At 36.1% G+C, this 72,089-nt stretch overlaps 2 protein-coding genes across 3 annotated transcripts; both read right to left on the bottom strand.

Annotated features, from left to right (window-relative positions):
• Window positions 1–10,137: 10,137 nt before the first annotated feature.
• Window positions 10,138–25,704, bottom strand: LOC146141372 (uncharacterized). The gene is made up of 9 exons (XM_083390080.1): window positions 25,648–25,704; window positions 24,526–24,754; window positions 16,751–18,190; window positions 15,438–15,517; window positions 15,120–15,217; window positions 14,142–14,295; window positions 13,424–13,523; window positions 11,078–11,134; window positions 10,138–10,522 (listed from the first exon to the last, which is right to left on the bottom strand). Exons 1-9 carry the CDS (start codon window positions 25,702–25,704, stop codon window positions 10,227–10,229), a joined length of 2,511 nt encoding a protein of 836 aa, XP_083246206.1. The 3' UTR covers window positions 10,138–10,226.
• Window positions 25,705–58,417: 32,713 nt separating this feature from the next.
• LOC146141371 (myc box-dependent-interacting protein 1-like) lies at window positions 58,418–71,495 on the bottom strand. Of its 2 annotated transcripts, XM_083389900.1 has the most exons (8): window positions 71,363–71,495; window positions 68,637–68,717; window positions 65,249–65,303; window positions 64,820–64,914; window positions 63,984–64,064; window positions 62,304–62,426; window positions 59,833–59,994; window positions 58,418–59,366 (listed from the first exon to the last, which is right to left on the bottom strand). In XM_083389900.1, exons 1-5 carry the CDS (start codon window positions 71,444–71,446, stop codon window positions 64,029–64,031), a joined length of 351 nt encoding a protein of 116 aa, XP_083246026.1. In that variant the 5' UTR covers window positions 71,447–71,495; the 3' UTR covers window positions 58,418–59,366; window positions 59,833–59,994; window positions 62,304–62,426; window positions 63,984–64,028. The 2 variants fall into 2 exon arrangements, with proteins under 2 accessions (XP_083246026.1, XP_083246027.1); XM_083389901.1 differs by lacking the exon at window positions 62,304–62,426.
• Between the last annotated feature and the right edge of the window lie 594 nt (window positions 71,496–72,089).

Below are 72,089 nucleotides of genomic sequence, written 5' to 3'. Positions count from 1 at the left end.
ACTGGTTTTCACTTCTCCAGGTTAATAACAAATACAGCCATTAACCAACAAATAAAGGCACTTAGTTGCTCAAAAATGTAATAAATCAGTTATTTTAATTTTAGTTAACTAATTAGTCATTACAAAGCTGGATCTTGCCAAGGTATTTTTTTATATTTGGCTCTATTTTGTACTCAGCCAAGCGAATGATTTATGGATTTTTTTACTTTTTTTACATGCATAACCTAGCTGAATGTTAGGTCTCGACAACGGCATTTGACCGACAATTAATATTAGCGGCAAGTAATTGGCCGCCCGAAAAAACGCTGACGCCGCACTACATGGCTACATATAAAGCAGCACATTTAATGTTTCGCCACAACGACAAGCCTTTATCTAAACTTGCCACCCACGTTCGTAAGATAAGGCGTAACTTTCTGCGATAAACAAATAAAAATTAAACGATATTCTACTTTAAACATCCCTATACTGCCGGTTCAAAAAACGTGTCTGAAAAATGAGTTACAAAACGTTACAAGAAAGTTTTACAGTCATAATAACTGGCAATTGATAAAAGTGGTGACATTTTGGTTTTGCAATACCTAGCTAGAGAGTTGTGCCCGTAGCCAGCCTAAAATGTTTTGTGTGGTCAAACATTTTGAACTAGTGAGAGTATTTGGTTTGTTGCACCGCCTATCGATGCAGAAAAAAACAAGACACGCTGAGTAGGTAAAAGTTGAGGCTGATGCTGTTACCTCACTGCGATAAATCGACTGCTTATAAAACATAAACAAATAACTATTTACTACAAATCCGTAATGACACTACGATTAAAATTCCATTATTCGCTTCCCGCCAGCGAGGCTCGTTACAACTTCGCTTTTTCCAGTGCAGTGCATCAACTGCCGTATCGAAGACAAACAAATATGAAAGCTCAAACCGTTTCGAGCAGCAACTGACTGAGTTTTAGCGCAATACTCAAAACCATTCAGATAGCAGAAACAAAATGACTAAAAATATTAAAGCTACATTACTAAAAGTACAGCAAACATAATAACTATGTTGTCTGTGACGTAACAGTGCATGACAATTAAAGGTGTGGCGTGCCTGTGATTGTTGTGGAACTGTTAATAAATGCTACCAACAAATACTTATCTTTTTCGGGGGGAGGGTTTTAGGTCTTTTTTCTTGGCCCCTGTCACCCCCTGGCTACGCCTATGCCCGTGCCCCTCAATTACCGCTCCGTGGCCGAAAACCCTGGGTTAGTTACAAAAATATTTTAATTATTTAATTCAGTAGTTATAAACTTCACAGCATTAAGATATTAAAGTTGTTACCCTTGGGCTACACGGCAGTGGATACATATTATTGGTGAATTTGACCCATTGGTTAATTAACATTATTTACTTAGGACAGTCTATTTACTGGTGCGATGGTTTACCACAGCTGACACTTTGTGGGTGAATCGGTCGACACAAAACACATTTGCAATTAAGGGCACTAAAGCGGTGGAGGTAAAGTAGCCAACATAACAACATGCCACACATTTTTCGTCACGTTGGTTTGGCTAAGGTACAGTTTAAATTATTATCTGCATGCTGAAGGTGCAGTAGCTAAAATCAAAATTGTGACATTAAAAAAAAAATTAAGAAATTTCATTGGAGAGGTAAAGTTGCAAAACGTTTCAATGTTTGATTTAATGTGACAAAGGTGTAGGTACAGTTTAAAATCATTACCCACGTATCAAAGGTGCAGCAGCAAAACACAAATATTTATTATCTTTGATAAAAATTAACAATATAATCATTCCAAATTATAAATTTATTATTTTTGTTAAATTTCACGAATTTGCTTGTTTGGCAACTGTAGCAAAAATGGATTTAATCTTTGAATGAATTACCAAATATTTTTATTAAATGAGCTATTCACTCGGCTAATAAAGTTGTTTAAAATAATGTTTAATAACTAATGAGTGTATGTGTACTTGAGCTAGCCGACTTTTTGCTAAATTGGCTACTGTACCTCTGACTGCTTATCGAGAATCCAACTTTAAAAACAACCTACTTGGCAATCTTTGTTCTTGATGGCGTCGGTGAGTGGACTGATGTCTGTGATGCCACAATTCTCCAACCACAACACCTGCAACTTGTGAACAATCTCCGACAAACTTTTCACTCCGGCGTTTTGGATTTGGTTGTAGCTGAGGCCAAGCAGCTTCAACTAATTCATAGAAACATAACATCGTGAGTATAAATATTTCCATTCAATGATTCGTTGAAATAAATTATTTTGAACAAAAAGCGAAACAAAATCTCAAGTAATTTTGGACGAAAATATACAAGTACTAAAAACACCGCAAAAAGTTTTATTGTTTGTTTTAAGGTGACGTCAGGCAAGGTACAGTTTAAATTATTACCCGCATATGTATTAGATATTTGAATCAATTACCAAATATTTTTAATAATGCAGTTAGTTATAAACTTAAGCTATTTCCCCGGCTAAAAAGTAGTTTAAAGTAATGTTTAATCACTAATGGGTGAGGGTGTAATGTTTAATCACTAATGGGTGAGGGTGTATATGTTCGCAAGCAAACCAAAAAAACTTTTTACTTTTATTCCAAAAAACATTCTCTTAAGTTTATACCGAAACAAATTTCAAGTAAGTTTGGCCGAAAATTTAAGGTGAAGTAGCAAAACATAGCAATGTTTGATTTACTGCAGAGGTGTGCATGTTAAAGAAAACACAAGTGTGGGCGGCCGTACGTTGATACAAATTTTGTCAACTCAATAAAAGTTGGTTTGTGAAACTGACCTAACAGTACACACGTTTTTAAACATAGTCCTAATGCGTCAAGTCTCTAGGAAACCTCTTGCCATTTTGAAACCCTTTTTTAGCTTCGCGCGATTGACGTTAATCAGTTGCAAATGCAAAGGCGTTCACTTTGGTCGCGACAACCTTAAATTTATGTATAGGGGCGTGTTTTTGTTACGATTTATGGTTTGCATAAGCACACAAAGGGAATGTGACATCGCTGCCTCTGGTTTTTATTTCAGCGCTAGTATTGTCACACAATATTTTTGTCAATGTTTATTATAACGTCACACAGGTCCAGGATTAGCCTTGTACCTTTAAGAGAGTGGTCGGCAAACTGTGGCCCGATGTGGAGATTTTTGCAATTTTTAGTGGCCACGAGTTATTTTTTAATATTTCGGTCATATCATGTAGTTGTTGGGCCGCGTAATAACCGAACATTCATTGCACTGTATTTTATTATGGGTGGTTAAGAGTTTTTATTTTGGCTTATTGTTGTATCACAGGGCAACCAGGCCATCCCCCACCCGTGCTGATTGACACCAACTCGCCCGACTGTGGCTTCGGCGAGAAATGTAATTAGTTGGTGTAGGACAACTTGTGTTAAGCACCACTACTAAGCGAAATATTACTTAACGCCAGTTATTTTCTTAAACACTAAGACGCAAATACGTTCAACACTACACAAATAATAAGGTTAATCGAAATCACGTTCGAACTCGTAGTAATGACTCTTTGTCCCGTTTTAAAAACATCGCCATTGCTGCAGTGGTAAATAGTTGAGGTTTATTTTTTAACTTAACAGTTGTTAATTAAAAAAAAATGCTTAACCCAGTCGTTGACGCAATTTGGAAAAGTTTATTGGACTTGTGATGTACCCAGCGATAAAAAAATCAACTTTTTAGTATTTATTTAATTGTTTGTATTCGAAAATTACAAGCAATTACTGCAGTTTTTGGTAACAACAAGTTCAATTGCAAATGTATTATAATAATATTTTTAAGCAGTGTTTTTTAAGATGTTTTGAGGGGGCGCAACGGTCCAATGAAGTTTAGATACAAAACGAAACCATTGCGGACGCCCTTGGAAAATAGAAACGACCCACTATGGGCGTCACGCAGCACAGAACTCTGGTGCATGTAACTTTGCAAATAAATGGTTTAGTTGTAAATTTACAATTATTTTGTCATTATTTGCGGTTCAGTCATATACCTGAACAAGTCAGAAAAAATCGTTGTTAAGTTATTATTTCTCATATTTTGCAGTATTTGGAGATAAAGAAGTGCAAATGATCTGTACACACTTTTCCACATTGCTCGTAAGCGCTGGAATATATAGTGTTAGCAACATGAAATTGACGAAAACCTGTTTTCTCACTTGAAAGTATACTTGAAAGTACTGCGGAATTAATGAGCTAAGCTTAATAGAAAAGCAAAAATACATGTTTTAAAATTTTAAAGCACACAAGCATAAGGTAAGTTAAGAAATTAGCTAAATAGCAAACTTTACTCTCAGACACGAAGGAATTTTGGTTCCTCAAGAAATTATCAAATTTTAGATTTATCTTCGTATTTGACCCTACTTTACCCAATTTCTCGAGAAGTTGTGTCTCTAACACATTTCGGGAGTCGCTTAAATTAATTGTTATTTCTTTTTGGGTTAGAAAAAAAAAAATTGAAAAAATGTGATTTATTTTAAAAGAATTAGATTAAAACTAAAACATAGGCCAAAAAACTGATTTATTTAAAGGATTAAAAGCCACTCTGTTCATGAATACTTTGTTGCCCAATTTTAACATTCTTTGCAATAAAGAAACAGAACTTTTATTTACACTGATGATGGCATGAGTTATTGCTGAAACGTCTGTAAATTACGAAATGTTGATTTTATCGAATATTAGGGCTTTGACATTTTTATTAAAATTACTAAAAAAAACGTGTATTGTATTCCAAATGTTTACATTGTTTTAAGCGTAAACTGCTTTATGGGTCATTAATTTGTTTATGCATGCTTGGAAATAAACGAACAGACTTTTATGAAAACTAATGTTTACGTATAGAAACCACAAGACAGGTTAACGATAACCCAAGAAATGACCGCGCTAGGACGGAAGTTTGCAGACGGCTTGCCAACAAATTTGGCGAGTGGTATTTCGGCAGGCGGGCGAGTGCTGATTGATAGCCGCTACCCAGACTGGCGAGTGTAAATTTTTGCTCATGAACAACCCTAAAGAACTATACTTTTTTCGCGTCACGAGCGAACTTTTATCCGTTTTAATTAAGTTCAATGAGCAGTTGAGCACTAAAGCGCTATGCATACTTTCGCATGTTGCGCCGCGGTGATTCAAGAATGCTACAATTGCAATTTCAGTTAAATTACACTATTAATGGCGTTATTGCAAGCAAAATTCGAATCGCTTACGTCACGTACATAGGCGCCGAACTTTTAAAATTCCAGGACGTTTTTTTAAATCAGTGCGAAATTCTTACAAAACAAAACGTAACTTGGGAAAGCGATTTAGCGCTTTCGCGTGTTAGCTGAATCGTACAAAAGAGCGGGGAAACGGATTGATCTACATCAGTGTTTCCCAACCTTTTTACACTAGTGCCCCTTGCGCTCCATATTGTTTCATATCGCACCACCCCCCTCATCTTGCTTTACAGTAAAGTATTATTTTAATCGTTTTCTGACATTATACTGTCTGTACTTTTGTTTCGATCAGCTGTCAGTCATGTTTTAGGTTGACTAACATGCATTCACTATAGGAATTTACGTGAGCATGTGTATAAATTGAACTAAATTAATGGCATAACTTAAAAAATAAGGCATGTAGGTAACAGGACAAGAGGACATAAAATTTACATACAACAATATTTCAGGGAGTCGAACCGGTACCGAACCGGAACTTTATGAACCGGGTTTGGATCGATTTTTTCCGAACCGTAACCGGTTTTTATAAGATTTTAAGGAGCTGAACGGGAACTGAACCAAATAATTTAAAAGAACATAAACCTTAGCCGAACCCGGACCTGTAAGCACTCCAGCATGACGTAACAACTTGTATTTTACAGAGTCAAGTTACGCCATGTTCGAAATTTTATGAAAAAAATATAAATATTGATTAAATAAAAGGTTGATTTTTTATTTTTTAGATATTTCAATATTGAGTTGCTGTTTTTAATTAGTCACGTAACTTAGATAAAATGACTTACAATTCAAAGATTATTCTCTACATTTATTGACCCACATTTTTAGATTTAACGCAAATTATATCTGAACCGGAAATTTATGAACCGGTTTTGAAATAACGATGGTCGAACCGGAGCTGAACCGGAACTTTTAAATTGCTCGAAACCGAATCCGGAACTGAACCGGATTCCGAAAAAATCCTTAAACCCGAACCGAACCTGAACCGGAAAAGTCAAACGGTTCGACTCCCTGCAATAATTGCGTTAAGCTTTAAACACACTGGTGAATACTTCTTTGCGCTATTGCAATAAAAATGGCTGACAATTCAACATATAGTTTCATAATGCAATCCAGCTTGGCGCTAGCTGAACATAAAAGATTAATTCCTACTAGACATACATTATTTCACAAGGTTATGTTATTATCACGAAAAATTCAACTTTCTGCACCAAGACTTAAATCAGGGGTCGGCAACCTTTCATAGTCGCGGGCAAAACCAAACTCAGAAAGATCTTTGCGGGCCGCACAAAATGTTAACTGAGAATTGTGTGATTGAAATGTTAGAACAACTGTGAATCAGGCGGGCCTCGGATATTTTTGCACTTAAAAACGTGTTCAACTTATTAGTTTACTTCAGGGGCCACAAACATGTTAAACGATTGGTTTATGAATGTTAGTTTGTAGCGTTTTTTTCGTAACCATTATGACGCTTTGGCCTAAGACAGTGGTTCTCAAACTGGGGTCCGCGGTCCTTTTGGGGGCCGCAAGACAATTTTCTGGGACCGCGAAGCAACAAAAAATCAACACGACGCTCCTGAAGAAGAATTTTTTTTGTTTAATAAACTTTTCAGGCAGCTTACTTTTCCAAACCAAGTTGATTATTAGTTGTCCATTGACGTCATTGCACGCTTCAAGTTAAATTGTCCATTGTGACGTCATAGTGTTGCGTTGTGCTAATAAGAGTGACGTTTTTACAGCTTGCTGCGCTGACACTGTGGGCTATATACGGTCACGGTTTTAAGACTGTTCGTGATTGCTTCACTCAAATAAAGTGATTCGTTAGAGGTTAACATGGTCGAGCTGATAGCAAAGAAGCAAGTGCACCCATCCCATTGTTACCATTAAAAAAACGTGTTATTTTGTGTACATTTTTTAAATTTTTAATTTTATTTTTATGGCGAATATTAATATTCAATATTAATATATTTTTTTAAATTAATTTTTTTTTTCAAAATTTAAAAAATACAAGCCAGTCTTAAGACGGTGGTAACTTTTTAAAGACGGTGGTTTGTAAGAGGTAGGTTAGTCGCTTAATAAGTGTGTTAAGCAAATTTCTATCTCTTGGTTTGGCGTCTACTTCGCGATTTGTTGTTAAAATTATAACATTTCATCTACTTGCATACAGTTATCTATTAAATATATTTTCACCTATATTTTAATATATATATAACATATTAGGCTAGAATAGGTATATGGACATTGGACACATTAGGTAATGGGTGTTTTTAATAATATTTGCACAAAATAATTATCGTTATATTTAGACAGTTATCGTTTCCACACAACTTAAGCATTTGAATTAGGTTTATTGAAAATAGTACTGCATATTATAGAGCAGGGGTCGGCAACCTTTTTCTAGTCGCGGGCCAAAACCAAACTCAGAAAGGGCGGGCCGCACAAAATGTTAACTAAGAATTGTGTGATTGAAATGTTAGAACAACTGTGAATCAGGCGGGCCTCGGATATTTTTTGCACTTAAAACGTGTTTAATTACATTTAAGTGGCAGTAAAGTGTTGGCGCAAAGCGAGAAAAAAGCGTTTGTTTGGTTTAAAATTCGAGTCCACATCATCCATACTACTAATATTAGTGTAATAAAACTACTTTGAGGAAACGCGACAACCTTTATAGTTTACATAGTTGAGTGTTTGTTAACCTTTTTAAGTCCGGGCGCACCTGGCGAGCGAAGTGTGCGCGATTTTTTTTGGTACCGGAATTTCTTTTAAATTTGTTTTAAGTTTTTGCTACATTCCCGAAAATAAAAAATAAAAAAATGTTAAAAAATATATGCATACCATTTTTGAATACGTTTTCCGTTTGTCCGCGACGCACTTGACAGCCTTCCACGGCGCAACGGTAAAGAAGCGCTGATATATGACAGCATCAAAACGTAAACAAACCGGAGGTAGAAAATAAAGCACATTGAAATTTTTCGCACTTGCATATTTAAAATAGTCAAAAAGTATTTAAAATGGACTGTGTCTAGTTTGTCAAAGAGGCGGTGGGTCGAATGCCCACAAAGGGTCGGTACCGCCCACGTTGGGAACATCTGATCTACATGAAGCACATGATGCGCGTCAAGTACAAAATGGCGGAAACCCAGTGAAGTTTAATCCATGTTAACCGTGAACTCCCAGGCACCAATTATCGGATTTTGTTGATTGTCATCATAAATTTGTGGCGATATGTTGTGACCACATCTCTAAGGATACTCTATAACAGGGGTCGGCAACCTACGGCCCGCCGATGTAATTCATCCGGCCCGCCGCCTCTTTGACAAACTAGACACCAGTCCATTTCACATACTTTTTGACCATTTTAACTATGCAAGTGCGAAAAATTTCAATGTGCTTTATTTTCTACGCCCGGTTTGTTTATGTTTTGATGCTGTCTTTTAAACTAGATCAGCGCTTCTTTGCCGTTGCGCCGTGGAAGGCTGCCAAGTGCGTCGCGGACAAACGGCAAACGTATTTATAATAATGGACATATATTTTTTATCATTTTTTTTATTTTCGGCAATGTAACAAAAACTTGCAACAAATTTAAAAGAAATGTCGGTTTACCAAAAAAAAATATCCGAGGCCCGCCTGATTCACAGTTGTTCTAACATTTCAATCACACAAGTCTCAGTTAACATTTTGTGCGGCCCGCAAAGAACTTTCTGAGTTTGGTTTTGGCCCGCGACTAGAAAAAGGTTGCCGACCCCTGCTCTATAATATGCAGTACTATTTTTAATAAACCTAATTCAAATGCTTAAGTTGTGTGGAAACGATAACTGTCTAAATATAACGACAATTATTTTGTGCAAATATTATTAAAAACACCCATTACCTAATGTGTCCAATGTCCATATACCTATTCTAGCCTAATATGTTATATATATATATTAAAATATAGGTGAAAATATATTTAATAGATAACTGTATGCAAGTAGATGAAATGTTATAATTTTAACAACAAATCGCGAAGTAAACGCCAACCCAAGAGATAGAAATTTGCTTAACACACTTATTAAGCGACTAACCTCTTACAAACCACCGTCTTTAAAAAGTTACCACCGTCTTAAGACTGGCTTGTATTTTTTAAATTTTGAAAAAAAAAAATTAATTTAAAAAAATATATTAATATTGAATATTAATATTCGCCATAAAAATAAAATTAAAAATTTAAAAAATGTACACAAAATAACAGGTTGTTTTTAATGGTAACAATGGGATGGGTGCACTTGCTTCTTTGCTATCAGCTCGGCTATGTTAACCTCTAACGAATCACTTTATTTGAGTGAAGCAATCACGAACAGTCTTAAAACCGTGACCGTATATAGCCCACAGTGTCAGCGCAGCAAGCTGTAAAAACGTAACTCTTATTAGCACAAGGCAACACTATGACGTCACAATGGACAATTTAACTTGAAGCGTGCAATGACGTCAATGGACAACTAATAATCAACTTGGTTTGGAAAAGTAAGCTGCCTGAAAAGTTTATTAAACAAAATAATTCTTCTTCGGGAGCGTCGTGTTGATTTTTTGTTAGGTGCTTCGCGGTCCCAGGAAATTGTCTTGCGGCCCCCAAAAGGACCGCGGACCCCAGTTTGAGAAACACTGTCTTAGGCCAAAGCGTCATAAGGATTTTGAACTCCATAAAAATATAATTTAATAGATCAATGCGTTTTTGCTTAAAGCGCAATCCCTGTTTAGTCTTTGCAATACAGTTTTAATGCTTTCGAAAAAACGCTGCAAACTAACATTCGTAAACCAATCGTTTAACATGTTTGTGGCCCCTGAAGTAAACTAATAAGTTGTCCCGGTAATTAATTTCATATTTATTCTGTACCTTTAAAAACAGGGGGGGGGGGGCGCGATTCTGTTTTAACATGCTTCCTTATATGGGAAACCACGCTACAAGTAACTGTTAGCCAGGGTATGGCATTGAAATCTTTATATCAATAATGTAACAAATACAAATTATTCTATAAATAAATTAAATGAGACAACATGCTGATAATTACATGAAAGCACTTTACCTTGTGAGTCATTTTCCCGATTGCTTCGCAAATGTGTTCGCAACCTTGACTTGTCAGGTCGCAGTTGGACAGATCCAACAACTCGATTGTTTTGTCGACATGCTGGAGCATCCGCCCCAAAGCGTGGCATGAACTTGTACCGATGGGTTCGTTGCTAAAATCAGCCTTCACAGGGAAGTGCTTTGCGAAAGACTGGAGCACTGCTTCATTGCATTCTTGCAAATCAACAATCATTCCAATATCTAAACACAGTTTTCAACAAATATTAAAAAAGCAACAAAAATAACATTGTAGGTTGAACCAGCAATTGGCACTGTGACGTCACAAGTGTGAATTGTTCTAACAATGGTTGTTTAAAGCAGAAGTTGCAAATTTTTTAAACGAACTGATTAAATAAAAATATGTCCACGGACCGGCAAAAAATCACAATAAATAAAAGAGATAGTACTTGTGTAAGATATTGTAATATTTCTGCCATGTAGGCGGCTTATTTTATGTTGTTGGACAACTAACTTTCAAAATCGTAACTAATAGTAAAAAGTTTACGTGAGTAGATCAACCCGGAGAAGAACTTGTTTCTAACGAAGTCATTTTTACACGAAGATATTTATTTAATGCTAGGTTATCCATAGATTGATAATTTTATATTTTTACCGCCATCTACTTAATGAGTTTCTTTAATCGCGTTCACGGCTAAAGCTTGTAGCAGCCCAATATGCTCACGTGTGTTTTACTTGTTTGAATACATATGTCCAGTGAAAATATAGCACAAAGTAAAATAAATGTTGTAAACTTACCATTGGGCTCTCGTTTGAATTGCTTTAAAAGGCGTTTGTACAATTTCTCAGCCTTGCCTGGAAATATATCAGGAAAACATATTTTACAAACATGTAAGTTTTTTTGTTGACAAACTTTCACTTTTCGCACTTTTAAGTCGCCCATCAAGCTTAATTAGATGCTGAGCAGGCGCGGATCTAGGATTTCAGTTTTGGGAGGGCCATGAATTTTTTTCAGATATGACGTCACAAAAGTATGCCATTGCGTGACGTCATAATTCATGTTAAATAAGATTTGGTGTTATTACAACTTTATAACAATTGTGAATCAGGTGGGCCTCGGATTTTTTGCACTTTGAAAACGTGTTTATAATTACTTTTAAAGAGGCAGTAAAGTCTTGGCGCAAATTCGCTAAAAAAGCGTATACTTGGTTTAAAACTCGAGTCCACACGTCGCCATCCCCCTACTACTATTAAAAAAGTGTAATAAAACTACTTTGAGAAATCGCGATAAATTTTATAGTTAATCTATTTTAGTGTTTGTTAACCATTTGGGGGCAGACCTGGCGAGCGAAGCTAGCGAGCGCGATTTTTTTGGTACACCGGTATTTATTTTAAATTTCTTGTTTTTGTTACATTTAAAAAAATGGTTAAAAAATATTTGTCGATTATGTTTGAATACGTTTTCCGTTTGTCCGCGACGCACTTGGCAGCTTTCCACGGCGCAACAGTAAAAAAAGCGCTGATCTAGTTCAAAAAGAGCATTAAAACGTAAACACACTGGATGTAGGAAGATCATTAGCGCGAAGCGCGAAAATTTTTTGCATTTACACACTTAAAATAGTCAAAAAGTATTTAAAATGGACTCGTGTCTAATTTGTCAAAGAGGCGGCGGGCCGGATGAAGTATATTGGCAGGCTGGTTCTGATACAGATTTGCATTAACAACAAAAAAGCTTTTAATTGTACTTGGATATAAGTTAGTTATTATATAATCGAGGTCAGCGTACGGCAGGCTGGCAGAATCTTGCCAGCCTTCTGGTGACAAGCATTTTTGGCGAAAATTCTTCGGTTTTTGGTCGCGCCCCTTAAATGATGTGTTCGCCAAAGGAATGTATGAACCTTGCCATGTTTTGGCGATAAACAAGGCTATTAATAAACGTAGCACCGAAGGCGCAAATAATTTTGTGACATTATTAACAAGTACACAAGGGACATGTGAAGGTACAACCTGGGGCCTGGGGGTGGACGTATATGTCTGTTTTTCTTGCTTTAAAAGTGTTACATAGATAGCTGTTTTCAGGCAAACCTGTGTGAAAACGTGCTGCTCAAAACGAAAAAATATTCTTTGGATAAATTTTCAATTTATATTGCTCGAAATAATGATATTTATAATAAAATTTAATAGAAATGGTCACAGTCACATTGCCATATTACCTTTGGGGTAGATTTGCTGAAAAAAAAAAGACACAGAAACGTAGCAAAACCAGGCTAAAGAAAATTTTTAGCATTTGCGTAATTAAACAACCAAAAATATACTTTAGGCCTTAGGTGGAAAGCATAGCCTAGTACATCCTTTATATGCCGATGCGAATGTTATACCAGTACATTTAACAGGAATGGGGAATTCAACTCAATATACAGGAAATCAACTCAATGTAGAAGTACTTGCCAATTCAAAGTAAAACTGCCAACACGTAACAATTGTAGCCTATGATCAAAAGTGTGTACATTTTAAAATAATAAACAGTCTATAGGCCTTACACTACCATAACTATTTTTAAAATGACACAAACAAAATTAATTTCTGCCAATTGTAATATGTAATGTTATTACATATTTCCGCTGTTCAAAAATATATGTGTGGAAACAACCACAAGGTATTTTGTAAATTGGATGTTGGAAAAAAACTTAAAATTTTTTTGAAAAATAAATAAATTTTTTTTTTCAATTTTTTTTTTGCTTAATTTTTTTGCACCCATTTCTTCGGTTTTCTGGCTGATTCTTTGGCCGACATAGTCGCCAAGTCGCCAGCATTCTGCTATACTGGCGTACGGTCACTTAAGCCGTCTCTGCAAATCTGAAAAACGCCGCTTTGCGCGAGTGCGCGAAACGAATTTTACCATTTTTTTGAAATATTCATTATATGGCGCCATAAGCTCGAACACCACTACAAAGCTTAAAAATATGTCTTATTTTGGCGAAAATAAGCCATACTACCTAGGGAACCGCGAAAAAAAACAATAGGCGAAAAAAATATTCCACTCACCCCCCCTACATCCGCCCCTGATGCTGAGCATTTAATGATTTCCAAATGAAGGATAATCTGAATCATTGCCAGGTGTAAGTTCATCAAATGGTCGCTTACCTTCATTTGTTGGTTTCTGCGGATTGTCCGTTCTGCTTTGGTCGACATAGAGTTGGTTTGGTTGATTGACAGGTGGTTCAGCTGCTTGTTGCTTGGCAACCTGCATACAAACATAGCTGGTGAACAAACAGAACAACTCTTATAATTATAAATGCGTATCAAGCAGAAGCATGGGCGCAAAGTGTGAGGTTACCTGGGGTTGGAAGGGGTGTTACTGGTGACGTCATAGTCACAGTGACGATGACAGCGCTGGAGGTTGAATAATGTTGTCTCACACAACTGATATTTAGTGCTTTAATTTGAATACTGGTTTATTTTCGTCCATTGTAGAAATCTTAACTTACGATGAGTTTGGTTTTCGATATTTGTTATGCGAAATATTGCTCAGAACTCAAGTTTAACATTTGTTCTAAAATGACAATGTTGTGACTGGGGTTTGACTTGGGGTTGGGTAACTAACGACTTATACTTGTTATTTGTTGAGAAAGACTTGACTTGGACTTAAGTTGCTTGCTAGTGATTTGACTGGGATTTAGTCATTTTAAATTGGCTTGTTTAGAACACTGGGTGTGATGCGACCACGATGGCGTCCAGCTACAAAACGTTGAAGTTCCCAGATGCCAACCAGTAGGCTATATTTATCCCATTGTATTCACATGCGATCAAACTAAACTGCTACTAATATCAATCACACCAAATTATAGAAAGAAATAGCAACCTGTTGGTCAGTTTGTTGATGTGTCGGTTGTACAACAGTCGGTTGTACAGCGGTCGGTTGTACAGCGGTCGGTTGTACAGCGGTCGGTTGTACAGCGGTCGGTTGTACAGCAGTCGGTTGGTCGGTTGTACAGCAGTCGGACACATGTTCTGTGCTAATAACAAAGTGTTTGTAATAGCAAAGTAGATTTATTTTGTTTAGAATAAATGATAATTCACATTTGTCATAAAAGGAAACACTAGTTAGGGTATACCACAATCTGAGGCTACTTAGAAATTTAGAAGAACCAAATGCTTTATCTCTAGTGGACCCTGGTGATGATTTAGAAAACTCAGATATAGTGACAAAAGTTGTGCGTAAAAATATTTTTTCTTGATACATTCACAGTTTGTTAAATTTCATTAATAAACTTGGTGGCTTAACTTGGTGGTTGTAGTAGAGGTAAAAATCACTACAATACTGATATAGTATTGCTTGCAAGATGGGCATGGTTTTGCAAAAATTCTTATTGATAGTCAAAAAATAATTGTTTTTGTTTTACAAACCATTGCACTTGAGCCAAAACGTTCGCATATGTATTTAAATTTAAAATCAAGGCTTATTTTTACCTTCAATTGTATTTTGATAGTGTGAATAGTATTTGACCAATATTTGACCTATTTGACGAGAATTTGACCGGTCAAATGCCCAACCCTAGTTTTAACAAAGAACCGTAATAAAGTGTTGCTACAAATCCACATAAGGACTTACTGGCCGCAATCAATACATTTGTTGCAACGTTGTTTCCATTGGGCTTAGGTTACCGACTCTTGATGTAAGCGATTAATCCACTTAAATATGAACTGAACAACTATGATTTCTATGGATAAATGGGCCATGTCTTAGTCGAGGTGAAACATTCTGGCACGACCAAATCCTAAATATGTTTAGCATTACACAAAACTTGTGACAATAAACAGGTTGGTGGTGATAGCAAACCCGTAGCTTGAAGTTGATTGCGCTTCTCTTGGGGCAACGCTTGGATGTTGATCGAGCAGCAAGGAGCTTCCCTGTATCTTCTCCTCACACACAGATGCCTGAAAGAATTGCATTTCAATAAATCACAAAAATATTAAAACTATTCCAAACATCCAAAGCAATTTCTTAATGGAATGCTTTTTCACTAATTAGTTAGCTAAACTAATTTATATAAAACTTTTAAACCAAAAATTGCACTACTTATGCAAAACAGCACAAAATGCTACTGAAATTTATTTGTTATAATATATTTTTGTCTGTAAACATCAACTGCATTACTTGTAGTGTGGATGGTGCGCCGTCAAGTGGTTGCGGAGTTGCCAAGTGCGTCGATGAACTAGTTGATGGTTCTGACGTTCCTGGGTGAAACATAGCACTTTGTGAATATAAAAATATTAAACTTTTCACATATGACCACCTTACATCCATATTTTTCCAACAGCTTTCCAGTATGTATCAAATTATGCTTGGGGTGCAACACCACTACCAAAGGGTGCATGACAAACTTGCACCAAAAAAAAGCTTTATGTACCAAAAGTTGATTTTCAAATTTAACCTAAACTTTTGCATACTTTGTAATATGGACGTAACTAAGGCATTATTGATAAAAAGGGAAACTTAGCTTGGTTGGTAGAGTGGCGGACCCGTTAGGCCGAGGTCGTGAGTTCGAATCTCACCACATACAGTTTTCTAAAATACCTAATTGAGTGACTAGTTCAGTTCGCCAATAAACTCGGGATGTAATATTAATTTTTTCACGTTTAAGCTTTTCAGAGTGAAATATTGTTTGTTCCAGTCCACTGCTGACTTTTTACAGAGTTGAGCAAGAAATATGTTTATGATATCTATTTGTACAAGCTATAGTCTAACAAGATTGTGTAGTGTAATAGTTTTTTTTTTAAAGAGATTCATGAGCACAAAGTAATTTCAGGAAAGTGATGAAACAAATTTAATTTACATTTCCAACCAAACGAACCGAAACAAACAAAGAGATAAAATTGTCTCGTTTTTTCCGGGTATTATTATGCCACGATTAGCGCAATATCTGCGCCGAGCTGTTTGCCAAAGTCAGCAAAGTGATAGAAAAAATAAGTTGTGTCAATTATACACTAAACACGTGGTTTTAGGATATGGTTATAGAGAATAATTTTGCGGTAACAATCATTAAATGCCAATGTTACACCAACATCAGATATTAGCGCGAACAGTGAGGAACATTAGCTGCGCCTAACTCGACGTTTTTGACGATAAGTAAGACGGCTTGACTTTGCGTTGTCAATTGTCGAATACTAAACCTGAACAAATAACAAAAGGCGAAAGAGAAAAACATCCTGCGTTTACAGTCCACCAAACAGGAGACCAAAAACGGCGTTTTCAACCTCCTCCCCCCTGGATACGCTACTAGGTTAAAGTTTTGTCAAAATTAATTATTACGAAAAACGGCGTTTTTAACGATTTTAGGTAAAAAAGCGCCTTACATATTGATACAATACATTTCATACTAGCGTAGTTTGTACTACACGGTGTACTTTGCTTATGTCACCAAACCAAAATATAATCTAAGAAATCACGGTTAGAAATGGTGTACATACCTTTTCTTTTGTCGGATTCTGCATCACTGGAGGATTCATCGGATTCTGCATCACTGGAGGATTCATCGGATTCTGCATCACTGGAGGATTCATCGGATTCTGCATCACTGGAGGATTCATCGGATTCTGGAACTGTGAAGTTTTCTCCGAGTAGAAGACCACATTCGAATCTTCTCACCATCGCCCAGTGAGGACTAGCGACCAAACCATCGACAATCTGACTAAACTCATCTAAACTCATGTTCTGGCTAATATGGACAGAGGTATAGAATTCTTGAAGTAACTGATGTGAAAAATAAAACTTTTTGTCCCCGTCGAAAAGTTTCTGGTTAAAGTGAGAATACCCAGGTACTGCGATTATAATATCCTGGACTATGACATCACTTAAACCTTGCTCAGCCATTTGTGGATAGGTCATAATGACAGTTGAATTCTTTGTGGCGTTGTAAGCGATTTTTGCGACTTTAACTTTGATATTTTCGATGTCATGACCCTTGGCAAATTCTGAGCGTCTCAGGTTTTCAAGTAAAACTATGAAAATCTGAGTGATGTTAAAAAGTTCGGTGAGATTATCTGTACCCAAAGCAGCCAAAAGGATCAATTGAAGCATGATCGGGGTAAGACAAAGCTCAAGTAACACAGGTGCGAGTTTGGTAAAGCTATCCCATATATTCTGGGCTTCATTTTTAGCAAAAGCAAAAAATAGTTTTTTCATGTCGGCTGGTGTAAACTCATGTACTAAAACAATTTCCTTTGGTCGAAGTAATTTTTTAAGGGTTACTATAGAATGTGGCCTGGAAGTCAAAACTATAGAAATGCCTGGAAAGAATTTTCCGGTGCATAAATTTGCGATTACCTCTTCAACTAACATTGGAGTATCATACGATGCATATCTAGGCATTACATTATCAAGTGACCAAGTTGCTTGATCGTAACCATCAAGTATGATCCCAAATTTCCCTGGGAACTTCATTATTGCTGCAAATATGGCGTTTCGTTTTCTTTCGCTTAACCATGGGTACGCATAATCAACCACAACCTGCCTTAGAGTGACTCTTTCTGACCCATAGAGCATGTCCATGCACAACAGGAGAATCCACGTTATGCAAGAGGTGTTTGACAGTCGTCTGGCAATGGTTGATTTCCCAGAACCAGGAGCCCCAACTAAAGCTGTGTAGCGATGAGGTACTACATAATCATGCAATCGCTCAAAACTGATCTCCTTTGAGCCAGAATCGACATACCTTTGTTGTGTGAAAGGCTTATAGTCTTCAGTTTTACCGGCTCCACCTCGATAAAAGTTTTCCTCTGTCCTTAGAACTGGATGAACACAGGGAAAGTTTTCCTGCTCGTAGTTTAGCCCGAGTGAAACAACTTCTTGTTGTGGTCTCTTGAGATCTTCCTTTATAGTTTCCAGTAAAACTTCAACAGAGGTTGAATCTAAAACATAGTAAAACAATAGATTCAATAAATTCTGTTTGCCTTTGGGACAAATTAAACCTGTTAATTTGAGTTGCTGTTTGAGTTTCAGCCCTTAGCAGACATCTGCTTCATCAGTTGAACAAATTAATGCTACTAGCTTTAGATGTCCTAAACATAAACTTATCTTATTGGATGTAATATGAACAAAGTATTAGCATTAGCTTTTGGTAAAGTGCAACCCTCAAAGAAAGGCATTTTATAGCTGCAAAAATATTAGTTAAGTTAAGTGTGGGAGGTAAAACACAATAACTATAATCTAGCCAGTAATTTTTTTATTTGCAATGCTTTAATTAGGCTTTTATAACCCAAGGAGAGGTGCATGTATGCAAGGCCTTAAATTATTTTGGGTCATTCCATCTTTAATTTAAAGTTTTTCAAAATTTGTCCACCCATGTTCCCAGATTTTTTTTATATTTTAAACAATTAAAAACCTCAAAGAAAATATAAGATTGCAACAATTTTGAGCGTTTTGTGATGAGTGGTTACAAAGACATGACGTTTTGAAATGTTTGACCACTAGGTGGAAATAGGTCATTTTTTGGTTCCGCTTGAGTGCTTTTATCTAACTGGAGGTTTTATTTTGCAGCAGAAGCCTGTAGTAAAATGCTGTTCCCCCATTTATTGGGGTGGTGGTTTCAAAAATAATGCTTAAACAAAAAATGATGTTTATATGTGGTTATTTCTTCTATATGAAAATCGCATTTGAAGTTTTATGACTTCCAAAGAGTTTTCCGAAGCTCTCAGCATTTTTTTTCAATTTTTATGTTGGCAAAATAATCTTTAGACAACATAGTATTTGGACTTTCTAAAGTGGTTCTTGGTATTTTACAATTAGTAATTGGTTAAGTTTCAAATTTAAGCCTCTTGTAATAAAATAAAAAGTGACCAAACTTTAAAATGCGTTAATACGCGGACTTTTGCAGCCTCTCATACAACTATTGTGCAGACATACAATAACACATTGGCTTAAATATTTCTATTCAACATATTGTATAAGATTTCAGATAAAGAAGTGCAAACAATGAGACAATGTACAAAACTTTGCAGATATTTTGTTATGTGTAGATCTGTATTCCATGACATACTGTGTAAATTTAAAAGCAGAAATGCAACTATGTGTAGAGCTGTTTGACATCAAAGCAGATTATATCTTCTTAGCTACAAATATCTCCTAGTGATGGAGTAGGTTACCCTGTTAAAGGCTTATTAAAAAAATGCTCACATTTCAATCAAATACTGTATTGTACAATGTTTTTTATTACTGTAAAATTAGCATTGGTGGAATTAGCCAAGACTCCAGCAAAATACTTAAAGCAACATGAAAGGAGTTAGCAATATGGTTTAACCATGGAGATACTTTTTTTGAAACAAGATCCTATTATTAGTATATCGCTTCGGCCCCAGACAAACCAGATGACAATACATAATTTTGGACTCCAGCTATAGTAGCACCAAAGTGGTTAGTTTTTATGGCTTGTCCAACTTTGACAAAGTAAATTAATGGGTTCCAAGACAATGTCAATATGACTCTCTATGTTGGATAGGTATGATTTCAAGTGGATGAGAACGAAATAGGTGCTTGCATAGTAATAATTTTTTAACAGTTAATATCTTGAATTTAAAGAAATTTTCTTGAATTTAAAGAAATTATATTTAGAAATAGCTGGATAGTTTTCAGGAATTCTAGAAAGTAATTAATGAATATATTTGTACAAAATAAAAATATCATTTGGCATATTGCAAGATAAAGTTGCTTAAAGGGTCTTGCTTGATGCCTTAGACCAGTGGTTCTTAACCTTATAAGTGTCGTGGCTACCTTCCATTAGCGCTAAACACTTTGTGATCCCTTTGCCCACGAATTCTAAAAACATCTCTGGACAAAACGTAAACCAAAACAAAATGGTTAACTGGCTAAAAATTAAAATACAACATGCCTGTTGCCCCCCTGGGGTCCAAAGGACACCGTTGAAAAATTTTGCCTTTTATATTCTTCTTTTTATTTCATGAAACAAAACCATTTATTCGAAATTTGTTTATACCTAGTTAATAAATTTTCAATTGGTGAAAATTTGAAATTTATAAAATTAATAAAAAAATATATCCAGTTGTCATATTTTTGTAAAAATAAGGCAATTCTTATAATCGAAAACTAAAATAATAGTAATCTAAAACAGATATTTATCTTGTAAATTGTAGAATATTACATCTAGAATTATACCACAACATTTAAATCTAGATGAAAATAATCTAAAATAGCAACTATGTGCTCTGGTCAAATATATGCGGCCATTCCTGGTTTTATTAGCTTCGATACAATGGTATTTGCTATAATCAATTTTATGACGTACTGTGTAAATTGAAACCTCACAAGTAACAGGCAGTGGTATGACCACACACTATTATCAAACATAGTTAACAAATACTTTGTCTTATTACTTGTATGTATTTGTTTTTCTAGAACTTTATACAATCTGTTGAATAGAAATATTTCAGCTAATGTGTTATTGTATGTCTGTACTATAGTTGTATGTAAAGTTGAACACATTTGAAAGTTTGGTCACTTTTTATTTTATTACAAGAGGCTCAAGTTTGAAACTTCATAACCAATTACTAATTGTAAAATACCAAGAACCACTTTAGAAAGTCCAAATACCATAAAAACTGTTGCTACCAGGCATGGTAATATAAATCAAAAACAGCTCCTCTGGTAATTGCAATTGTTAACCAACGTTTCGGCTTGTATAGGTTGTCCAAATACTATGTTGTCTAAAGACTATTTTGCCAACAAAAAAATTGAAAAAAAATGCAGAGAGCTTCGGAAAACTCTTTGGAAGTCATAAAACTTCAAATGCGATTTTCATATAAAAAAAATAACCACATAGTGGTTTAAGCATCATTTTGAAAACCAGCACTAGGGATGTTCAAAGTAGAATCCCAAGGTATTCTAGAATAATAGGTTTCGAATCTAGAATAACGAATCCAGAATAGCGAATCCTAGTATATTTTTATTAAATTATCTAACCTAGGTTTTGTTTGGGGAAGGGATTAATCTTCATCTACCCTATAGGGCCCACAATCACAGCAATAAATCGCCCAAACAATTTGCTAACATGTGTACATTATAATAAAAAATTCTCCCATATGTTTTGAAGCAGTTCAGTAAACTGTATTATGTCAACTGTCCAGGTTGTTGCCAAAACTTAGATTTTTGCCAATAGTGAGTACAATGAAACACTGCACACAGAAGTCTTAAGCAATTCGGTCCTGTTTTTAAAGCATTGTCGGGTTTTAGTGCTTCTTTTTTGACTAACATGATCTGTTATGCAGTCAAATAATGTACTGCAAAGAATACAAAGTTATTATTGACATAACGAATTCTTGACAATTACGTTGTGCATAACTGCATAACCTCGCTGGATGTTGGCCTAAAGTTGACCTTAAGTAACCCTATAGCGCATTTTGTAGACGGCCAGCACGTTTTGCAACGCTATGTTACTTTTGCAACTTAACGCATTTAGGGCAATTGCGAACTCCACACCAGACATTACACGTTAGTCGCTCGCCCAATAACGCTTGATTGACACTTAATTATTAGACGAACGTTATCGCGAGACGCGGTAATTGGTCGCCCGAAAAAACGCTGACACTGCACTAATTGGTCGCCGCAGTGACAGGCCAACTTACCACACGCGTTTGTGCAATTAGGCGCAACAATCCGCGGTAAAACATTAAATTATATCGGTTCCAATTACCCGAAATAAACGGCAGAATTGGATTCGATATTCTACTTTGAACATCCCTAACCAGCACCCCAATAAATGTGGAAATAGCATTTTACTACAGGCTTCTGCTGCAAAATAAAGCCTCCAGAGAGCTGAAAGCACTGAAGCAGAACCAAAAAACGACCTATTTCCACCTAGTGGTCAAATATTTTAAAGCGTCATATCTTCGGAACCGCTCATCACAGAACGCTCACAATTGTTGCAATCTTTTTTTCTTTGAGATCTTTAACTGTTTAAAATATAAAGAAACTCCAGAAACCTGGGTTCCGCCCCTTTGAATTAAGCATGGAATGGCCTTTTGTGAATGACTCTATATATTACTTCACTGGGTTAAGGTTGATTCTTAGGTACTGAGCAGATGCTTTAGCACTTATTTTCTTTTTGAGCGATCAACTCTGTATAACGCAACAACCTTAACTTAAAACCGGGTGTAGTACGGTCATTATAGGACGAGCGACTAACGTAAACTGCCAAGTGTACTGATTTCTTGCACATTACCAAATAACCTTTATTGATTTTGAATCAATTTTATCTTACATAAAGTATATTTTATCACCCCTTTCCCTTCCCGTAGTTAAACACAAAAGTAATTCACTGGATTTAATTTCTACATCAGTGATCGGCAAACTTTTTGTCGCGCTATTGAAGGAAATCACGCTCCCAGAAGTATATTATCAATTTATTGTTGTACATCAGGGGCGGGCAACATACGGCCTGTTGCCGGACCTGACCCGCGATTTTGAGCGGCCCGCAGACAGTTTCCGGTCTTACAAAAGGTGGATCATTTTCCCACATCGTCCCGCCGACTGGAGAAGTTACCCGCCCCTGGGCTACGTAGACATTCAAGTAAAAATAGTGTTCAAAGATTCTTTAATGAGCAAATAAATTCAAAGATCATTCTAATGCTTTTGGAAAAACATCCTTTCATTTAAAGAGTATGCAACAATTAAAAACATTTAAATATTGAAAGACTTTCTGGCAACCCTAGCCATGCTGCTCAAAACATTCCTATAGCCCTGTGGTCTCCAAACTTTTATTCACCAACGTCAATTTACATGAAATGAAAACAGCATTAGCATGCCACCCCAGTTTGTTTTCTAATAAGTATATAATGCCTGAATTAAATATCACAAGAGATTGATTATGCCTAAGTTATACACAAATTCCAGAGAACTGTGGCTACACATGTGTAGTAAGATGAGAAGTTTAAATTAACACCTAGATTTACACACATAACAAAAAAAAAAAAATGTTAAAAAATATATGGCTAATACTTTTGAATAGGTTTTCTGTTTTTCCGCGAAGCACTTGGCAGCCTTTCATATCAAATCATCTTTGATTTGGCAGCATTTTCATATCAAATCATCACAAAAATTGAAATTTTGTAACCACCCGTCCCAGATTTTTATAATATTTACGTTGTGCAAAATATGGATCAAAAAAATATGTTGACAAAAAAAAAACTGCAAAAATTCCAATCCATTAGGAAGTTACAAGATTTTGAAATTAACCACTAGAGGGGGTTTTCGGACACCCAAAAAACGCAACTGTACATTTAAATGCAATAAATTAAGTAAAAATGGAAGCAAAAGTTTGTTTTCTACCATTTGTTGGGTCAAAATTGCATTTGGATGAGTGTTAGAGGCCTTTAGGGGCACTTAAAGAGAAACAATTCTCCACGTATCAAGCTAAATTGCTAAAGTCTGCAAATATTTAGGAACCCATTTTTTTTTATATACCAAGAACTTCCAAAAAAAGCTTAAAATGGAAAATTAGACTTGTGGAAAAAATTAGACAATGCACTAATTTGTCTACAAATTGAACTTAATCTTAGCGCTGCAAAACGTAAACAAACCAAATGCTGTTATACTATTCTCGCACTTACGTAGTTAAAATAGTCAAAAAGTATTTGAAACGAACTCGTGTATAGTTTGTCGAAGAGGCAGCAGGCCCGATGAATTACAAAGACTACTTGGGTTTATTGCTATTAAGACACGTGACCCAATTACATCGAAAAAAACACGCAGCTTCGACTGGTGAGTTAAACCCTGACAAAACGAACAAAAAACGATAATGACTTATGAAAAGGGGGGTCCGAACCTCCACCCCTGGATACGCAACTGTGCAAAACTAACACCTAAAAACATTCAACAATCGTAACCCCGCCTAGTTTTACTTGGTAATTCAGTAAATGACCCAGCAAATAAAATAATTCTGTAGTTTGGGTTAATTATAGCAAAAATTTACATTGATATCAGAAAAACAGTTGTTTCGTTAAAAGAAACAAATTTGACGATAAAGGGGCATTTCCCAAAACGCAGATAGAACCAAAATGTTGTAGGGAAAATTGCGCACATTGCTTGTAATCACACAAATAGAAGATATCACAAATAAGTCACTAGTTAGACATTGTTTAACGTGTTGATAAACACGTAACAGACATATTTCAGGAAACGAAAATGAATTATGAAAGTTTAAATCAAGTAAAATATTCAAGTTTTATCCACCAACCTGCTTCAGTGATGTTGTCATCTGCTTGGACGTTTGCTTGTGGAAGATGAATGTGAACATCACCGCTGGTGAGAAGTAAGTTTTCAGCTTGTACGTTATGCACATGATGCTCTTTGGTCGTATGAGTGTGAAACTCTTTCGTCTCATGAGTGTGAAACTCTTTCGTCTCATGAGTGATTTGTTGTTGAACTTTAGCACCAAGGAAAAGGTTTTGCACTTGAAGTTGGTTCTGTTAATGACACAAACAAATTATATTACTATTGAGCTGAACATCAATCATTGCAACAAATTGGTGTTAAACATCTGTTGCACTTGACGCAATAAAAGTGTCTTTTGCAGCTGTGAAAAATCAACTTTTGTTTTGCATTTTGTCTTATTACTTTTTTAGTTACAAGTGATTGCATGAACCGAGAGATGCCAAATGTAGGTGTGTAGGTTTATAATAGGGCTCAAACTACCCAGAAATTCGACAAAGTTAATTTGCAATAATTGTACAAAATCAACTGATAAAACCGCAATAAAGATAATGCAACATCTGAGACCAGTAGCTAGGTTTTAGTTGAACAATACAACCTGGGTGCTTCCAAATTACTTACACATTAGTTGAACAAACATGACAAATATCTCAACACACTCTGTTACAGGGGTCAGCAACCTATGCCACCACAATTTTCAGCGCACGTCAAATGATTCAACGCGCATCTTATATCACCTTAAGAAAGGACAACCGTTAAATCACTACCACATCATTAAGATTATTATTATATCACTAACACTAGCGTTAACTAAACGGTTGCACAGTGCACACATTTTGTTTGGCTAAACGAAAGTCACAGATATCAAATATATTTTGCACAATATTACAGTTTTACAACTAACCATTCTCTTTCACTGAGCATGTTGATATTAATATGAACAAAATGCTTCTATGATATAGATCAGGGGTTCCCAACACCTTTTAAAGGCGACCCATTTTTGAAAAAAAAATCAGTTCGGTAAAATCTCGCGACCCAAGTAATTTCTCACATTTTATAAGCCATACAAGATCGCGTTATTGTACTTTAGATATTGTTACTTTATAGATGAATGTGTGTTCACAAATTATGCAATTGTGAAACTCACCAAGTCAATGATCTGATCATCTGGAGCTCCGTTGCCTTCTTCTTGATTATCGGCCATTCTCTTTCTTTCATGCAAACCCTAAGCAAAAGCAACTTAATGAAACAACCTACAGCAAATAAATTACTACTCACAACCCTAAATAAACCAAAAAAAGTCTACACAAGTCATCTTCATTGAATAAAAGGCCAACCAGCAAAACCGTAGAATACTACATTTGGTGTAAAATGTAGTGAAGTTAACAGGTTTTAAATACACAAAATCATATAGAAGTAGATTTTTTGGTACAGACCTTGTATCAAACATCTATTTATGTGTAAATTTAAAGTTACACGCCTTTTCAGTTGTACAAACGACCAGCTATAAGTTGTTAAAACAGCTTTCTAACATAAGTTGGTGCTATGATGAATGTTGGGTATTAGTTCAGCACTTAAAGCCAAGCAACAAAGCAAATGCATACAAAATTATACAGGATTCTATTGAAGTTTTAATGCTTTGCAAGGCAGTGCTTATACAAGCCAAAATACTTGGAAATACGAGTTAATCTTATTGATATATGTACCATTGTTCAGTCTAACTTCACAAAGGTTGGACATAACCATAAATATACTATTCATGTACAGCAGGGGACATTTTGGGGCTGCGACCCCTCAACACAATTTATCGAAACTCTTGCCTCTTTAATAGCCACACTGATCAGCATAAACAGGCAGTTTTCTTTCATATAAATAAAAACATAGCTACCAACAATGAGGGGCTTAAATGAAAATCCGGCAAATTATGTGAAATTATTTTAATACCTATGTTTATCTTTAGGTAAAAGTTAGGTTGAAATATTTTAACCCCCATGTTTTTCTTCAGTAAAGTTAGCTTGAAGTGTAATTATGTTGGCATCTAAAGCACATTCTAGTTGTTTAGAAGGTGAGTTGTAGATTGCTAGGTGCACATTAATTGCCAATAAGATTTTGTGCAGCACAGCTTGTGCGACAGTCTGCATGGCACATTTTCTTTTAACGGCAAAAAAGTATTTAAACAATAAAATAGTGCACGAAATAAAACAGGAATAAAATAATGTGCTTTTTGGAATAAAATAAAGTGTGTTAGACACAACTGAGAAGTATGTTTCGGAGATATTCTGTTAGCAAACGTTTTTCTTGAAAAGTCCTTTGTGCCCCCTTGCAAAACCTTCATGTGCCCGTAGGGGGGGCACATCGCCCACTTTACAACCCCTGGTGTACAGTAGTGAGAGTTAAAAGTATAAGCTACTTTAAGTGGTAAACGAACACACAAAACTTAGTTATTGCACACAGCCACTCACCTCACTAAATACGTTATTCGCTTCTTCTTCAGGAAATCTCACAAATCACAAGTTTAAAACAGTTTACTTACTACTAACAATAAGAAAAACCTGCAATAAAACACATTTAAATCTTCATGCAATATGAGCTTCATAAATCTGATTGTTTCAGCATTATACTTTAGTGTTTTCACAGTCACACTTAGGTAAGCCTGGATGCCTTGGTGCGCAAAGTTGTTAGTTTACAGTAAAGGTCAACCAAGTACGACCAGATGAAGCCTGTCCAGTTGATTTTATCGACCAGCGGCAACATATATACTCAACGAAGGTAACATATAGTAAGTTAATAAGTTTGACAGCTGTTACTGGCCCCAAGCGTCAGGTATTACAGTTATCCCGTTCTTTGTTAAAAAGTATGGTGGCACCAGGTATAGAGGGTTATATTTACTCAAACAGATTTTATTTCAGTAAAGACTGATGAATAAGTTTAAAGAGTGAAATGACAACATTGTTTTGTGTAGATTCCTGTATCCAGGAAAATAATGAATGAATTGTTTTTCGCTTCACTCTTGAAAATCTAAAAATAAAACTGGTTCTTGAGTAGCAAACTAATGCCTGTAGGTTAATATTAAACGCAACTCAACCAAACGAACAAACTTGAAAGAGCACAGTGCATGTTTCATTTCTATAGTTGGGCTTAGTAAAGGTAGTACCTGTTATAACATATACTTAGTATTTGTAAAATTACAAACAAGCTTGTGAGATCTTTAAGCACCAACAGTTTAACAACATGGTTGATAATGTTCAAGGCCAAGGGTTAGGCAATTACAAACAACTTGTAAAATGGGAAACTCACAACAGTACCTAAAGCAGAAAAATCTGTAAAAGCATAGTGCCAATGACATGATAAAGCCAAATACGAAGTAATATCCACGACAGAGTAATATCTAAATCGTCGGAATAAGTATTAAATTCATCGGAATGAGGCCTAAATGGCCCAAATAAAGTTTAAAACTGTAGGAAGAGGGTAGGGGACAGGGGCCATGGGTCTGGCACCGGCCGTTTTGAAGTCGACATTTGTGCGCCTTAGATTGAATGGCGCCTTTTTTAACAAGGGTTAGGCAATTACATAACTTGATCCGTCCCTGGAAAGAGTGGTGTGTATATAAATGTTTAAACATATAGAAAGTCATGTTTGTTTCCTGAGGTTTGAATTGCAGATTCCAAAATAAGTGTTTTAAACAAAATAAGCCGGGCTGCAGTTGCCCAGGTCTGTTCTAGACATCCATTATAACTTGGTATAAGCACATATTGATACGACAACACGGCTTGGCATGTCTAGACTGTTAACAACATTTTAAACACATTTAGAAACATAAAAAGGAGAAATTTATTATAGCATCTGAAAATCGGTATTTACACCATGATTATTTTGACTGTTGTAGAAGTGTAACTACTGCAGTGGGCGACCAAACCGAATTAAACGTCGACACACATTCAGGTCGCGACCCATAGAAGCATTGACATATTATTTTCAGTGTTGTCAACCTTTTTCTTGGCGACCCAAATACCAAGTGTAAGGGAATGGGTAATTGCAAATCACCACCACAAAAAAAAACAAATAAATTATGTCGAATGCAGGCTGGTAGCATTGCCGCCTTCTGGTGACAAGCATTTGTGGCCCAAATTCTTTGTTTTTTGGGTGTTCTTAGTTCTTACTAAAGTTAAATTCTGTATAGGCCTAACGATATGTGCTTCTGCTGTTCTGCATATTGTCACTAAAATGTCTGCTCGACAAAAAAAAAAGAAAAAAAGTCTGCTCGACAAAAAGTTTAAATAATAGGGTAAATTGGTTTGGGGGGATATTATGGGGTTAAATTAAGGCCAGGTTTGCAACGTCTAGGGGTCAGTAGGTGTTCAATTGACTGTTTTTAACCGTTGAGGATTTTTAGAGCAAGGAATATTTATATATTAGTTCAACTTTCTTTATTTGGAGATTAATGTTCAACAATTCCTTGAATTAAGTCAAAAAGTGTATAAGTATTAAATCTAACACACAATATTTTTGTCAACAAATAAAACAATGATAAACTGGGTAAATACATTAAAAAACTGTCCCATATTTAGATGTACAAAGACAAATTTAGATGCAGAATTAGGTCATGTCTGAACAAAAGAAAATAATTATAAGCAATGCTTTTAAATGATATTAGCTTGCAAACATGAGAGAAACCTAATCATTATTGAAAAAAAACAAGCATGTTATTTGCAGAACTTAATGAACCGAAAATCATTTGTTTAGATGTTATAAAATGTTAAGTAAAAATATATATATATATATTTTAAAACATAACACAATATAAGCATCGTTGATCCAGGTTGCGGATTGTACAGTGCACCACTTGCCTAGAACAGTTGTTTTTTATTATTTTTTATTAGCGTACTTCTTGACTTATATTGTGTGTTAGATACTGATAATGCTTTTAGTAGCGAAATATATTTATCATATTATAACATATAAACAAACTGATTTTAAAGTCCTGTATTAAGTTTTATCTTATCATTGATGTGCAACCAGTAGTTTGTTTTCATCATTCGGATTCAGGCAGATTCTGTTATTCGAAAGAAAATTCTAATTATTAGCATGTTTTGTGATATGTTACAGTTTCATGGTTAAATTAAGATGCTCATACAGATAAAATGTATGTGAATCTACTAGATTGGGAGTTAGTAACTTTCCTTTACAACCTACAATTCTGTTTCGTTTATATTTTAATAGTTTACTGAATTATTACTCAACTTCGCTTTGTTCAACTAAGGTTGGTTCGGATATTAATATTTCTAGTATCTGGATAATGGATATATCCGGATATTTGTACTTTAACCCAGTGTTTCTTAATCAGGTGAATGGGTCACCCAGGGTGAATAATATTTTTGCAGGGGTGAACCAACCAAAAGGGGTGAATAAGAGTGAACCGGCCAAAATGGACGATAGCTTGCGAGTAGGGCGGATATTCCGGATGTGCTGTTACATATATACGAGATAGTTTTATCATATCATTGGACAAGGGTGAATAAATATGGAGAAAAATGCTACGAGTGAACAAAACTAAAAAAGTTTAAGAAGCACTGCTTTAACCTGAAAAATCGATAATTATCAGACTATTAATCTTTCGCAATTTACGTCAAAACACAATTGTTAAATGACCTGACAGTTACACAGTTTGTTATAAACATTATTACATGCCATAGAAATAAATATATCACCCATTTTGAATATTTACTTTCTTATAAAGAACATAATGATTGGATTAAGTTAGCCGCCAACAGTAGGTCAGTCATGAATCACTTCCATCGCTGTTAATTAATTGCAAAATTTTAGTAGACCTAGGCCTCCAGTATCTGACAGCAAGCTATACTTCTCGACTGCATTCTACAATTGTTGCACCATAACTGGCGGATTTTTGGCAAACATTCATCTACAGGAACTTTGGTAAAACAGACTGAAAAGATATAAAAACAAACTGAAAACGTTATATATGCTATTCAAAAAAGACAGATTGCAAAATAGAATAGCACAGTAGGTCATCTTATTAATAAAAAAGGGGCTGATGACCGGATAAATCTGCTTGGTGAGCTAGATCTGACCTACAGGTTACCAAACAATGTACTGCAATTAAAACCCAGCATTGCCTTGTTAAATATGGTATTTACAGATTTACTGCTTAAATGGGCTGCTATTGAACCAGCTACTACAACTTGTTGCATAGCGAAATAAAACTGAGGTATACAACCAAGAATGGTTTGCAAGGGTGGATGGTATACAGCTTGGCCAGTGCTGGTGGAGTTCACCAGTATGACAAAATATGTATTTTTTATTCAAGAATTCTTAAGGAAGTGAGCACGTCTTGACCTATATACACCTGCTGATTTAATTTATTGGAATAACAACAGAAACCTTGGTTCTCAAACATTTTTAGCTTGTGGCACAGTAAAAAACTAGTTTACTGAACAAAAATCACAGGTAAAGCCATTTTTTGGTTATATAATGACCCCACTAAGGAAACTCTTGCAGCAATAACTGTACATTAATCCAATGAGCTTCAACAAGTATATTGCATACCCAAGTGTATAGCAGAACTAGGGTGCACAGCTGACAAAAGGTATACAAAGGCTATACAGATTAGGTGATAGTTACGTGAGTTTGGACAAATTGTGTCAAGGAGGGTGCGTCCCAAAGTTTAAGCAATAGTGTTACCACCAGGGCTGCGGAGTCGGACTCGGGACTCAGTTTGTTTTTGCTGAAGTCGGACTCAGGACTCGGATAAGACCTTGTAAAACTACCCAAGTCCAGAGTCAGACATGCGCATGTGCAGTACCGAATTTTAAAACTGATATGGCCGCCAAATGGAAATTGTAAAGGCGGAATATTATATGGCGGAATATTTTCCGAACATGTATTGTGAGTGAATGAATTATAGAACATCCCTGGCCCTGTAAGTGAATTGCTGAATATCCACGTTATTTTAGTTATGTAAACTGGTGAAATACAGGCTGTAGAGTCCAGGCCGGACTCGGGACTCGACGAAATCGCACATTTGACCGGAGTCGGACTCTCGTTTATTTTTTTGACCGGAGTCGGACTCGGGTTATTTTTAACCGACTCCGCAGCCCTGGTTTCCCTAAAGGTTTTATTTAAAGAATCGCCCGAATTTATAGAGAATAAATATTCAAACTTGAGCTAAATCCACATTATGCCCAGTTGCCATAATATTTCAAATGCAAATTAGCTATTAAATTAAATAAGCTTGTTACAATTTTGAATGCCTACTTTTGTGGCAAGCGAAACAATAACATTATAAATTCACCAAATAAGTAAATAGTTTTGTTTTACTTTTAGTTCATTTCTGTTTGTGATTTTGAGGTGAATCAGGGTTGCTAGATGAAAAAAATAAAAAAAGCCAAACTTACTTTAAAAAAAGCCAAATCTACTACAAACTCTAACAAGCCTATGTTTTTCCTTAAATAAATAAAAAATGCAATAAATGGTCATGCTGGTACATTGAACTTCTGTTTTTGTGGCAAATTTTCTTAATTTTTTTCTCTTTTTGGAATTTTTTCTTGGCAATTTTTTTTGTTTTCGCAAATTTTTCTCTTTTTGTGATATTTTTTGGAATTTTTTTCCCTTTTTGTGTTAGTTTGATCTCTTTTCAACATAACACTCATGACATTTTGGAATAAAACGAAAAAACGCCTAAAAAAGCCAAATTTGATTTGGATTTTTTTTTGAGAAAATAAAATCCAAAGAGGTTCAAAAAAAACCTAAATTTTCAAATTTGACTTTAAAAAATCCTAACTGGCAACCATGAGGTGAATTTAGCCACTTACCTTTCCCGCAATAATTGAATTGACGTCATAATGAGCAGCTGGTGTTTGGATGCAAAGTGACGTCATAATGAGCAGCTGTTGTTTGGATGCAAAGTGACGTCATAATGAGCAGCTGGTGTTTGGATGTAAAGTGACATCAAGGCGGTATGGCACGGATTCCACAACGATGGAAAGTTGAACGCGACGCATTATTGCATTTACGCCCAAACATTCGAGCAACCGACGTTTATTCGCACATCACGTGACTATGCAGCGGACACAAAATGGCGCCCGTGCTTTTGAACCGGTGTGTACGGTGCACTGTAGGGTGCATCAAAATATACATGGGTTGCAGCAGAACGAAAAGGTATACAAGGGTGCATCACAAACTTTTAATGAAATATTAACATTCACGACAGGACTCCAGTAACAGATCGAAATTGAAACAACATCAAAGTCGAAATAAATCACAAAACCAAACTTAAACCAACAACTATAACGTGGAACAAGGCCTACATCGGAATACGACCACTGACTAGAGTAAGATCTAACCTTCACCCAAAGCCCACCCCTAACCCCAAACCCACTAATAATTTCACCCCTAACCCAAATTATAACCGCAACTATTGCACAGCCCTAATACCGAACAAGGACAAACAGTTTGGTGTCCAAACAGCGGCATTAAAACATGATAAAAGAAAAAAAAGTAGTGAACAGTTATAAATAGCGTTACTCATCAGGGTTGCTTTCAAATACTATTAATTTAAATTTGGTTTGTGGTTAAGTATAAACGTTTATTTGCTTCTGCAAGCAAAAACAGATATGGGCCGAAAGTTTCCAGCCTTAATTATGTCTCAGTAGGGGTCGGCAACCTTCGGCCCGCAGGCCGGATCTGGCCCTCCAATGAAAATCATCCTGCACGCAAACTCTTTCACAAACTGTACACAAGGCCAGCATATGCACAATATTTTTAACTGTTTTAACTATACGAAATTGTACAAACTTTTCCCCGCGTGTATCAAATTTGACTTTTAATTACGTTGGCGTTTTGATGTAGTCTTCTCACACCAAAGGTGACGTGCGGATGACAACCATAAGCATAGGAAAATTTTCGTAGCATGAAACTCTCTAAAATCAATTTTTTTCCAAATTAATTTGCTGATGTATTATTTAATGATAAACATTAACAAAAAGAGCATAAGAAATATGTTCGTATTTTATGTCGTGTGTGGAAAATGCGTCACGTCTCCTTGTAAATTTAATGGTTTGCCAAGTTAAACATTTTTTTCGCGCTACGCCCGTTGCTTCCTTGTTGTAGTGTAACTAGAATCATTTTCACTGCGTCAAACATTTGGGTTTGTCCCTGATTAAGAGTTATTATATTGAAGTGCTTAGAGACCACACGTTTTTATAAAAAAATTGTTAGCGGAAATTTAATACGGCCCGCCGAGAACTTGCTGAGTTTGGTCTGGTTCGCGCCTTGGTAAAGGTTGTCGACCTCTGTCTTAAAATTAATATTGCCCTCTGAAAAATCCTTAGATGTGAGCCTTATAATATTGAGTTTCCTCAAACGACTGCGATGAGACGTCGGACATTTTTTAGTGATTCGCGCCAAAAAAACATTACACACCTTGCCAGTAATTATTGCACTAAGAAAGCGCTTGAAGGGGTTATGGCGGGGAATTGGTGGGGGCTGCAAGCCCCATTTTGGTTGCTAAATCATATTTGTCATCCGAATGAGACATCAAAAGTAGTAAAACTCAAGGCTTCTTTTCAGTTGTGTTACAGAACCCTTTCTCTTTAATAACGCATAATATGTAGATCTGTCTTAATGAATGGAAACACAATAAATTACTGTTTTTTTTTAGCAAAGCTATTTTATTAAAAAAATTCGAAGTATTTGGGTCGCGAGACCTCGGTACTAGCAATTTTGGGTCGCACCAAAAAGTATTTGCGGACCCCTGTATTAGGCACATAAACTTGTTTTATATATTGATCGAAACTACAGATTTAAAGTCTGTTATAACTTTGATTGCTCGGACCACGCCATGGTAAAAAATGACCGAGTAAAAGTTGGCAAAAGCAAACCATGGACGTCAAACCATTTTAAGAGAATGATAAAATTGGCTTTTTAAACATGTTAGTTGGCCAAAGTGTAATAACATGCTTGTACGCATTATCTACGTAAATTTATTTATCAAATATATGTTTCGATCATTTCCCAAATACTATGACGCCATATTTGAACCCCTTTCGCATCAACGCCAGAAATTAAGTAGGAAGTTTTCGGCCCATATCTGTTTTTGCTTGCAGAAACAAGTAAAGGAAAAAAAATATAAAATATATAATATAAAATATACAATACAAAATACAAAATATCAAAAAAAAAAAAAAAAAGTAAAAAAAAAGTAAAAATTTGAAATTAAAAAAAACACCAAGCCCTGAAAATATACCCCTTGACAAAATATACAACAACCACACCCCCGTCTAGTTCTGTATTGAATCTTTTCAACCGTTAGATGGGAATCGATAGCTACAGCGAATTTAAGATATGACGTCACATTATTGTTTTTTGTCCCCCCAGTCAAAGGCACCTAGGGGTGCAGCCTCAGAAACCTCTACATAGCACCAACATACCACTCTACGTCATGTCTGAGAATTTGAAAGTTCTACCATGTCTACTTTTTCTATAAAGCTTCGGACAAAAATCGGTTTGAAAACAAGTTCTCTCTGCCATCCCTTACGACGTAAATGCAAATATTTTTTCACAAAAAAACGCTTTTTGTTTTAACCCTCTCTCCTCCTTGTCCTCAAACCAAATCAAAAAAAACAATTTATTTTCCCTTAATAAAAACCTACAATCAATTAAAAAACTATATGTTTGATGCCCCTGTAACAATAAACAGTCTCCATCCGGGAGTAAATATCTAAATTCGAATTAAGAACAACCAACAATTTTTCTTATCAATCAACATTTTGTATTAATTTGCCATAAAACCACCCGATTGTTGGGTTGTTAACAAATGACAAGGTGTTCGTAGTATCATTTGTATGGTTTACTAGCGGTTTAATTACATAAATAGCTTATTGGCGAACACTACAAAAGGGAGGTGGTATATTGCTAGATATTACTGTCGCTAGGTAGGCCTAGAGAGCTTGAAATAACTTTAAGTCACACTTTTTTATAGCGAAAAATAAAACCCGCTCATAATTTTGAACGTAAAAACCCAATTAACATAATAAACATAAATTTTAAAGATGAAAGCCGAATATGTTAAGTTTTAAAGGTTAACTTTATGAGTACCAGATTATAGACCCTCAAACCTATTTGAGGCGCAATTAAGAAAATCCGTTTTTCAAATACGAAGAATGAACAGGATATAAACAAAAAACATTGTCGCACTTCACTTAACTTAAGCTGCTTTTTTGCGCACTGATATGCGTGACAGCAGCTTAAAAATTTAAAACGTTGTGACGTTTCCGGCCTTTTTATGCCCCTAAAACCATCATGTTGTTTATCAGAGGTTATGTAAAAAATATGGCAACCCTAGTAAATAGTATTCCACGACAGATTTTGTTTTTTATTTACTTGTGAATATAAAATCATTATATCATCTTCGTTGTATAAATAGATGACTGCTTTTACCAATATAGACAAAAAAAATTACATTTCATTCTTAAAACTGCGAGATTTTTGTCTAGAATTCATTAGACTGTTTCTTACCGTATTCCGTATTTGTTTATTAAGTTAAAATTTAGAATGCGCGCACAATTTCAAGATGACGTTATACATTTCGATGAACTGGTTATACTGCGAAATATAAATGCTTATGGTAACATACTAAACAGTTTCCATAAATGCATATGACATCCGATGGCCAGGGAGACTTTTAGGTTTTTTCTGTATTTGTTTGGCATACTGGCTTCTGGCGTTTTAAAGCAAAATACAACGCTTTGACGTAATCTGTTTCGCTGCAATCAAGGTGCCCCTTTGTCACTTATTAGCGCGAAACAGCCTCCACAACATTTTCCTTTCAACCTATTATGGCTATCGAAATTATTGTCCAAACAGCTGTACCAAATATTAAAGTTGTACCAAACTTATAATGGATCTTGCCCAATATTCGACTTTTAACATAACTCATGCCAGCCTTTGCGTTTTAAATGATAATCCTGGTAATGGAGATTGTAATGTTAGGGTTAGGGTTCTTTGAAGTGTGTTTTGGCTAAAAGTGAAAATATTTTGCTCTGTGCATTAATAAAACATTTAGTGCATGTTCCACTTAATAGATTGCGGCAAACTCGTTTAGTTCTTTTAAAACAGAAAACGAAATTTCCAAAAACCACGAAACATTTGTGGCGTTATATTCAAAGACTGATTTCGTTTTACAATTGCCCATTATATTCTACCATTGCAAGCGAAAAATTTTGCAGTTTCTGTGTAATTAATTTTTTCCAGTTAAAATTCAAAATTGTAATTCTTCCCAATCCTTGCGAATAATTATATTCTTATGGTAGTGAAGCAATAAATAAACGTTGTTGAGTAATCGCAATCGCGTAAAAGGTTCCGGTTCTGATTAAGCGTGTACGCGACAATAAACATAAATCAGATTGCGTTACGCGGTGTCTGTTTAGGGCGGCCACGCATCAGTTTCAAGATAATGCAGCCTACCAAAGATCATTTCACTACAGAGCAGTAGAAACTCCCCCAGACTGCAGCTGCGAAAAAGACGTCAAACGTTTGTGCGCCCAACTGTGACATAATGGATGAAAGACCTGAGAAATTGTATTTTTGTTTTAAAAATGATTTTCCTAAAATCCTAAGACTGCAATTGACATATTATTGTGACATTAAATTTGAAAAAATAATTTTTCAATTGAAAATCGTTTTTTAAACATTTAAACCAAAATAGACACTTACAATTGATCTTGTCCAATTTTGGACTTTAAACGTAAATTTTGCTAAGCTTTTACGTTATAATAATCCTGGTACTAGAGAAGAATTCATTGAAATTTGTTTTTTAAACATTTAAACCAAAATGGGCAAGTTTGTTACAAACGGCCGCATGAGATACAAAGTTGACTTTTGCAAATCTTATAGAATTGCGCAAGGATTCCATTAAAACGAGCTAAATCATACTATGGCCACAACGTTATAGAATGTTAGCTTTTAGTGTAGAATCCATAACATACCGTAGTACGTGTTTTTTAGAGTGACGTTATACGTTTCAAAGAATTGATTATATTATGGTTTGCCTAATGCATTAATGATAAAAATAAAAATACACAAATCTAAAGGCTTATCAAAACATAATGGACAGTTTTCGTAATTGCAGATAACAGCCGATGGCAGGGAAGATGTTTAGGTGTCGGCTGTAAGTATTGACATACTTGTGTCTGGCGTTTCAAAACAGAATGTACTCCCTTGGCGGAATCTGTTTCGCTGCTTTAACAGTGCCCCTTTGTCGCGTATTAACGCGAGACAGTCTGTATAACCGGTGTCGTTTTAACCAGATCATTTTTTAGGAAATATTGCCACCGCTAGGTAGGAGTACAGAGCTAAAACCAATTTTACGATGACGTAATATTTTGTTTCCAATTTCTACCCCCAGCTGAAGGCCCCTAGGTAAATTGGACAAAAAACGGTCTGAAACAAACCAAAAAAAACATAAAAGAATTCGAGCAAAAACAAGATATGTCCCGAAAAATAAATTTTCGGCCCATATAACTAGACACCCTGAGTAGGCAAACTATCAACTTAAATAACTTGACACTCAAACTGTTTTTGAACTTGAACTAGTGAGAGTATTTGGTTTGGTGCACCGCCTATCGATGCAGAAAAAAACAAGACACGCTGAGTAGGTAAAAGTTGAGGCTGAAGCTGATACCTCACAGCGATAAATCGACTGTATATAAAACATAAACAAATAACTATTTACTACAAATCCGTAATGACACTACGATTAAAAGTCCATTATTCGCTTCCCGCCAGCGAGGCTCGTTACAACTTGATTGCTTTGGCCATGGTATTAACTGCCGTATCGAAGACAAACAAAAATGCTAGCAAACCGTTTCGCGCAGCAACTGACTGAGTTTTAACGAAATACTCAAAAGCCATTGAAAGGAAAAAAACAAAATGACTAAAAGTAGTAAAACTACATTAATGTATACAACAAACATAATAACTAAATCGTTTGCGATGTAACAGTGCTTGACAAATGGAGGTGTGACATGCTAGTAATCGACAGTCGTGTACTGCTCATAAATGCTACAAAACAAATAATTAAGAGTAAAATATTAACAATTTCTTGCAGAGAAATAGCCCCTGTGTCCCCCCTGACTACGCCTATGACCGTGGCCCCCCAATTACCGCTCCGTGGCCCCCCAGGGGGGCCGAGGACCACGGTTGAGAAACCCTGTCTTAACGTAACCGTGCAAAACCTTTTTTCAAGCGCAATTACCTGCGTGGAAATAAAAATCAAATGAAGTATATTGCCTTAATAAAAATAAATTTTTATGTTTCCAACTTGCGACTTTTGTAATTAAGAACTCCTTGAACTATGTTACCGCGCAAAACTAGGTTTATAGAGTTCGCAAAATATCGCATTTAAAGCGGCGGTTTTAATAGTAACCAATTTTCAGTTTTAGACGAGATTTTACTTACGTTGGAGGCAGTATGACACCAGGATTATGTATTTGCTGAATATCAAGCAATGCGAACATTGGCTGCTACAACTTAAGGTTTTACGTTTGTGGTTCCCTATTGATATATGTCAGTGGTTTTTTACGTAAAAGATGTTTGACGTGCTTAGCCGTTGGGTACTTAGTCGTTCCAAGTAAAAAATAAGGTTTAGGTTTGTTAGTAATTCCCGATCGATATACACATCACGAAATGTCGTCACATTGAAGCCGATTAGGTTAGCGCTTATTTACTAAAGCATCCCGAGAATGATGTGGCGCCGGCAGTTTTGCTAAAGTTGCAAGATTACAAATATTAACCCCGCTGTGCAATTATTTGTAAATTTTATTTTCGTAATAAGAATATCAAAGCCCATACAGAAGCAGGTATCATTTTGAACGTTTCGAATAACTCTTTATTCATTTTCAACATAGAGAGAAGTCACAGATGGTAAGTGTATATATAGTGCTAAGACAGACATCAGAAATAACACGGCACAACCCGGAAATTAACGCAGACCAAGCTTCTATACCCCTCTATCTTTTCAACATCTGATCACGTGGATGGCCTTATCTGCTATCGGCGACCTACCTTCTAATCGCCGCACACCCGGTTTAGATTATGTATCTATCCACGTTTCCTTCTTTCTGATGTCTGTCTTAGCACTATATATACACTTACCATCAGTGACTTCTCTCTATGTTGAAAATGAATAAAGAGTTATTCGAAACGTTCAAAATGCTACCTACTTCTGTATGGGCTTTGATATTCTTATTACGTCTTACTACAACCTCCAACCATTATGCTCCAAAGTTTGTTAATTATACTTGATTTTTGTAAAATATATTTTGTCGGATTATACTAAATTCCAAAGTAAGGTAGATCGCTGTTCGGTAGCAACCGGTAGCAACCGTAAAACTAAAGATAGTTATGTTTGTTAAATGCTTATCAGTTTGTATAGAAGCGCAGCTGAACTACGGGCTTTATATTGCCGTACAGTTTAAACCAGGGGTTCTCAAACTGGGGTCCATGGACCCCTTAGGGGTCCGTGAACTAGTTTTATGGGGTCCATGAAGGTCTAATTGAAATATTAGTGTATATTTAAGAATAAATCAATTTATCAAACAAAACAGTTTAATTAAAAATAAAATGGTTTTGCACTGAATGTATTAAGACTCATTTCATTTTCACATTTTTGGACCAAAATCAGCAGATTTAAGAAGTCTATTTGTATTGTGACGTAATTTTATAACGTCATTTTGCCTACCGTGGTCCACGCGAGTCCCCAAAAACTTTTAGGGTCGGCGGTAAAAAAAGTTTAAGAACCCCTGGTTTAAACACTGCGACAGAATCTCTGTTTAAACAGGTACTTTTAAACTAAATACCGTTTTGTTTGGTAATTGCTGCTGTTTGCTAAAGTTGCGAGATTAGTGAGACCTAATACTGTTGCTGCTCTCACAAGGGCGGCATCCTACTTTAATTGTGAAAAAGTATTTACTCTATTTAAAATCGAACTAATAAACCGAAAGAGTTAGTATAGACGCATTACAAGGTCGTATGTTATACAGGCATGATTAAAAACAATTTTGCCATTTCTCAGAAAATATACAATGCGCGTATTGTGATAAGTTAATAAGATAAGTTCACTTTGTCAAATACCAGTGCTAGACAGATTTATGATGAGGGTGACATGGAATTAAAAATCCAAAGCAGCAAAGATTTTTATTATTTTATACGACAAAAACTTACTTGGTTTTGGTTTGGAGTATCGGCCATGTTATTCCCTGTGCTTGATTGGTTGATACAGTTTCTTTTACCAAATACAGTCTGTAAAATGAAACAAGATACCAAGTTAATGACAGCATGGGTATATAGCCTACTGTGATATCTGTGATCTAGCCCTGTTGAACTAGCACTGCCCAACGATTGACATACACATAATATTATACCAGGTACAGAGGTACGCAGGCTCAGTGGGAGCAAGTCGTGAGACGATAATTATAGCAGCGTTGCCTGCTGGATCTTGTTCGTACATACAAATAGTGATTGTCAACCTTTAGAACACTGACCAATGTTACGCGAACAGCTTTCTGGCTGCAATCGAAGTTTTATAGAAATGAACGCAAGTGCATTGCGGTATTGCGACAAGACGACCTATAATCTTAAATGTACGGCTAGCGCTGAAAAAATCTTTATTTGGCTTATTAAATCTAAGTAAACTTGAGTAAAAATGGTTTCTTTTGAAACCAGGTAGCTCGAAGTGACATTAAAAACACCACAGATTGGAGTGTGGCAGGAAAAGGTTGAGATCCACTGATTTAAGGTTTTGATGTTATAAACTAACCTGACATTCCTGTTCATATACCTACACAACATTACACATTTACCTCAGTACAGCAGTAAGGCGCTTGCACCAAGTTGCAGGCAACAACCAAACGCTAGCTCTTTGTTGAAGGCGGACTGGTATTTCCTTGTTCTAAAGGAAATTACGTTAAGGCTCCATCCATCTAGTTTGGCCTCCAACCCCTTTACTCATTTCCTGTCTGGAAATCACGCGAGCTATTGTAAAGGTAAAAAAATCCCAAGCTTCAATTTCGTTTGCATAGAAATGCGTATTTTCATCGTTCTATAGTTAGTTTAGTTGCTTCACTGGCGCAATGATAATAACTCCATTAGACTTTTTTACTTGAATTTAGGAATGTCCGTAATTTGGTTTAGGATCGGCGCCGATACAACCCTAGTATCGGACGAGTATCAACGATACCACCATTTGGTATCGGGTATCGGCTTTGATCCGATTAAACTGAAGGATGTGACCAGTGGAAGATTCAGGGGGAGAGAATGAGATTATGCTCCCCAAACATGTACTTGCACCTGTTAACCGCAACAAAACGAAGTAAATACGGGCCGTTTAAACCAGGGGCGGCTACACACCCGCGGTATTTTTATGTAAATCTTTCGACTTGGTCAAGTTGCCCGTTTCAGTGGCGCAGCCAGCCGAAAATTAGGGTGGGTGGGGGCAAAAAGTATGAATTTTTTTGTTTAGCTTTTGTCTTTGTATTAACTGCCGTAACGAACACAAATAACAATGCTGGCAAACCGTTTCGAGCAGCAACTGACTGAGTGTTAACGCAATACTCAAAAAACATTCAAAGAGCAAAAACTGTCTAAAAGCAGTAAAACTACATTATTGTGTACCAAACGTAATAATAACTACATCGTTTGTGACGTAACAGTGCATGACAATTGAAGGTGTGACATGCCTGTGATCGACTGTTGTACTGCTCATAAATGCTAAAATAACAAATTATTAAGAGTAAAATATTTATAAATTTTTGTGGGGCCATGCTCCCTGAGGCTCAACCCTGGCTACGCCTATGCCCCGCTTGCCCTTTCTATTTTTAGGATGTTGTTGCTTTTAACTAGATGGCGATCATTTCTGACTTCGTATTACGTCACAATGCAGTTGAATTTGTTTTTTGGTTTCATTTTGTTTAATTTGCTTTGCTGCACTTTACTTTTGTCCTATTTTGTTTCTTGCCGTTACACCTTTACGTTTTTATTTTAGAATAAATACCCGGTGTCAAGTAATGATTAGAGCATGTCAAATTGAAGTCAAAACCTTGTCTATAAAGTAAACGTTAAACATTAAAACTGGTGAACTCGTGCGAATATGAGAAAAATCTCAAGTAAAAAATAACATAAACGCAACACACAGCAATTGAATTGTTTTATCTTTCAAAATTAAGATAAATTAGACGGGGGTGCGGTTGCTGTATATTTTGTCAGGGGGTGTATTTTCAAGGTTTATTGTTATTTTTTTTAATTTTTAATTTTTTTTTTTTTTTATTCGTTATGTTTCAATATTTTTTTAATTGACCTAACTGAAATTTTTTATATTCTTCGTTGTATAGTATGTTTAATAATATGGTATGGCAGAGTTTGGGGAATAAAGGCGCCGTGTAATATTTCACCTAAAAATCAAATATTCTCAATCCGACACTGCTTCCTAGTGGTTTTAGTTGGCCTACAATAGCTCTGAAAAAATTACTTTGGGCCGCGACAAAAAAATTTTGCCGACCACTGTTTTGATGCATTCATAACAATTTGCCGACCACTGCCTTAAACGATATCCCTTTGTTGAGCTATTGTTTTAAAACAACAATGGAGTTATCGCGGCAGTAGCTGTTTCAGTTAATTAATAGTTTGTTCATAATTTTGAGTCAAACTTTATAGCAAAATTCCTTGGTTGACGGAAGCAGAAAGCGAAAGTAATTCCAAAGTAATGTGGCCTGTTCACAAAATAAAACTACAAAAATTTGATTTGGATGCTGTTGCGGGAAGTGTACAAGTTGTGTGAAAGTGTACAAGCTGTGTGAAAGTTGAATGTGCGGATTGCCTTAAGCGCTGCAGTTTTTTTATTTTTGAAATGGATTTGAATAGCTACTTGCGGTCCATATAGCAAAAGTGTAATAAAGAATGGGGTTAGGTCGTTTTACCTCATTTGAAATGTAATTTTTTTACAATCAATTTTAATGTTCATGTGAGTTGTAAAAAATAAACAAATTTCTCTCTGCGCAGCTAAAAATGAGTTTTTATACCGCAAACATCTCGATCTAAATAATTTTTCATAGCTGAGAAAATTTGTTACTTCAAAAAATGCATTGTTCGGTTAAACGTACGTGTGTGAACAATTTTTTTGGGGTGTTCATAAAATCCCCTCATCGCTCAGAACTGACTAATGTACACCTAGTGAATAAACGGGTTGCCAGCAACCTTTCCGTTGATTCTCAATGAACTAAAAACGAAACGGTTTTCTTTTCGTGGTAGTCACTAAAACTTATAGTCGACGATATATATACAAGTGGTCCGTGGTTTAACCGGAATACACATATCTGGCCCGGCAGTATAAAAGGTTGCACACCCCTGGTATAAACAATTAAAAAAACTTTTTCGCGCTTTGCGCAAAAACACTTAACTTAAGCTGCTTGTCTGCGCACTGTTGTTTTGACGTTTCCGGCCTTTTTATGCCCCTTAAATCAGTATATTGTTTATTAGAGATGATGTAAAAAACATGGCAACCCTAGTAAATAGCATTGCACGACAGATTTCGCTCTGTTATCATTTTATCGTCTTTATTGTACAATTTAGATCAGCGGTTCTCAACCAGTTGGCCATGGCTCACTGGTGGGCCTTAACAACATTTGAGGTTGGCCACAGACCAATTTAAAAAGCTAGATTTAGTTTCATTTGTGTCACTATATTTAATTTTACAGGAATAATGGCTTGGGGAGGAATTAAAAAGGAATGTAAATTTATTGTTCAGTCGCAAGTATCTCACTAATGCACGGTTCAATAAATAATCTGTTTTTAATTATGTTCTGCTGTGTTTTGTTGTAAACCTATTTTACAGTTTTTTCTTTTAAAAAACTATTGGACCACAGAATATTTTGCAACGTAAATGGGCCACGAAAGAAAAAAGGTTGAGAACCACTGATTTAAATGATTGCTTTTACCATTACAGTCAAAATATTTTGCGTAGTTTCAATAATTATATTTCCTTCTTAAAACTGTGAGATTTTAGTCTAGAATTCATTAAGACTTTTTCTTACCGTATTGCCGTACGCATTTGTTTATTCAGATAAAAATTTAGATTGCTCATAAATTCAAGTTGACGTTATACATTCCGATGAACTGTTTATACTGCGAGAAATCTAAAGGCTTGTGGAAACATATAAAATTGTTTTTTTTTTATCAAACAAAACAGTTTATTTAAAAATAAAATGGTTTTGCACTGAATGTATTAAGACTCATTTCATTTTCAAATTTTTGGACCAAAATCAGCAGGTTTAAGAAGTCTATTTTTATTGTGACGTAATTTTATAACGTCATTTTGCCTACCGTGGGTCACGCGAGACCTTTTTTTGAAGCTAAATGGTTTAACATTAGTTTATTATATTCATTAAAGCTATTTAAAATCGAACTAATAAACCGAAAGAGTTAGTACAGACGCATTACAAGGTCGTATGTTATACAGGCATGTTTAAAAACAATTTTGCCATTTTTCGGGAAAATATACAATGCGCGTATTGTGATAAGTTAATAAGATAAGTTCACTTTGTCAAATACCAGTGCTAGACAGATTTATGAGGAGGGTGACATGGAATTAAAAATCCAAAGCAGCAAAGATTTTTATTATTTTATACGACAAAAACTTACTTGGTTTTGGTTTGGAGTATCGGCCATGTTATTCCTTGTGCTTGATTGGTTGATACAGTTTCTTTTACCAAATACAGTCTGTAAAATGAAACAAGATACAAAGTTAATGACAGCATGGGTATATAGCCTACTGTGATATCTGTGATCTAGCCCTGTTGAACTAGCACTGCCCAACGATTGACATACACATAATATTATACCAGGTACAGAGGTAGGCAGGCTCAGTGGGAGCAAGTCGTGAGACGATAATTATAGCAGCGTTGCCTGCTGGATCTTGTTCGTACATACAAATAGTGATTGTCAACCTTTAGCACACGGACCAATGTTACGCGAACAGCTTTCTGGCTGCAATCGAAGTTTTATAGAAATGAACGCAAGTGCATTGCGGCATTGCGGCAAGACGACCTATAATCTTAAATGTACGGCTAGCGCTGAAAAAATCTTTATTTGGCTTATTCAATCTAAGTAAACTTGAGTAAAAATGGTTTCTTTTGAAACCAGGTAGCTCGAAGTGACATTAAAAACACCACAGATTGGAGTGCGGCAGGAAAAGGTTGAGATCCACTGATTTAAGGTTTTGATGTTATAAACTAACCTGACATTACTGTTCATATACCTACACAACATTACACATTTACCTCAGCACAGCAGTAAGGCGCTAGCACCAAGCTGCAGGCAATAACCAAACGCTAGCTCGTTGTTGAAGGCGAACTGGTATTTCCTTGTTCTAAAGGAAATTACGTTAAGGCTCCATCCATTTAGTTTGGCCTCCAACGCCTTCACTCATTTCCTGTCTGGAAATCACGCGAGCTATTGTAAAGGTAAAAAAATCCTCAGCTTGAATTTCGTTTGCATAGAAATGCGTATTCTCATTGTTCTATAGTTAGTTTAGTTGCTTGACTGGCGCAATGATAATAACTCCATTAGACTTTTTTACTTGAATTTAGGAATGTCCGTAATTTGGTTTAGGATTGGCGCCGATACAACCCTAGTATCGGACGAGTATCAACGATACCACCATTTGGTATCGGGTATCGACTTTGATCCGATATTATCGGACATCCCTATGCTTGCAGCATGACGAATTATTTCCCTAAAGTTCGCGCTAAACTTGACACTAGTAATGACATAGGTGTTGCGTGAGATGCAGTTAATTTCTAACTTAAACGTTAATAAGTTGATTCACATTAAATTTGAAATACTTAAAGTCTGGGCAAACACTCACAATCACCTAACTTAAGTTATTGAATTATGTTTTTTAAGAAAAATATTAACCTAATTGTAAAGTATGATTACTTTTAATTCAATCAATATCTAACTTTTAAAATTTTTCTCACCAGAACAAACCACGAAAGATTGGAGTTTGTTGCGAAAGTCAAACCTAGGCTCAGAATCCAAACGAGGAAAAATGTGTGTTTAATTGTGGTAGCAGCGCAGTTATCAGCAGCGCAGTTTTAAGTTCCATGAACGGAACTAGCGCTAAATTACAAGCAAGCCTTTCACCACCTGCAATACTAAACGAAGATCGTTTTTTCCTGGTGTTATTATGCCACGATTGGCGCAACAGCTGTGTGCCAAGTCAGCTAAATTACAAGCTGAGGTTGAGGGGAAATAAGTCGTGTCCATTGCACACTTAGAACGTGGTCTTAGAGTATGCTTAAAGAGCATAATTTTGCGTTAACTATCATTACTTAAAAATTTATACTTTAAAACGCGCACGACATTATACCTCCTTTTAAGAATCTGCTTCATTTAAACAAATGTCGATGTTACACCAACATCGGATATTAGCGCAGAGACCGAACAGCGAGAAACATACTGCGTATAACTTGACGTTTTTTAGCGACAAAAAAAGAAATAAGGTTTGACTTAGCTTTGTCAATTATCGAATACACACTTGCTAATCAGTCAACCTAAACCAGCGCTTCTCAACCAGAGGGGGGCATAAGAACATTTAAGGTGGGCCACAAACCAATTTAAAAAGCTAGATTTAGTTTCATTTGTGTCATTATATTTCATTTTAAAGGAATAATCGTTTGGGAGGAATTAAAAAGGAATGTAAATTTATTGTTCAGCCGCAAGTATCTCACTAATGCACGGTTGATTAAACAATCTGTTTTGAAATATGTTCTGCTGTGTTTTGTTCTAAACCTATTTTAAAGTTTTTTCTTTCATAAAAATTCTATTGGGCCGCAGAATTTTTTTGCAAGGTAAATGGGCCACGAAAGAAAAAAGGTTGAGAACCACTGACCTAAACAAATAACGATAGAGAAAAACTATCCAGCGTTTACGGTCGACCAAACTAAAGACGAAAAACGGCGTTTTGCGTTTGATTTTGGATTCGAATTAGATTAAGACGCGTGACCCAATTACTTAAAAAGCACGCCGCTTCGAACAGTTTGTTAAACCCTGACAAAAACAAACCAAAAACGATAATATCACTTACAAAAAGGGGGGTAAGAACTCCCGCCCCCACTAGATACGCCACTGGGGGGCAATGGATAGTGTATATTATTTTTAACCTTCATAAGTAATACATATTACACTTACAAATAATACTAATAATCACATTTTGAAATTCCAGGGGGGGCAAGTGCCCCCCTTGCCCCCCCTGCGGGCGCCCATGGGTACCGGGATTACGTAAAAAGCACATCACATGTTATAATTTATGTTAACAAACGTGTGCAACGTTCCAGGTAAAGACTTAAGTTTAACAATGCCAAATTTAGGCAGAGATCGCAGAATATCATGTTTGTTGTCGCAGTTTTAACAGTAAGCAATTTATATTTTCAACGGGTTACGGGTTTGTCTGGCGTTGGACGCAGCTTAATTTGGCGTTTAGTGCATAGGTTTAGCAAAAAAATATTTGTTTTATTTACTTTTTTATTTTTTTGCATTTTTTTAAAACATACTTAAATAAAAGCATAAACGTCAGGAAACCTACACGGACATCCAACAACAAACGTGTTTAGCCACGCAATACTTGGTAGAGTTCGCAAAATATTGCGTTTATTGCAGCAGTTTAACAGTAAGCATTTGTTTTTTCAATGAGGATTTTTCCCACGTTTGACGCAGTTTAGCACCGGGATTACGTATATCACGCTATTAAGCAGATCTAAACAATTGCTGCTACATTGCTACAACCTAAATGGTAAATTGTTATCAAGATGTGTGACATGCTTATCCACGTGATGTGTGATATAGTCGATTATTTAGTCATACCATTTCAAAAACATTACACAGCATTGTAGTTTGTTCGCATGTTAAATACACAAAGGGCGTGCGTGCGACTTTACGCAAAACCTCTTGACGTAGGAGGGTAAAACGTTTCCAAACATTTTTAGGGAAATAACCTGCGTGACCGTAAAAATCAAGTCAAGCACATTGCCTTGTAAAAAAATTCATGTGGCAAAATTTCTACTTTATGTTTATTGCCTTTTTGCAGTTTGTTTAACCACGTAAATAAAGCTTAAGCTCGCAAAACATTGCGTTTATTGCAGCGTTTTCCGTAACATTAGACATTAGGACACTTCACAGACAACGTACTACAGCAACCCTAACCGAGTATAAACTGCGCAACATTTGGAATAAGTTTGCAAACTATCGCGTTTATTTCAGCTGTTCGAACACTAAGCAAATTTAATTTTCAAACGTTATTTTTTGTTGGATGCATGATACCTACCAGGATTGCGTATTTGCTTAAATTTCGCGCAATTTATACAATTGGTGCTGCGGCTTTCTTACGTTTGTTAATAATTTTTGATCGACATATGTCACGGGTTTTCGTTACGTAACATATGCGAGACGTGTTTAGCCAAGGTTGTCTGATTAGTAGCTCCATTTGAAAAACACACAACGTTGCAGTTTGTTTGATGTTAAATATACTTTTTTAAATAATCAGCTATAACATGCGGCTTCAGGAAAAAGGTTATACAATGCTGGTAATACGTGATTAGTAATTAAATGGTCGGAGCGCGTTCGCGCCTTTCCTTTAGTTGCCTATTTCAAACACAAAACTGATTTTTAAACGTTAATTTTTGTTTTAACCAAATGCAAAAATAATGGGAGTTGACTGAGACCAAGAATTAAATCTTTAGAGCCACGCAGATAAGTCACACAATTAAACCCGCCATTGCATTAATGCCGCGTTCACACAGGCTGTGGGGTGTTACTCTGATTGTGGGGAAGCATTAGGTTAACCTTTTATTAGACACAAGATATGACATGATTTGAAACACATCACAATCATCACATGATTTGAAATTTTTATTTAGTGACACGTAGTGCAAACGTTTCGGCATAAGCGAATTTGTTATGACATTACAAAAATATGTTTGCATTATCTAAGCCTCTTACAAAGTTCTTACGCTATCCGTAACATTACTTTTTGGGTATATTGAGATTACCACGTTTATCTTCCATAATCATTGGGTATAACATGAGGCCAGCAGTAGCAACGTAATATGCAATAGTGATAAAGAGCCACAGTATGGTGGATTGTTTCATTTTGTTTAATCAGACAAAATTCAGGTAGACTTCGTACATTATGATGATTATTGTGTGGTGTAATTCATTTTTAACGAGTTAAAATAACTGATAAATATTATATTTAACTTGGGCAACGCCGGGTATTTCGTCTAGTAAAAAAAAAATTACTTTTGCAAACCACTTGCACATCTTGACCACCAATTACCAATTGTTTATAATGCAATGAAAATCACTCACCAACTGATAAATCATAGACTTGCTTCACAACATAAATGTAGGACAAGACCCACGCTAACATGTACAGTTTGCATGCTTTGCCACTGTCGCCTCTAGCGAACAACACCGGCTTGAGAGGCTGACAACTTGGCGAGTTTATAAGCATAACGTTAGCGCTGACTGGAAAGCCACAGCGCAACAATTACCAGGAATTTGGAATCCAATTCGGCTTTCTGTCGCCTCTAGCGAACAACGGCGGCTTGCTTTACAGAGGCTGACAAATTGGCGAGCTCATTAGCATAACGTTAGCGCTGTCTGTAAAGCCACAGTGCAACAATTACCAGGAATTTGGAATCCAATTCGGCTCTCTGTCGCCTCTAGCGAACAACGGCGGCTTGAGAGGCTGACCACTTAGCGAGTTCATAAGCATAACGTTAGCGCTGTCTAAAAAGCCACAGCGCAACAATTACCAGGAATTTAGAATTCAATTTAGCTCTTTGTCGCCTCTAGCGAACAACGGCGGCTTGAGAGGCTGACAACTTGGCGAGCTCATTAGCATAACGTTAGCGCTGTCTGTAAAGCCACAGTGCAACAATTACCAGGAATTTGGAATCCAATTCGGCTCTCTGTCGCCTCTAGCGAACAACGGCGGCTTGAGAGGCTGACAAATTGGCGAGCTCATTAGCATAACGTTAGCGCTGTCTGTAAAGCCACAGTGCAACAATTACCAGGAATTTGGAATCCAATTCGGCTCTCTGTCGCCTCTAGCGAACAACGATGGCTTGCTTTACAGAGGCTGACAAATTGGCGAGCTCATTAGCATAACGTTAGCGCTGTCTGGAAAACCACAGCGCAACAATTACCAGGAATTTGGAATCCAATTCGGCTTTCTGTCGCCTCTAGCGAACAACGGCGGCTTGCTTCGCTTGCCACCGGTCCAATAGCGCCCGAACGATTTTCCTGTTAGGTCTTCTTGTGTCAAGTGTTCAAGCAAAGAAGTTTCTGTTCAAGCCCTCTACAGTGACCGCTTGTAAAGCTGACTTGTTTTTCAACACTTCAACATTAGGACCGCTGGAACCTTTTTTGTGTATTTGCCAACAGCAAGTTGATTGACTCGAAGACTGAAGTCTGTATTTGACGTTGTGAAGCTTTTCTGCCGAATCAACAACCGCCGTGACTGAATCGCTGCAATCTGTTACTTGAGCATTTGTTTCTTTTCAACAATAATTGGCGTTTTGTCAGCCATCCTAGGTCCAGCTACAACTGCTACTTTACTTCCATCATGGCCACCATTGAGCAAAACCAAGACATTAATGTCCAAGTTGATGAAATGGCTGATGTCAAAACTCAGTTTGCGCCGGCCCGCACTAGACCGGCCCTTTATGCTGTTTTGCAACAAATTCATTTCGACTTTAAAACAAAACTGGAAGGTCTTATTCAACACCCAAATGGTAGAGTCACCTTCTCGTGTGACACCAGGGAATCTGCCCTGCAACTAGCCCAAAGTCTCAAAATTGCTGGAGTCTGCCAGTACGCTGAAGCGTATGATCCAGACAAAACAAAGGTTAGATTGTCATATACTCCCACCCGTATGCGGGACAGCACTATTCAAAGGATTTTTAATTTGAAATTTGCCACATGCTACCGTGTTTATGCATGCCGTGACAGTTTTGGCTTTAGAAATGGTAAGCGCGAGCTTACCATAAAACAATCGGAATTACTGAAGAATCCAATTCCAAAAGAAATACAAATAGGGAAATTTAAGATAGCTGTGTTTTATGAAGGACAACCGGAGTCTTGTAACTATTGCAAAACGTTTGGACATAACATCAAAGACTGTGAAATCCTGTTAAAGAAGAAAGAAATAGCCAATTTTCAAGCCAACCGCCCTGCCATGCAGCACTCTCGAGCCTCGACAGCAGCCTGGACAAGACCACCGGCCTTCACACTGGGAAATTTTCCACTAGCAAGTGGAAACATGCCATCAACCAGTAGCGTTTTCCTTCCAGGGAAAATGCCATCCAGCTCTAGCACCCCAAAAATTGTTAAAACTGGGTCACGAAACATCATTACAGTGGATAAAGAAAATGATTTGCTCCGAGGCGACCTAAACATTGATCAGAACAGCCTCATAATAGAACCACCTAACAACCAACCCACCCAACACGATCAGAGCTCAGTTAAAAATGACAATACAGAAAAGCAGAATGATCCAGAAGAATTAGAGGTTGTAGAAGTGGAAAAGGATGAAGAAAAACATGGGGTGCATCATAAAGATAATATAGAAAGCGAAGATAACGATCACAGCCATGAAGAGGTAGAAAAACAAGGTGAAAATATCAATAACGAAGACAATTGTGCAAACAACAATCACAGTGACAATATTGATCATGAGAATAACATTGAGCACAGTGCAAACAATATGCACAGTGACAATGACAATACCAACAATGGAGACAACAGTGACAACAGCGATCACAGTGACAGCATCCCACCAAGCAAAAGCAATAATTCAGGAAACTCAAGCATCAAGAAGGATCCCCCGCTAACACCGGAACAAAACCTAGAGGTATTACTAAAAAGACACCGTTCTAGTTCTTCCAAAGAAACCCCACTAAAGAAAAACCCTAAGCAAGATGCCCCAATGTTAATATGCGGCACCTGCTACATTCCAGCAAACGGAGAAATTGCGGCCTGTGAGTGCACGCCAGCAATTCTTATCCCACTACTTGAGATTTTGCAGCGACACCCTGGCATCCGTCTGGACAACACTTTTTAATTCGTGAAAAATAGGTCTTTTTAAGCGTTACTTTGCACATTATTTCTGGAAATCCCAGTCAATGACTACTTACCTTAGTGTTGTCACACTGAACGTCGCCGGTCTACGTGACCGGCACAAACGTTCAGTCGTTTTTAACCTGTTAAAAAATACAAAATTCGATATTTTCATGTTACAGGAGACCCACTCTACCCCCCAGACTGAGTCAGTCTGGGCGCAAGAATGGGCCTCCGGCCATGCAATTTTTAACTCTGCCCCCCATGGAGGAAGCTACTCCAGAGGCGTTGCAATTCTCTTTAACTTTTACCACCCTTCCCCAAAAAACATATTTTCGGATTTAACCGGCCAAACGATTTCTTGTGACCTCCCTACCCTTACACACACCCTTCACTTAGTCAACATCTACGCCCCGTCCGGAAAACAGAAAGTAATACAAAATAGAAATTTCTTTAACAACCTGTACTCATACCTGTCTTCCCCGTACCCCATAATGCTAGGTGGCGACTTTAACTGCGTCCTACAGCCAGACTTGAATAAATTCCCCACCAAACAACATTCCACACGTAATCACACCCTTGTAAACCTAACTCAAACGTTTGACCTGAAAGACAGCTACAGAATAACCAACCCTTTCACCAAAACCTATACCCGCAGATCCCACAATACACAATCCCGACTCGACAGATTTTACATCTCCGCAAAAATTAACCCCCAAAACCACATTTTCACTCCTGTACCCTTTTCCGACCATGACATGTTCACCATATTACTTGATATCCCCCTCTCCCCTCCCAGAGGATATGGCCTCTGGAAGAACAACAATACCACGCTCACAAATTCCAAATTTAAATCCACTCTGGCACAAAAATACAAAAAATGGGAAACATTAAAACCCGATTACGACCCTCTTAATTTCTGGATTTTGGTAAAAGAAAAAATTGCCATACTCCACAAAAGAATTTATAAGAGCATAAGCTGCAATAAAAACCAGGAACTAGCCCGCAAACATTCGGAACTTTCTAAATTCCTCCATACTCTAAACAAAAGAAATTTTCCCCACAGCTTTATAAACTACATAAATGCATGCCAGGACTCAGCAAATTCCAAAGTTTTAGTCAATGGTCACCCCACGGAAAACTTCGCAATCGGAAGAGGGGTGAGGCAGGGAGACCCCCTCAGCCTCACGCTTTTCCTGATCGCCCTGGACCCTCTTTTAAAAAACATTTCTGAAAACCCACAGATAACCCCATCCCCTTCCCCCGCCCGAATTTCACCGAAATTTATTGCTTACGCTGACGATATAACTCTAACCATTTCAAAGACAAGCTCTCTCAAACCACTTTTTGACACGTTAAAACTTTTCGAACTAATATCTGGTCTGTCCTTAAACCCAAACAAAACTAAAGCCACCTTTACCCAAAATCCCCCACCACCCATTGAATCCCTTCCAATGATAAACTGGAACCCCCTCGGCATCTCCCCTTTAAACATTCCTATTGGCAACCCAAATCAAATTAAAAACCTTTGGCAAGAAGCATACGAAAAATTCAAGCACAAAATAACCCAACTCGCCCGCCCCTCTCTGACCCTTGATTTTAAAGCAGTAATAACCAAAACTCTCCTCCTCCCAAACTTTTCTTACCTGGCCAACGTCTACCCAATCCCCAACACACTTCGACAAAAAAAATCAGATAACACGTTTTATTGCAGGCCCCCGTGCACCCATGCTCCCTATTGAAACACTCGCGGCCGCGCGCTTAAATGGAGGTTACGCGGTTGCCAACATTCCCCTCTACACAGATCTATACTCAACCAGACAGATAGGAGAGTATATCACACACCGCTTGACAGATACCCCATCGAACATACAACTTCAAATAATCGAATACAACATTGGCATACAACTCTCAAACATGTATAATTTGCGACTTAGGAACACCTTACCTCACACACCCTTCCCATCCCCACATTATAAAAGAATCCTGGAAAGATTACGAAAATACACCCCAACAGAAACAGAAATATCGTGTCCAAAAATCCGCCCTTTATACTTACGTCTCACCACCCCACACCGATACAGTCACCCACGCCCTAATGACAACCCCCCAAACTGGAACTTAGTACATCACAAAATGCTCCCATCATACCTGCGCAGCTTTAACTTCAAACTAGCCCACAACGTTCTCCCGGTAAAATCCACACACATACCCAATAACCCGGCCTTAGACCCAAACTGTTATCTTTGCCATTCTAGGTACGAGACCAATATTCATTTATTTCACAACTGCCAACAAACCCAACCCCTTAGAACCCACGCGAAGCAATTATATACCCAGATAACAGGAGACACAACAACTTTCTTCGACCAATCCCCTCATATTACCTTCGTCACCCCACCCCAAACCCCACTACCCAACAACGACTTAATCACCATCCTCAACACAGTTTTACACCACACAATTTGGAAAATACGAATCAAAAAAGCAATAGACCAAACCCCGGCCCCATTCCCCACCCGAGCCCTAATCATCTTCTTCAACAAGTCAATAAAAATTCGCTATAAAATTGAAAACGCACGGGAAAACCCACAACATATATCAATGTACCAAAAAATAGTAAACCTAATATAATATAACCTACCACATTCCTTTTCCCACCCCTTTTCCTCCCACCAAGACCAGCCGTAGTTACGGACCCATTTCGCAGCTAGGTGCCCCTGCTGCCCATACGTGTTTGACTGTATAAGTGCGCCCAAATTCTGTCATATTGTTTTATTTGTATTCGCCTGCGATACGCACCTGTGTTTTTTGTACGCCAACGTTCGTTTATTTTTCGTTTCGTTCGCAAAATACAATACAATAAAAGAATAAAAGGGCAATGATGCTCCCCTACCCCGGGAGGTGTCATATTGGCACCACAAAACCCCCGAGGGTCCTGAGCCCTCAAAAAGGAAAAAAAAAAGCGAACAACGGCGGCTTGCTTTACAGAGGCTGACAACTTCGCGAGCTCATTAGCATAACGTTAGCGCTGTCTGTAAAGCCACAGCGCAACAATTGCCAGGAATTTGGAATCCAATTCGGCTCTCTGTCGCCTCTAGCGAACAACGGCGGCTTGCTTTACAGAGGCTGACAACTTCGCGAGCTCATTAGCATAACGTTAGCGCTGTCTGTAAACTGAAAACGTTTTAGCTTTAAAACGTTAAGTTATCAAACAACTTACTTGGAATAGTCAAATTTTTGTTGCAAAAGATTTACAGATAAAGTCACTCTTACCTTTCAAAATTATTAACAGACCGCGAAGTTTAAAGCAGGGCTGCGGAGTCGGTTTAAAACAACCTGAGTCCGATGAAATAAAGTCGAGTCCCGAATCCGGCTCCACAGCCCTGATTTTAAGTCATACTTTGCACTAAATGTTGTTGGTGCAAAGGTTTTAAACATTTATAGTTGCACTCAACTTTCTAATAGTTATCGTCTCTCGCATTTTATGTAAACTACTTCAACCAGTGGTGATAGTAAGCCTGAAAAACATACTGGAAAAATATAAGTTCGCTTTAAACGTGTCGCAATCTCCTTGGATGCAATTAGATTAAGATCTCAGATGCAAATTTGCGCACGACATCAAACGATAAGCTCACTTTTGCGATCGCGATCGCGGTCATTTAATGTCTGTCACTTGCCCAATTTAATTCGCAATCGAGCGAAATTTTATCGAAACCCTTCTACAAATCACATTGATCTGACAAACTCTCCTCACCGCGAATTTTAAACTCGTTAGCATGTTGCGCAACAAAATTCTTAAGAATACGAACTTTATACTTAATCTCTTTCTTTGACATTTTTCGTATTTTCAATTTGCCAACAAAGTGATCCAGCACCACACGAACGATCAAAATTAAAAGATCCAGTCGCACTCTTTATCAATTTAATTCTATCATCCTGTACGTCACGACTCTTACTTTTCACCATGTTTTTTGCATTATCTGTACGAGACACACCCTGAACATTCAACAAAGCAGCAATGCTAATACCGCAACTGTCTGCACAAAACACAGCGCCACTTGTTTTATCACATTGAACTGACAAACTCTCCTCAACCGCCAATTCATGATTATTTAAGTTTTTGATATTTTTTTAATTTAGAAAATATAGGGCATTCTTATAGATGTGGTGAAATCTTTTTCTAAAATATTTAAGATAAATATGTTTAATTTGCCGTTACATTTTTGTGCTGACCCTGTGTGTTGGCTAGCTTTTTGCAAGAATAGTTTATATATATGCACCCCGGTTGAGGAACCCTGCTTTACACACATGGAACAAAGTAAATTGCCTATCACTCCATTTCTTACTCACTCCCACAAAGTGATCGCAGAAAGCGCGAAAAAAGTGCCTTTATTTCGTTAAATAGACAAAATTTTAATTTAGGAGACGCGACGCATTGGATAAAAATACACATTTCTCGATATAATGTCCTTTATACATAATACTTGGGCATATTTTTTGCGTAACTTATCTTGTTTGAAAAGTGTTACTAAAAATACAATGGCCTGAGGAAAACAGTCGGAGTCGGAACCGACAATAACTTATTTTTTTTCGAAAAAAAAGATTATACCAAAAATAAGTAGACCAGTAACACCTAATGACTTCAGGCCAGCCTACCTGTTACCTCTATTTTTGAAAAAGTAATGCACCACTTCTTAATTTTTTGCAAAACATGAAACTATCAGTAAACATCAACAAGGATTTAAAAAATATCACTCAACCTCACTTGCCGCAACAGAATTATATGAAAACATATCAATTAACCAAGAAAACCACAGATATAGCTGTGTAGTTTTCCTTGATTTAGCCAAGGCCTTTGATGCCATAGCCCAGTGCTTGTTAAACTTTTTTAGTTTCGTTCACCCCTAGCATCTATCTCCAGATTTCATTCACCCTTGTCTCATGGTATGATAAAACTGACTTGCACCCCTACGAAAAGCAATTCGGAATTTGTAATTAATATCACTGAGACAACTTGAAAATAGAAAAGTTTGTTGTTGGTCGCGCGGAGCTCGAAAAAAATTGGATTTAATTGGTTGAATTGGCACTAAACTGTAAAATCAGGAGGCTTTTCTCAAAACATTTCGTCCCCTGTTGCTAGCCTGTTATCCAATTTAATAAAATATGGATTAAAAATAGATTGAACGGGGGATGACTTTTATCGTTTATCTATAAGTTAGAAAAATTCTAATTAAATAGGGCCGTTACCTTCGATGATATGAAAACATGCAATGGAACTCAAAAAGACATTGTCAAATTTTTTTTGGCAGCTTTAGTGTTAAAGTTGGCAAAAACAGAGTTTGTACAGCGCTGTAGGAGTGGTGTACAACCAAAACTAAACGATACCATTAGAATCATAGCAAAAAAATTAAATATTAACTTAGAGTTCGCCTCCCCCCTACGAATTGCTTGGAGCCCCCCTAGAAACCTTTGTTAAACCAGCAATTCAGCATCTTTCATGGCCTAAGTATTTTTTTGAAATAAATGCAACGCCTCGCCTGAAAGTCTTGCTATAAGTATTAGCAACTAACTCGAAATGCGAAAAAGGGGACATTTGGACATTTTTGAGCGTCCTCGGAGGACCATTCAGTTTTCTTAAGAAAGGGGGACAAATCCTCCTAAGAGAACATATGGTAGGCCTAACTTATACACTCAGTGCAAACCAACTTAGCTATTACAATAAGCAAAAAAACACCAAAGAACAACAGGTTTTAGTCGATTTACTTCAGAAACTTGTTTACTAGTGACTATAGGATGCTCCTGAACTTTCGTTCACTCTTATTCACCCCTGCAAAAATTTTATTCACCCTGGGGTGAGCCATTCACCACTTTAAGAAACACTACCATAGACAACCAAATATTACTTAAAAAAACAAATCATTATGGTATGAGAGACCCACCCTTGAAACTAATAGAAACTTTTTTAAGGCAGAGAAAGCATAGTAAAAATAGGAAGAACTCTTTCTAATCCGTCGATGCCTGTATGCGGTGTCCCACAAGGTCGTATATTAGCACCTCTCCTCTTTCAAATCTACATCAATGACTTACCAATAAACTGAAATATAAATTGTAGTTTATACGCAGATGATACTGTTATTTATATCTCCCATAATAACATAAAACAACTTAAAAAATAATTCAAATTATTATAGAAAAATTGAGCACTGGTTTCGGGCTGACAAACTATCAATTAACCATTCTAAAACACATTACTTGGTAACCAATTCAAATTTGGAAATAGAAAATCATTTCAGTATCAAAATAAGGGATAATAAAGTAAACAGGTAAATTCCGCTAAATAATAGGCCTCATCATAGATGATAAATTGTCATTTGAACTTCATATTAAAATGATTGAACAAAAGTTTCGATGAGATACAAAGATGCCTTTCAACTAAAACCATTTTATCAAAATGGAACATACTAGAAACCCAATAAAAAAAACTAAAATTACGCACAATAGGTAAATAATACAAGGCGTGGCGTGTTGCCCCATCCCCTGGAACCGCCCCTGCCCCTCAGTTCACTTCCATCAACAGGAAAGCTGATAAATGTTTCGCATCACGGAGGGACGATTGTTGGTCGCTCGAAGCAATCCAAGATCAGTCGAACTTCAGAAGCGAAAATCCACTCTGTTCTCCTGCAAACACACAAGATGAAAATTTAAAAGCTAATAAACGTGTTTTCAACTGAAAGAAGAATTCCAACCCGTCACATCTGTTTACAACAATTGTAATCTAGCCCATCTGATGTTGTTTTATTTACATCGGGGGTAATTAAAGAAGTGTTGTTAAACTGGGTCCGTAGGTGAGTTGAGACCCAACCAGTCACATCTGACCCCACAGTTTATCAAGAGTTTCCATAATAATAACAACAACTGTTTTGTAACTGACCTTATATTAGAGCAAACATATTGCAAACCAAAACCTATTGATGCATGGTTAGAGAACGAAAATTGAACAATAGGTAAGAAGAGGCACTTTGCATAATAACATCCATTAAATGTAATGTATACGGAGCTAAATAATGTACATATGTAGTGAGTGATGTTACTTTTCACAATTTACACAAGAAAGGTGACAATCGAAAAATAATTTAAAGTTCACCTCGGAAAGTTCGTTGTAGAAAGCTTTCTCAGCAGTTGCGATGTTCGTAACAATGTCGGCGCACAGGACGACCCGCGAGTCGAAAAGGTCGGGAAGTTCTTCATGAAGTTATGAGTTCAGCGTCTCATAAGTATCATGGGCCTCTGTCACGTGATCCTGGGCCTATCACGTGAATATCGTGTTCAAAAGATAATCCGCAATAAAACATAAAGTATATGCGGAATGCAAGTTTATTCAAACTCCATTTTTTAATAGTTTGATTTTGGTTACCACTCAAAGGTTTTGAGATCTCCATTTTGTTCAAATATGTAAAAATACGCATAGTTGCTGAACGTTTGTTGATTGTTGGCATTTTATAAAACAAATGTAGAAATAAACTTTAAAAGGCCTACTTACAAAGGCAAACTGCTAGTTCTGTGCTGCAAATACATAAGTAGGGATGTTCAAAGTAGAATCCCAAGGTATTCTAGAATAATAGGTTTCGAATCTAGAATAACGAATCCAGAATAGCGAATCCTAGTATATTTTTATTAAATTATTTAACCTCGATTTTGTTTGGGGAAGGGATTAATCTTAATCTACCCTACAGGGCCCACAATCACAGCAATAAATCGCCCAAACAATTTTCTAACATGTGTACATTATAATAAAAAAACTCTCTCATATGTTTAACATTCTTAACAACTGTCATCTGAAGCCGTTCTGTAAACTGGAATATGTCAACTGTCCAGGTTGTGTCCAAAACTTATATTTTTGCCAATAGTGAGCAAATGCAACACTGCACACAGAAGTCTTAAGCAATTCGGTCCTGTTTTTGAAAGCATTGTTAAGTCTTATTGCTTCTTTTTTGACTAACATGATCTGTTATGCAGTCAAATGATGTACTGCAAAGAATACAAAGTTATTATTGACATAACGAATTCTTGACAATTACGTTGTGCATAACTGCATAACTTCCCTGAATATTGGCCTAAAGTTGACCTTAAGTAACCCCATAGCGCATTTTGTGGACGGCCAGCACGTTTTGCAACGCTATGTTACTTTTGCAACTTAACGCATTTAGGGAAATTGCGAACTCCACACCAGACATTACACGCTAGTCGCTCGCCCAATAACGCTTGATTGACACTTAATTATTAGACGAACGTTATCGCGAGACGCGGTAATTGGTCGCCCGAAAAAACGCTGACACTGCACTACGAGGTTACATTTAAAGCAAGCACTATACATTGGTCGCCGCAGCGACAGGCCAAATTACCACACGCGTTTGTACAATTAGGCGCGACGGTCGGCGGTAAAACATTAAATTATATCGGTTCCAATTACCCGAAATAAATGGCAGAATTGGATTCGAATCTCATCTGGATTCGAATCCAAGGATTCGATATTCTACTTTGAACATCCCTATAACATAAGTAGGCCATAAGTTAAGACCAACTCAGTACAACCTAATATTTAAATGCAACGCCTTGAAAAACAACTTTTTTTAAGTACACAGTAAATATATGTGAAATTAAATATATTGTCAAAATGGCTCTATATGTTCAATGAAACAGATGTACACACATATGTTTCATCGAATAAATGATATGGTACTGTGGATCCCCTTCAATTGAAGTTGCTTGTACCAACAGATTGAGCAAGCATTGGCGTATGGTTGTTTTTCGACTAGCTCTTCTCTGAGCCTGCATAGCTCAGTTGGTAGAGCGACGGTCCCGGCTTGACCGAGGTTGTAAGTTCGAACCTCACTGCAGGCTAATTGTTTTACGAACAGGATGCAGCAGGCAACGGTGCTATGGTTGTTTCTCGACTCGTTCCCCTCTGAGCCTGCATAGCTCAGTTGGTAGAGCGACGGTCCCGGTATGACCGGAGGTTGTTAGTTCGAACCTCACTGTTGTTTTTCTAGTCTGCCCTGCTTGCATCATTGATCGACAGATTCGGTGAAGAGTCTGCAATGGCTTTCAGTGTACTGGCTCTTTATGTGTTATACTTGTTAAACAAACATTTAATCTTTGGTGCATAATGGCTTAAGGTTGTAGATAGACGGAAAATAAAAGCAGGTTGCATTTTGAAAATTCCAATGAATCTTTAAGGTAATGGTTTGAAGTTGAAGTTAGATTTAATAGAGATATCAAAGTCCATACAGAAGTTTCGAACAAAATTTTAACATAATAGTTGGAGGTTCTAGTTGGACGTAGAATGAATATCAAAGTCCATATCGAAGAAGGTAGAATTTTGTGAACTATTTGAATATATCTTAAGATAATGGCTGGAGGTTGTAGTCAGACATAGTAAGAATACCAAAGCCCAAACAGAAGTAGGTTGCATTTTAAAGTAACAAAAATAATGCTCCCTATTTATGCATGGGTTAAAATTCATTCTTGTATCACAAATATTAACAAAATATGCCAAAAAAATTGTCGGCCCATATATTTTAACAACTAGTGGTCGTTGTAACATAGAAATCTCACCCTAGATAATTTTGATTCCTCGAGTTTTTTTGCTCCCTGTAAACTTGCGAGATTTCGTCATGCCGCGTCAAAATCCACCAACTTCCGACCTCGCTTGTTCACTTTGACCTTCATCTCATTGCACTAAAAAAATAAACTTTGAAAACAACTATTCAGTTTATTGCAGGTGCCTTCAACTTTTTTCCGCAGACTTCTCAAAAAATATTTTGCTTTGCGTGGATCACTGTAGGAAAGAAATGTTTAGAGATGACGCCACAAACTTACGACACAAATAAACTTTAGAAGTCTGCTGTTTTCAGACAAAATAATGTGAAAGTGAAATAAAGTATTAATAGATTCAGTGCAAAAATGTTTTATTGTTAATTGAAATCCTTTCTTTAAAAAATTTTGATGTAATGCAAACTAACATTCCAATTAGGTCTTGGACCCCCTAAAACTAGCTCCGTACTCCCAAGGGGCGCATGGACCCCAGTTTAGGAACCCCTGGTTTATTGCAACAAATTGATGCCAGCAAGTTCAGGCTTGTTTTATCCCAGAATCGCTTTAGTTCATCACAGTTGCGTAAAATCTTGTCAAGATATAATGCGATTTGTCGTTAAACAGTGCCACGTGATTTAGAATTATCCAAATGCGACTATTAACAATGATAGTTTGCAAGGGTCAATAACGTTGTCAAACTTGGTGAAGCCTCACGACCACTTTTAAATTCAATTTCCCAAAACTTATATGATCTGGGCGGACTCCGGCCATAAGCTCGAAATAAGAACAACATCAGGCCTTATTTCGATGAATTTAGGACTTATCGATCAGGTTTATTTCGTATTCCGACAAGTTTAGATTCTGTCGCTCATTATACTGGGTTTGGCTTTATTATGTCGTTGGTCTTAATACTATGGTTTTATAGATTTTTCTGCTTTAAGTCTAATTGCATTTTAGGTCTTATTGTGTGTTTCCATTTGGGCATATCCTTTCTTTAGTTTTGATGTTTGTAAACCATTTTGACAGGTAAGTGGCTTGTACTGATTTCAATTTTAGTATGAAGATTAGAAGGTAAATAGAAATAAAACATCATTGAATGGCTTGTACTGATTTCTATTTTAGTATGAAGATTAGAAGGTAAATAGAAATAAAACATCATTGATTAAACGCTTTTAAAAACAACTGAGAATAAATATATTTTAAGAGCTTCGACATCAATTTCAAGTTATTGCGATTGCATTTATTTAATATAAGCCTATAAAAGAGGGGCCATATTTTGTTCCACATTTTCTAAATTTATTTCCTGATGAATTATAGTTCCACAAAATTTTGTATCTCACTGCGATCGTCAATTCTTCAGGCCATTTGTAATAAAAGCATCGTGAGGGCAACAGTTTTACTTAATTGTTTAAATTTTTCTAAAATAACCAGGGTCTTGCTTTTCTTTGGCATTTTTATAGTTGTTTGTCTTTTTGAAATGACAAAAATCTAGAAGCATTTTCAAGAGTTTTGCACAAACCCGAAAAAATAACGGCAGTCAGTAAAAAATCTAAAACATTTTGTCCACTCAACCAAGGCCCTAGTAATGCAGTACTTCATGTTGTTTAAATCAATGTTTTTCCAATAGGTTAAAATTTTAATTTTTTTGGTCAAAAAATAATCGCCCTAATCATATGTGTAAAACACTCAATTTATTCAAACCTGAGTAACATGATCTTGTAGGACAGATATGACCTCTGTGTTCAGTCAGGCATGAAGGTCACTGTGCAGAAGATTCGTCGTCTGAAAAATAAAAATATTAAATTGGGTTGGAAGTATGATGTCCATACCTCATCCCGATAACAGTTTGATTAAAAATTTCAGGCAGCATTTGTGATTGAATGCAGCAATGATACAGGGTGCGGCAGAAAAACCTCCCACATTTTAAATTGTCACTGTACCAAAGCTGTAGCAGTCTGACAGGAGGTTGAATTGGAACTTTGCAGCAAATGACTTACCATTTGTGTTTCAGATGTTAGTTTTTATAAGTAAATGATCTTTTGCGCAAATTTAAAAAAATTTTGTATTTGTATGTAAAATGGCCTGGACTGGCGAACACTGTGCATTTATTGTGGAAGATTTCGTTAAAAATGGGGAATCTGTGACTCGAGGGCGCCATCTACAGGATGTAATCTTTAAAGCATAAATACATCAAATGGTAACCTTTTGACTTTGAGATGAGACAATAAATGGTTTGATTGCTTATAAATTTTGTATCTTTTCCTAGTTTGAAATGCGGTAGGTTTTTCTGCCGCACCCTTCGCCAGTCCAGGCCATTTCACAAACAGATACGAAATTTAAAAAATTTACACAATACATTACAGGTATCTGTACGAACCAAAGGTACATACTTCATTGCATTACTTCACCAAAAGTGTAGAAGCATAAAACAAGAAATGTTTTGAAAAAAGTTCACCCAGGTTAAGTGGATTGTGGCACAAGCTAGCATCTGATCAGTATTTCATTCTACTCACAACTTTATTTCAATTAACACTTACATTTGAGAGTATTGCGACCATATCTTTTCCCATCCAACCGTCTTCGTAAACCTCTCCCAGCGATGCATAGAAATCATTGGCTGCCGACTGCATTGCTAAAAGTTAAAAAAAAAGGTAAGCAACCTGAAAAAGCTAAAACACTTTTGGTTTTAAAGAATCTCATGCAAACAATTTAATTTTTTTTTTCAGAAAATATATTTTTTACAGAAACTGGGAATGCTTGTTGTTACTTGTTATGCGACGGAATATATATTTTTGTGAATTTTAAGAAATAATTTAGGCTTTGCATATGTTTTTTAAATCAACAGTTTAAATATTTAGCTTTAAAAAGCGAAAAAATAAAATGTAACAACTATAATTCTCAAAATATCTTGTTAAAAAAAATCAAAACTAATGAATCAGTAGAAATTTCAAAAATATGAACTTTACCGATTATGGATTGCAGGTATCTTTTCATATCTTGCTGGAACTTTGTAAATTGAACCTGAAAAATCAAGTAAATATTTAGAAAAAGTGATTTTTCAAACCATAGGCAGCGAACTAAAAGTTTGTCGTTATTTGATCTGGTCGGATAAAGACTAAAGTAATCCACATGCTTAGATTTATTGAGGTTGGTTCAAGCAAGATTTCTACAAAATTTAAAAATTTGGGGAAATCATGAGTGAATTGAGGAAGCAATACAAAGACATCTGACTTGTTAATACTAATTTGTTATGTTTTTTCCTTAAAAATGTTCAGCGGGTAGAATTAGGTTGGCAAAGCTTTGCTAGTATAGCTCAGTGTTTGGGACGCTGTGAAAAAAGTTAAGAAACACTAATATTCTAAGAATACAGTTAAAGTGTTAAAACTTATATTGAAGATTTTTTGAAACATTTTTACTCAAGTGAGTCTTAAACTGCTTGCATTTTTTTTACAAGGGATTCATTTTTACATATCTGAGTACTGTTAGATCAATTGAGGCCAAAATAAAAAATAAAAACATGATAAAAAATATACGGTAAGTTTTATAAATTAGATTTGTTTTTGTTTTGGACTGCAGACCTGGCATCATTCTATGGAGCATCAGTGAAGAAGTGCTGTTTAAATGCATCATCCGACTAATAAATTATAAGCCAGATAACACCTATGTATTCGAAATTACTGTAGTTATTCTTTAAATTTTATATACTTGTTTTAACTGTGATGAGGTCTTAAGATTTTCAAAAAACCAACAGGATTGAAACAGTTTTATAATGAATGCTTTCAATAATCTTTGTTAATATTTACTGTGTGGCGGTGAAATAACAAATAATTCAAACTGTTAACACTAGTCTTTGGAGCAATACATTTCATACAATACATTAGGTTTCATTGAAATGAATTTGTGGCTAATTATGTAAAGAAAGCTTAACTGTTGCCAAAACACTTCAAACATAATCAATTCTTTATCAAAACACTGAAATCTAGACTCTAAAAGCATTAATATTAATAAACAAGCATTAATGCAATACAACTAGAAGCATTTAATTTACAAAAACAAAGATAACAACAATTAACTAATATATATCAAACTGTTGAAGCCACTGTAATAGCACTAGCATAATTCAGCAAAGATAATGTCATAACAAGGTGTGGGTTATTTATTAATGCCTTTGCTGGTTTTTAGTTTTATATTTTAGTGTTTTATTAAAATTATAAATGTTGCCTTGGTGTCCTTCAGATATGTTGAAATATTTATTCAATTAAGCTCGTTGAATATGTATTTGAGTTTATTAACCTATTGGTTAAGTTTTATTTTGCATTACATTAAGTTTGAATTTTTGAAAGCAAGAACACTCATTTTAAATTCTTATGTTTTTTAACAAATTATATAAAACAGATTTCAAACTATCCACGAAAAGCTACAAGAAATGGAGATTGAAGTGGCAACAGGTTTTAGATGATGACTTAATTAACCGAATCCCACTTTCGAACAACAACAACAGTTTGAAACATGAGCTGCTGACAATACACACCACTGTGACATCATAATAGTAACACTTGAGAACACTTCAATAATAGCTAGAGTGAAAAGCAAGGGACTTAATAGACTGCTTTTGTAGCAAATACGTTTCGCTATTTTTAATTTCCTTTACTACATTTTATTCGTTTTATCTTCACTTTATTTCCTTGTAACTTGATTAAGTACTGTTTTTTTAAAATCTTGACTCTTTAAAATTTTTTTCAAATTAGATTAGAATTCTCAAAAGTAGAAATTAACTAAAATAATAAGGAATTACAATTTGTTCCCTGAGAAATGTGAATGACAACATTTTTAAACCAAGATTGGCAATTTTTAGGCTGTAATTTCAATTGCAGTTCAGATATTTGTTTCAAATGAGAAACTTAAAAACGCCATTGTACATTTTAAGTAGTTTGGGTCAAAATGGAAATTACATTAGAACTAGAATTAAACATACAAGGAATCCCTAAATAACATTAGAATTAACTACAAACTGATCCAATTGATCGCAATAAAAACTATAGCTATCTAGTTATTAGCAAACGTGTTTCATGGAATAACAACACTATGATGTAATGCTTTGGAATGTGTTTGTAAAGTGGACATATCTTGAGGTAATCATTAATCGAAATGCAGCAGCGGCTGGAAGTAGGTCACCGCAGGGAAATGCAAGCATTTGCAAGCACATATCTCCACCAAATATCACTACTCATAACTTACAACATAAGTAACTCAAATTAAGTATTTTGAGGAATAAGAGTGATTTGCTGCTGTGCCAATCTTAGTAAGAAATCAAAATTCAAATACTTTTCAAAAGCTTGTAACTTGAAACTCAATTCATGTTTGCTAATTTGGCGATTAAGGCCATTTGCCACTATTTAAATTTTAATTTGTGAAATGACTGTTGTGACAGTGATTTCGAAACTCTAGTTTTTATTTCCACCTAAAATGTCTATTGTCCAAAAGCATTCTGAGTTTGGCCATGAAGCTGGAATGTTAGGCCTAAAAATTGCCAATCTTGGTCCAAACATTTCAAATGCGACATAAATTCAAAACTTTTCAAAGAAAAAATTATAGTTTTTTAAAAAAACTAAATTGGATCGCTCAATAGTTTTTGAATATAATTCTAAAACAAAAGAGCTTAGATGCCGAGTTTACCACAACAGAAAATATAGTTGAAAATTTGGAAAGAAATGATAATTTAAGCTGACTGACAAAATTCAAAGACAACCAAAATACTTGTGGCAACTCTTATTAGCGATAATATTAACAAATCATTTATAATCTGGTAATCTTAACTTATCATGATATGCTACATGACAGTTTAATAAAATTGTAAATTATTTACCAAAGATAGTTTTAAGGAAAGCGCTATTAACACTGGATAAATGACAATACATTTATTACTATCTAAAAAAAAAAATACTATTGCTGTGCGCTTAAATTTGTCTAAATTCATTTGCTAAAAGTTTCTACTTTGACCTGATAAAGCAGCTTGTGCAAAAGCTTGTCGAGGATTTAATACAATTTGTCGTTTTAAATTGACACCTGATTATCCTTTATAGAATCAGACAAATATTTACAAAGAATCAAATGTAAAAATAATTGCAGATATTTATTCGCTTTCTTTTTCTGATTGAATGGAAACAACAGAATCCCTATAGGAACTTCCTTTCGGCATATTTCAAGTGTTAGTGAAAAAACATAATTATGTATTTAGCTGAAGTGCAACTTTTCAAAATATAAATTTACCAATTCGCTACAAATCTGGTTTTAAACATTTTGGAGACAAAAGTGCAGGAAGTGACTCGTTGTTGTTATTTAATCAAGATTTACCTGTTGCTTAGTAACAAGGTGAACGTAATTGTCGATGATTTCATCCTTGGTTTCATCGCCGCGCCCGAGCGAACGCAGCATCTGCAAAACACAAAACACGATAACATATGACACACGCAGAGAATGACTCGTACAAGTAAAAACAAATCCATATGGTTCATTACAAATACTACTGTAGGAAAAAAGCATAAAATTTAAATCAAACAGGAACACTTAAAAACATTATTTTCTCAAGGAATGGTGAGATTTTTGCAAGTTATAGTAACCATAGCGACTTCATTTCAAAAGAAATATTCAAAGAAACTATATTCAAGATTGAATCTCTAAGTCAAAAGTTTTATTCCGATTAAAATTTCTCTTTTTTAAATGTGTAAAGTGTGTAAAGTATAGTTGGTAAGATAACTATAAAATCCTAGTTAATCTGACAAAGTTTCCGCTTTCAAATAATCATGACTTACTTATAAAACGGAACAAACAATTGGGTTCATTGCAAATGTTCTATTATAAAAATTCAAATCCACTAAAAATTAAAAAACTCAAGTATAAGACTAGGGATGTTTAAAGTAGAATATTGAACCTTGAATTCTAACAAGCTGGACATGTACTACAGTTTCCAAATTGCTTGAAATAGCAGTTGTTAAGAATGTTAACATTTGTTAGAATATATTTTTGATTACAATATACACAGGTTAACACTGTGGGCCTTGTGGGTTGTATGAGCAATGAGCCCTCCTTCAACAGGGTTGGACCTAAGCACTCGCCCGCTCGCCAATGCGAGTGCAAATCCCGACTGGCGAGTGGCTATTGCCAGGAAATTTCAACTTGTGTTAAGCACCACTACTAAGTGAAATATTACTTAGCGCCAGTTATTTTCTCAAACACCAAGGCGCAAATACATTCAACACTACACAAATAATAAGTTTAATCGAAGTCACGTTCGAAGCTCGTATTAAAGATTCTTTGTCCGTGGTAAGATCGTCATAAAGACTCTTTGTCCCGTTTTAAAAAATCGTTTACCGGCAAACAATCAAAGACGCTATTGCTGCAGTGGTAAATAGTTATGAGATTTATTGTTTAACTTAAAGGTTAATTTTTAAAAGTTTAACCCAGTCGTTGATGCTCATGGAAAAGTTTATTGGACTTGCGATGTTCCCAGCGATAAGAATTTTACTTTTCTGTATTTATTGAATTGTTTGCATAAGAAAATTATAAGCAATTACTGGAGTTTTTGGTAACAATAAGTTTGAATGTAAATGTCTTATATTATATGTAGGCAGTGTTTTTTAAGACGTTTAAGAGACCGAAACGGCCAACTGAACACTCTGGTATTTTAAAAACCATACAGCTGAGAATTACCAATTAGTTTACGTAGGTATGTCGTTGCGCTCTCTTAAGTTCATAGCCCCGCACAGAAACTCTAGTGCATACAGTTGTTAACTATGTGAAAGAATGGTGTAGTTGTAAATTTACAATTATTTTGTGATTATTTGCTGTTTAACCAGCTACTATACTTTAGGCGAAGTTTTGCGTTTTGTTTCTAGCGCGAAGCAACCAGTGGTGAAACGTCCTTCAAGCATAGAAAAACCAGAATACGAAAAAAAAAGTGCAAGCATTTTAAAAAAAATGATAAACGAACAGGCCGTGGCTACTAAATTGTCAGTGTTATTTTTTTCACTGAAGACTGTAAAAAATGTTCACTGCTTAATGGGTCAATAATTTGTTGAACCATGCATGGAAATAAACGACCAGACTCTTAAAAAACAAATGTTTCCCATAGAAACCACAAGACAGGTTAACGATAACCCAAGAAATCGCAATTTGCAAACGGCGTGCCAACGAATTTGGCTATTGTTATTCCGTCTGGGCGAGTGCTGATGGATAGCTGCTCGCCTTGCTGGCGAGTGTAAATTTTTTCTTAGGAACAACCCTGTTCAAACAAAATCAGGGTTAAATAATTCAATAAAAATATACTAGGATTCAATATTCTGGATTCGTTGTTCTAAATTCGAAATCCAAAGTTCTAGAATCTCATGGGATTCCACTTTAAACATTCCCCATATAAGACACATTCAGACTATTGTTAAAAAAAAAATCCGCCTAAAAAGGTCATTTTTTTCAATTTACTGTAATGGTAAAAAAATAAATACAACACAAAGTTAATAACTCAAACACAATGGAATCCTGCTTTAAAAAATCATGACCGAGTCTGCATTTGATTTAACCTTTCGACAAGATCTTGGGTGTGGAGCTTAAGTTTGCAGGTTAACTTTTTCATGCACAATGGAGGTGCAGAATCTTCACACAACTCAGCCTTTTTATAAAACCTGTCTGCATTCTGTGGCAGGTGCACACCCAACATTTTTATAAAGCAATTTGTGTGTACACTATAATCTTATTGAAAAACAAGCGAGGTTTGGTGATTTTAGGTGTTTTTTCAGCAGATGCTTGGATAAAACAAAGTATGAAGACTCCAATGTGAAACTCACAAGATGAACCAAAACAGATGCTAGAGAATAGATTATTTTGTGAAATAAAAAATTTACACATAAATTTTGAAAAAAAGTTGAAATGTGGTTGAATCTGGAACGTCGTTGTGCATAAAATCATGATTACACAATTGCACACCTGAAAGTTTGGCTCTGCACACCTGATGTCCTCAAAAAGTGTAATCAAGTGCAGACTAGCACACAGTTAGTAAATTGACGCAGCCAACATTTGATACTGACCTTTTCCCGACCTCTGAAAGCCATTTTCGTGACGTTACGCTTTAACCGAGCGCTTCTTTCCTTTCTATTTCCAGAGTCCGACATTTTGTCGCAAATTTATGGAACAAATTGAAATTTAAAGCACAACTGAATTCTTTGATTTTATACTCTATGTCGTAATACAAAGCATATGTTCGACTGAATTTTAGTTTTGCTGTCTGTTTGGAAATGGTAAATTGATGTTAGACCTGAAAAATTATAAAAAAATATTGCTAATTGTACGTAAAATTCTGAAAAATATTCAAAAACCTGTGGTCTAAATGTTAACTGGAAAGCCTATTGAATTGAAACTTTCAACCCATGATCTTGTAAAACCCAAGATTGCATTCTGTAATTTGTGGCCGTAAATAATTCAAACCAAAAAATATTTTTGCATAAATCTTATTTTAAAATTCGGCATAAGTCTAGAATCTTACAATTTTCAACCAAAAGAGTTGTCCAAATTGAAACTGCAATAAATAAATAAAGTGGTAAATACTTCGACAAACCCAAACACTTACTCGCAACCTAAACCAAATAATGTTAGCAATATAAACCCCCCGGCCAAAAATGTGCTTCAGTTACCGTATTTAACTCCCAGTTTGCAATTTCAATTTTGACGACTGGTTTCATAATTGTTTTTCATCATTGTACAAAAAGGTGGCAGAATTCTTAGCCTGTGTCCCAAATTCGGCGCTCTTTCACTATT

The sequence above is a fragment of the Ascidiella aspersa genome, chromosome 5, assembly GCF_963924565.1.
Source record: "Ascidiella aspersa chromosome 5, kaAscAspe10.2, whole genome shotgun sequence".
NCBI classification, from domain to species: domain Eukaryota; kingdom Metazoa; phylum Chordata; class Ascidiacea; order Phlebobranchia; family Ascidiidae; genus Ascidiella; species Ascidiella aspersa.
This window is presented reverse-complemented; position numbering and strand designations above follow the sequence as displayed.

What these genes read in the sequence shown, in the direction of transcription:
- LOC146141371 (XM_083389900.1), bottom strand. Translation starts at nt 71,446, where the DNA reads ATGTCGGACTCTGGAAATAGAAAGGAAAGAAGCGCTCGGTTAAAGCGT. An exon ending in CTTTCAGAGGTCGGGAAAAG is followed by an intron (nt 68,718 to 71,362) that starts GTCAGTATCAAA and finishes TGTGTTTTGCAG; the next exon opens with ATGCTGCGTTCGCTCGGGCG. An exon ending in ATACCTGCAATCCATAATCG is followed by an intron (nt 64,915 to 65,248) that starts GTAAAGTTCATA and finishes TTTAACTTTTAG; the next exon opens with CAATGCAGTCGGCAGCCAAT.
- LOC146141372 (XM_083390080.1), bottom strand. Translation starts at nt 25,704, where the DNA reads ATGGCCGATAATCAAGAAGAAGGCAACGGAGCTCCAGATGATCAGATC. An exon ending in GCGCACCATCCACACTACAA is followed by an intron (nt 15,218 to 15,437) that starts GTAATGCAGTTG and finishes CAATTCTTTCAG; the next exon opens with GCATCTGTGTGTGAGGAGAA. An exon ending in ATCAACAAACTGACCAACAG is followed by an intron (nt 13,524 to 14,141) that starts GTTGCTATTTCT and finishes GTTTGTATGCAG; the next exon opens with GTTGCCAAGCAACAAGCAGC.